Source organism: Tripterygium wilfordii, chromosome 1 (genome assembly GCF_013401445.1).
Source record: "Tripterygium wilfordii isolate XIE 37 chromosome 1, ASM1340144v1, whole genome shotgun sequence".
Lineage (NCBI taxonomy): Eukaryota > Viridiplantae > Streptophyta > Magnoliopsida > Celastrales > Celastraceae > Tripterygium > Tripterygium wilfordii.
This window is the reverse complement of record NC_052232.1, coordinates 3775083-3847171: the sequence shown is the minus strand read 5'-3', so window position 1 is coordinate 3847171 and position 72089 is coordinate 3775083. Positions and strand designations below refer to the sequence as shown.

General features: G+C 38.1%; 3 protein-coding genes, 1 non-coding gene and 1 pseudogene across 4 annotated transcripts; 3 read left to right on the top strand and 2 right to left on the bottom strand.

Moving 5' to 3' along the window:
- The first annotated feature begins 26507 nt into the window (after positions 1 to 26507).
- Positions 26508 to 26614, top strand: LOC120004260. The gene has a single exon (XR_005469476.1). It is a non-coding gene; the product is annotated as a small nucleolar RNA R71 (small nucleolar RNA).
- Positions 26615 to 36973: 10359 nt separating this feature from the next.
- Positions 36974 to 38679, bottom strand: LOC120001138. Its single transcript, XM_038849409.1, has 2 exons — positions 37638 to 38679; positions 36974 to 37374 (listed from the first exon to the last, which is right to left on the bottom strand). Exon 1 carries the CDS (start codon positions 38646 to 38648, stop codon positions 37770 to 37772), a length of 879 nt encoding a protein of 292 aa, XP_038705337.1. The 5' UTR covers positions 38649 to 38679; the 3' UTR covers positions 36974 to 37374; positions 37638 to 37769.
- Position 38680: 1 nt separating this feature from the next.
- Positions 38681 to 48826, top strand: LOC119995673 (annotated as a pseudogene).
- Positions 48827 to 58396: 9570 nt separating this feature from the next.
- LOC119996867 (chloroplast envelope quinone oxidoreductase homolog) lies at positions 58397 to 59833 on the top strand. Its single transcript, XM_038843651.1, has 3 exons — positions 58397 to 58577; positions 58664 to 58755; positions 58976 to 59833. The coding sequence occupies exons 1-3, from the start codon at positions 58418 to 58420 to the stop codon at positions 59672 to 59674; spliced, it is 951 nt and encodes a 316-aa protein (XP_038699579.1). The 5' UTR covers positions 58397 to 58417; the 3' UTR covers positions 59675 to 59833.
- LOC119996857 (ubiquitin carboxyl-terminal hydrolase 2-like) lies at positions 59713 to 67337 on the bottom strand. The gene is made up of 3 exons (XM_038843642.1): positions 67148 to 67337; positions 63964 to 66718; positions 59713 to 60332 (listed from the first exon to the last, which is right to left on the bottom strand). The coding sequence occupies exons 2-3, from the start codon at positions 66663 to 66665 to the stop codon at positions 60092 to 60094; spliced, it is 2943 nt and encodes a 980-aa protein (XP_038699570.1). The 5' UTR covers positions 66666 to 66718; positions 67148 to 67337; the 3' UTR covers positions 59713 to 60091.
- Between the last annotated feature and the right edge of the window lie 4752 nt (positions 67338 to 72089).

Sequence of the window (72089 nt, the reverse complement as noted above, 5' to 3'; positions counted from 1 at the left end):
ATTCTTCTTGAACCATCTTCATTTGATCCCCTACATCATATGCCTTGTCATCCCTGGATGCCATGCTGATATTGGTGAGTGATGTCAATAATACCATTGTCAAACCACAAGCCCGTGCCTATATGTATGAATGATGAAATGAGAAAAAAAATAAAACTGAACACCAAGAAACAAACGTGGTTAGTAACATTCATCATGTATACAGAAGTGAAGGAAATTTGACAGCATAACAATACATATGCAAAAACAGGAATAGTGTGGATAGAATAACTATAAGGTATAAGAAAAAAAAAATTTGACAAAGTACCAGTATATATAAAAAGACAAAGATGGTATGGATAGAGTAATAGTAATGTATAAAAAAAAAAAAATTTTAGCAACATAACAATATAACAGTAAGAAAACAAGAATAGTATAGACAGATTAACAGTAAGATATGAAATAATGACAAAAATTCAGCAGCATAACAGTATAAAAACATAAAAATACAACAATTGTTCGAACAAAGTAACAATAAGGGTAGGAGGCATCCTCTCGGTGTCCTAACTCTAAACTGCAGGGTCATGGTTCTATCTATCGTGCGAGGTTCTGGACAAGGTGCCCTTGTAGTCCCAAAAGGTAACAGGGTTCCTCCCTCAACTCATTGGGGGAGTTCAGTCTAGTAAAGATGTACCTACTACCCATACGGCAATAGGATCCCACGAAGGTAATAGTCCATCCTCTCCTATCAAAGTGAAGCCTGGGTGGGGGGCTATGTGTGTGTAAGTGTGCTAGAAAGGTGCACGGTATGTGCGAGAGGTTTTACCAACCAAACCCTTGTTGTACTCTTGCCCTGATCTGTATACAAACAATTGTCTATGAAATGCTACAAAATGAACAACCCATTAAACTCCAAAATCATGAGAATAGAATATACAAATAAAAGAATGAAACATATATACAAATAAAAATAAAAATAAAAGAAACAAATTAGCCCTTGTCCAAGCAAACTTGGCTTGACCCTCAAATGTTCCGAGTGAAGTCACCAGTTGTCATAATCGGAATCATGATGCGAGCGGACTTACAAAAAACAATGAAGTCACCACTAATTGATTTGGAGGTGCAACTGACCACCTTTTAAAATACTGATCTACGATTAGAAAAGTGAGTTTGGGGGTCCATTGAGTGTGGGGAAGGTATTAGCATCCCACAACACCCGCTCACGCGGTTACCAACACTGGAACAAGGGCTAATATATTTTTATTTTTCTTAAAAATTAATTTTTGAAAAACTCCTCCCGTACGGGTACAGAATACCATGAATAAGGAGCTTACTAAAATTCAACCAAAGATATCTTGGAAGATTTATTTTTGGAAAAATTCCTCCTATACGGGTACAGAATACCACGAAGAAGGAACTTGCAAAGCTTTTGTGAAAAAAGTATTTTTAAAGAAGTGTTGGCTCAAAAAATGACTCATAAATCAAAAGTGGCAATGGAATTCCTCCTATATGGGGATAGAATCCCAGGAAGGAGAGAACCCAAAATATTTCAACCTTTTGGCAAGCCCAACTCCAAAATAGAAGCTTTTCCTATATGGAGACAAAATCCCACAAAAGAAAGAGCTTGCGAATTTGGGACCTTACTACCATTGGTGGGGTTCTCACCTATACGGGGATAAAAATCCCATGAAGAATGAGAACCCAATGGATTTAGACTCTAATGGCAATACAAAGACTACAATAAGAACTCAAGAAACAACAAAAACAAACAGAATGTTCAATAAATAAAGCAAAAGGATCACAAGCTATGCGTACAATCAAAGAAAACACATAAAACAAACAAAACCCCCATTTCTTTCTCCTTTATTTCCTCTCTTCATTAAATGCAACACCACTCCCTTTTCTCTCTTGTTTGACCAAACCCAACACCTTTTTCTCTCCTTCTTCTTTCTCCTTCCCTCCCTTCTTTCACTCTGCCATTTCTTAATCTCTCTAAAACCAGCTCCCCACTTTTAATCTCTCCAACGCACCAAAGTCAAATGAAACATTCAAAGCTCAAAGGATATCCTAAATCTCTACTACTATGTAGTGACCGAAGAAGAGAGATAGAAGAAATTTTGAAACAGCAAATGTAAATCCAAAAGGAGAATATCAATCAAGCTTACCCAAATAATCTAGTGATAGTGAACAAAAGAGAGTCAGAATTCGAGAGGTGGTCCTTTGAGAGAAGGAATGTGTATACGAACCAAATGAAGGGGTTGGTTTTCTGAAAGAATCGGTGTCTCCCGTTTTCCTCTCCTCTTTTCCTTTGTGGCTGTCGACGCCACCTAACCTTCTCTATCGTCCCCTCTTGCTCCCCCCTCAAAATACACCAAAAAATGTAGATGCGTAGACAACAAATACTCGGTAAAAAGTCGACCGGGACAAAATCCGGGTATTATAGATGGCAAGACAATTTATCAACCGCTTCATTGCCAATAGTCAAGAGCCAAAAACCCTTAGTAATTTTCTTTCCATGAAGTCGAACAGCGGAGATGAGGTCTCTCTAATTACTTGTCTAGGTACCTGAAGGTTTGTGTGGAGGTAGAGGGATGTGATGAGTGGATGACCGTCACATCCTTCAAGATTAGGCCGTCGGACGGATGTAAGCTCAAAGAGTCTCTAACTTTGTATGAGCCTAACACCATAGCAATCCTACAATATAGAGTCCGGAGGTACGCCAAGGTGGAAGTAACCAAAGGTGAGAGAACGACATCACTTAGGAAGGAGGAAAAAGAGTCCCAAAATAATCGATCTGGATAAGATGGCAGAAGGGTCTTAGGCTGGGCCAACACGACATGTCAGGGAGGACTTTGGCCAATGCTGTTGAGTTCAACATGTCAATCCATAAGATCTTCTACGAGGTCAAGGATAAACTATTCCTAGTCCGTCCTCCCAAATTACTGGAGATCCAGATTGATGGGATAAAAAGGGATATTACGCCTTCCATAGAGATGTGGGCCACATGACTAGGGAGTGTAATGATCTGTGGGAATACGTAGAAGAGCTAGCAAGATAAGGGAAACAAGCAAAGTATATGAAGAATAAGAGAACTGAGAACAGTAGGGGCAAGACGATGGTGTTCCAAATGGGAAAATCAATGCGATTATGTTAGAAAGGTGGGGGCACGTGGTCTCTGTGAATAGTACGACTACTCCGACAAGAATGGTCGAGGGCCACGAAGCAAAGAAAATGAGAATGACTAGAGTAGACATCACCTTCTCAGACAAGGATCTAGCCGAAGTGGACCCCACACATAATGATGCCCTCAAGATCACCATAAAGGTCTGTGGATATGATGTTAAAAGAGTACTCATTGACCAGGGAAGTGTTGTGAATGTCATATACTACCCATTGTTTGAGAAATTAGGACTGACTTAGACCGATATTGTTCCTGAGACAGGATGCCTATTATCCCATGGGGAGGATCCGAACAAGTGTTCGGGTAGGCCCAAAGGCATTGGACACAGAATTCCTAGTGATGCTAGGGAGAACAACCAATAACTTCATCCTAGGAAGGCTTTGGCTTCATGCCATGGAAATTGTGCCCTCAATGTATCACCAAACTTTTAGGTTCTCACACAATGGGGAGCTACACGAAGTGAAGGGTGATAGGCCAGAATAAAGTAGAGAAGTGACTGATACCGCAAACCTGATGAAATTTTATGCTTAAATGTCTTAATCTTTTCTGTAATAAATGACGAGCCATTTCGGCATACTTATCCTCATATTTTCACTTTGCTACGAATGGAGACAAGCTTGGATTCACAATGATCCAATCAAAAAAAAGGTTTGATTAAAAACCCCAAGGGTTCCTCACTGAGGTTTGGATAGAATGACTAAGGCCAACAGTCCAAAAAAGTCCATTGGACTTCCCAAGTACCTTGGGTTTGATTAAAAACCCAAGGGGTTCCTTATTGAGATTTGGAAAGAATGGCCAAGACCAACAGTCCAAAAAAGTCCATGGGACTTCCCAAGTACCTTGGGTTTGATTAAAAATTCAAGGGGTTCCTCACTGAAGTTTGAATAGAACGGCAAAGGCCAACAGTCCATAAAAGTCCATGGGACTTTCCAAGTACCTTGGGTTTGATTAAAAATCTAAGGGGTTCCTCATTGAGATTTGGACCGAACGGCCAAGGCTAATAGTCCAAAAAAGTCCATGGGTCCTAAATTCAGTTTTCTTAATATCATCCTCAAACATCCTGATTTGATGATATCCAACCCCGAGATCCAACTTAGAAAAATGTTGTGTCCTATACAATTCATCCAGTAAATCATCAATTAAAGAAATTGGTTATTTATCCTTAATAGTAGGCTTATTGAGCTCCCTATAATCCATATACATCCGCCAAGTTCCTACTTTTTTCTTGACAAGTAATACAGGTGAAGAAAATGGACTATGGCTCTGTCTTATAAAACCAACCTGCAAAAGTTCCTACACTGCTTTTTCAATTTTAGTTTTTTGTGCTGGTCCATAATGGTATGGTCTCATGCTTGGGTGTTTAGCATCATGTACCAAATGAAAAGCAGTGGGATTCAAGAAAATAGAGTCATAGGTGTTGGACAGGAATTTTATTCTAGGGTATAGAGAACACTGTCTATTCCATCTGCAATAGATCCAAGTTGTACTGTGATCTCAGTGATTGCTTCGTGCAATTTATCTGGGTCATGAGTACTTGCTTGTCTGCCCCATGACATATATCGAGCACCTTGTATGGCATACTTTGAAACCATAAGTTGCCTTTTGTAGTCTTGAACTTTGTCGGTTGTTTTTTTAAGTCTCCTTTTGGTTTCCATCAAAGCTTCTTGTAGAGATTCGATGGTTTTCTGGGGATCGTCCTCGTATACGTCTTCCCTTATAGGGGAGAGGTTGAATCTGGGATCATCTCCATCTTCTTCTTCTTTAGAAGTAGAACCTTCATCAGTTCTAGACCTTTTTGCAGGTGGAGAGTTAGGAGTATCCATCCTTGAAGATTTCTTGAGGAAGATATTGGTTTATGCTGATTCTTACTTTTGAATATTTATACGAATGGAATATGAAGAGATTGTTGGACCAAGACTTAGTGTCTAGTCAACATTGTGTTTTTGATGATTGTGTATGATTATATACTAAAATGTGTGTGAGCATGCTTGACTTGAACATATCCTAAAATGCTAGAAAACATGCTTAAATGGTTATTTGGTTAATTGTTTAATATCTTAATTGTGCATATACACTTAAATGAAGGCTTATGCATATCTCTATGTGAATTTGATATCTATATATTTTTGAGATAGTGCTGGAAATTTAGTTTTGAAAACAAACATACATGGACTAAGTTAGGGCATTAATCTTCTAATGATCATAATTTATCTTAACCAACTTAGATCAAAATGACTTGAAACTTGAACCACATGCACATAAAAGTCTAATATATGTTCCAGGACTATAATAATGATAAATTAAGTGCATCACATATACATTTGGTTATATGCTTAAATTCCGCCAAAACTAGGTTTTACCTAATTTTGTGCATATGTGTTCTTTGTGAACGTGGTGAACCAAATGAACTCCGATTTAAATGAAATTTCGTGTGCATCTTAGTTTTATCACTATGAACATATTTGACCTAGTAAAGTTCAAGAGAAAAGGTCATTTACACTGAGTTTGCAAAATGACATTGAATTTACACTTAAAATTTATCGGTTTCACTATTAGTGACTTATTTGTTTGGTTGAGTGACCAAACGATTTCTGATTGTTATGAAATTTTATATGGACATTTTAATATATATAAAATGATTTATCATGCAGTAATATGAATTTTCTGGGTTGTTTTTCTAATGTAATTAACCTATGCGCTCTATATGAAGCTCTTTGAGCTTACATGCAATTGGGGAGTTCTACCTCCTATTTCTTTGTAGGTTAATCATCATGAGGATGTTATATCACTCAGAATTCAGTTTGCTCAAGTGAATTGAAGTCCGGTTTTCAAGTATGAGCTTGGATCTCTAGAAAACCAAGAAAAACCTATGTTCATCAACCTTCCACTAAGGCATTTTGATTGATGATTGGAACTAGCCTTAGGGATGTATAATATGGATATATTGGTGCTGCCAAATTCAGAGTTTGAAGTCAAGATTGGAGGGACATGTTTGGTCACTTGAAGGATCTCTTGTCTTCATCAAACAAGATCTTGCACATGCTTCCTTTATTGAGGTCAATGATCATATTTTTGTGAGAAGACAATTGATGAAGTTAAAGGACAAATGCAATGGTTGAAATTTGTAAGAGATGAGAAGGTATATTTTGCAACTAGACAAGACTTAGATTATGAAGATATTCTTGAAGACTACAAGCTCCAACGGTACACTAATCTATGGCTGAGATTGAATTGTTTTGAATTATGAATGGATCAGATTACAACAAGACTTGAAGGGTTAAGATGACCATTTAAAAGGTGAATCCAATGGTTGTGCATAAGACCATATTCTTGCTTGCAATTTTTGACTTAAAAGAAGATCTTACTTGATTTTTGGAGTCAAAGATTGTTGCAAGTTGCAACACATTTTGTACGAAATCATTGGAGATACCAAGGCCAAGATTTGGTGTAAGTTTGATCAAATGGTCAAAGATGACAAAATTGTTGGAGATACCAAGGTCAAGATTTGGTGCAAGTTTGATCAAATTGTCAAAGATGGCTGCAAGTGCACATGACAACTCAAATCTTAGAAAGCTAGACTTGGAAAATGATGCAAGTGCAACGGCTACATATTGCAAGGTTGAGATTTAATGATCTATTCATTCAATGGCCAAGATTTGCACATGTAATTGAAGGTCGAGATTTGAAGATAGAAAAAGATCCAATGGTGGAAATCACAAGAGCTTGGTAAATTATAAAGAGGGGTTCTTCCTCATTCCAACTTGGAGAAGCCAAAATTACATTGAAGAAATTCTTGTTCTCAAAGCTTCCAAGCTAGTTTATGCCATTGAATCCAAGCTTCTACCCAAGCCACTCTAAAGGCTTCCTCACTATTTTGCTTTTGCAAAGAGGGAGTGTTTCTCATTTGGCTTCTTATTTTCAGATTCGAAAATCCTCATTATTCTTCATTTTCTATCCAACCCGTGAGGTGATATTGTGATTCTTGAGTGTTCCTCAACCCCATTTGCTTAGTGCAAACCTTGAGTGAACCATTTATACCGAACACTTGTAAAAGTCCCTTCATTGGGCAAAAACCTTGTTGAGGTTGAGTTTAAGGGAGTGCTTGAAACCCTTGGTTGTAAAGTTTGAAGATTTTCTTGAAATCTTCAGTTTTAAGGGTGACCTAAAAACCCTTGTGAGTTTTGTGGAGCTCTTGAGAAAACCACATTCTTAGTGGAGGTTGGAAAATCCTAGGTTGGTGAACCTAGGTAGTAGATGTAGGAGAAGAGTCTCCGAACTACTATAAATTGCTGTGTGGACTTTCTTGATTGCATTGCTTGCTTGTTGATTGATTAAGTGTTTTGATTGCAGAATTTTCTGAACCACTAGTCTGTCCGTGCACTGTGCACATAGCTAAACTTTGAATTTTAATCTGAATTTTTGATATAGTATTCATTAGGGTGTTGTGATACTGCATACCAAATTTCATTGAATTCTGACTTGATTTGCTAGGTGAAATTTGAGTTGTAAAATCTGTGCGCAGTGTGTTGTTTAAAAAATCTGTTTTTGCAATTCCTTGATTATTTGATAATTGATCATTCACCATATTGTATCACATCTTGCATTGAAATGAATATTGATTAAGATAATCATTAGAGTCCAAATTTGTGTACTAATTGTTAATTGACATTGATTTCTTTTTAAATTGTAAAAAGAGATTACTATCGGTATTTGGGGACACAATTCACCCCCCCTCTTGTGTTAAGTACGATCCATCAATAGGATTTCAACAAGTTATCCAATTCTAAGACATGTGATTCAATTAAATCATTATGAAGAACCTTAGATGCAGTCTCCACAGAATACAACAATATTCCAAAACCATAATCATTTATAACCATATCCATTTGATGGACAAAAACATCTTGAACTAATGGAAAGGTATGACTAGTATCCTCAAGCAAATAGGTCTTAGCATCTTTAGTAAATTGCATAGTAAGCTTTTGGAAATCCCAAAGAACAAGACTCACAGCAGATAGCCAATGCACTCCTAATACCACATCACAACCCGCAAAGGTAGTACCAATAAATCAGATTGACATTTATAATCTGTCAAACAAATGTTAGCCAATTTATAATACCCCATACTCTTGACTTTTCCCCCATCCGCAATGGTTACTTCAAATTTCTTAGTCTTTGTAGGATGCAATCCCAACTGTTTTATCAGTTTAGCACTCACAAAATTATGGGTGCTGCCAGAATCCAGCAGAACAACAACAAGATGATTCTTAAATAATCCTTGAACTTTCATTGTTTTAATATTCTGCACAGAAGCAATTCCAAAATAGGCACATGCACTTAACTATATTTGACAAAAACCAGCTTCTGCCACACCTTGTTCTGCACTTTTGAATCCATCTTCACTCTTTGATAAATCTCCATCAGATTCCATTTCCAACATCAATAATGGTTAACACATTTATGCCCCCTAACATATTTTTCATCACAATATAAGCATAACCCCTTAGCTTTTCTATCTTGAACCTCGTCTGGGGTAATCTTGCTAATAGGCAATCTAGCATAAGTATTAGAAAGAGGAAGTTTAGTAGTAGTCTCATTACCATATAATCTTGAACTAGACTCTCCTATCTTCACATTAGAATTGGTATTCACAGAAAAATTTTCAATTTTTGGAACAATAGATTTCACAGATCCAACACGCAAATGGTTCAATTTAGCATCAATTTGTAAAGCAATAACAAAGGCATCATGTATGGTATCAGGCTTTAACAGCTTAACATCAAATCGCAACTCAGGTTTCAGTCCTCCAAAGAAACAGCTTCTAAGTAATGCAGGGCTTATACCTATTGTGCGATTAGCCAATCTGCATGAATTCCCTGATGAAGGACTTAAGATCATCTGTATGCTTAAGCTTGAATAAGGCTTCTGCAAAAGCATAAAATTCCGTAGGCCCAAACTCGTAAAGCCCTAGTGAATTCTTCCCAAAGCGGAGTAGTCTGTAAACAATTCATCTAGCGAAACCATTGCAACACTTCATTTTCTAGATGGAAAGATACAATCAACACCTTCTGATTGTCTTGTGTTCCATAGAAAGAAAAATATTGGTCTACTCTATAGATCAACATCAGCGGATCATCACCCTTCGAGAATTTTGGGAACTCCACCTTCTGCCAAACAGGACGCTGGATTTGGCTTGTCTGTCCACTGACCGCCATTGCTTTATTTCTTCGAATGGGTCTGTGAAACCCTAGATCAACACTACTCTCATCTTCGAAGGTTTCCACATCTTTCTAGCTGTAATCACGTCACATTTTTTTGAATCCCGCTGTCATTTTTTACTCCATCTTCTCAAATCCTACTATCATCTTGAACACTAGGTGAGCTTCCATGGTGGTTGTGATACTAGCCAACCCACTGTCAACAAAAGTTTGCAATTTCTCCACTGTTGTAGTTAATCGATCGAAATTAGCTTCAAGATTCGTCAATCTAATATCCATGGCGACAGCATGGGTTATAAGGCGAGGCATATGCAGGAAGAGAATAGTTCTTATACCAATTGATATGAATCTTTCGATCTAAGCCTAATGCACAGAGGAAACACAGAGAAGAAAGGAAAGGTAACTGAATTTCATTCCAAAAACTAACTTCCCGCTTCCAACAAAGTTTCTCTCTTAAAGGAGAAGCCAACACATGACCCACACGTGAGAGAAATGCCACATCAGAGTCGATTACAACAGAATATTAACAACTTAATGGTTAAAGACTAATTTGTCCTTAGGATCATATCACAAACCCTTGAAAGAATAACTAGAATAAAATTATAAGACTACAAATTAAAAACAAAAATAGTTCACGTGAGAGACAAACGAACCTGATCTTGAGAGGCGCAACAGAAACGGAAAGGATCAATGATGTCATGGGAGGAAGGAGCAGTTGGCTGCGTCATCATGACGGGATGCGGAGAAGAAAAAAATAAACAGTAGTGTTAGGTAGCCTAAATCTATATAGCATGGCCATGTCAACAATGTAGCTGAAAAAAAATTTAAAATCCAAAAATTTCACTCTCTTATCTAGAAACTCTCTCACACCCCCCACTCTCTCTCCATTTCTCTCTTTTTCTCTCTCCTTTCCTATCCCTTTCTTCCACTCACTTCAAGAAACCCCAAAAGTCGATCGGCTGATTATCGATCATGGCCGTCGACCCACCGAGTTGAAGCGCCAGAATGCCATAACTCATCCCCAACTTTCGTTTGCCGCTAACAGCCACCTATTTAGCCTGAATTTCACCTTAAAGTCACAGCAAAAAGAAACTTTTAGAGCCCGATTCGGCCACAGTAGGCCACCCCTTCATGAACCACTACCATCGTTGGAATTGCCTAGACGAGCTCTATAGGTTCCAGCCCTTGGAACCAGAATAGTCGTCAGAATAGTTATTTGATAGATTTAAACCCTTAGCTCCATATCTATATCTAGGATTAGTTATTTCAATGTTTAAAAATAGTGAATTTAGTTATTTCACTGATTTAAATGAATGGAATACCTAAATCCATTGTTTTAAGTCAACAAAATAAATAAATTCATTGATTTAAAATCAATGAAATTGCTAAATCCATTATCTTAAATTAATGGAATCACTTTTTTTTGGAAGACATAAAGTAACACCAAGTAAGTCCATAATTGTCACCTTAATCTCCTGAAATCCATTCCCATCACTCTCTCTTCCTCACTATCGGCAACGGGTCTCCAACGTCATGCCACCTTTTCGACCACCATCACTCCCAAAAGGAGCGTCCGGTCCCCAAGTGCAAACCCCAACTATTTTCCACCATCAATAGCTATTGGATTTGTCAAGAAATCACCTCAAAGCTGTGGGGTGTCTGCTAGAGAAATTGGCTCGATTCGGCCATTCTTGCCACTATTGGAGGAAACCACCACCACTTTTAGTCTTTATGAGGGAAGGCACATCTGTTCCACCTATTCTCCAACTGAAATGGCCACTAGAGGATAATGACCGAGCAAGAGAGATATTCTAGGTTTCAGAAAGAGAAAAAGAGAGAGGGATGGAAGAAAAAGGAAGAGAGAGAGAGAGAATGTGTGTGTGAAGGTGAGGGGATTGTGGGGTTTACTAAGAGAGGGTGTGAAACTTCTGAATTTTAAAAATTTTATACATTGGCAATGACATGAACATGCCACATAGGCGTCATGTAGATTTGGGTTGTGTTGGATTGCCACATGTGTTGAGCTCTTTATCATTTTCGAAAAATAAAACCCTAATCCATAGAGAGAGTGTGTGATAAATTGGGGCAACTGAATATGAATAAAGAAAGGGCATATGAGTCATAAGAAATAGAGAATTTTTAAAAAAAATTTCATGCCATGTTACCTGCTTAGTCATCAGTGACACATAGACTTGGGAAGCCTTGGGATACTTAGATGTGTGATACTTGTTATTTTCGTAAAAATGCCAATGCACATTGGAGGGATAGTAATCGTAGATTCTCATTTTAAAAATAATAATATTACAGAGGCTATTCAAACAAAAACATGTACATAAAGCCAAACTAGCTATAGTAGAGTGGCAAATTAATTGGCATGTAACAAGATCCCCACCTAAAGAGTGTCGGTTCGATTCCTGACACCTCCCCCGGCCAACTTATCATACAAGACGGAGATGGATGAAACCAACTTATGCATTTTCCAAATTGATGTAAATTCCAAATACTGGATAAAAACGCTAAAGAAAAACGAATTTCAATAGCGTTGATATCCACTTCAAAGCAATTCATGGTTCTACCTAAGGTTGGGTTTCTCATTTACTTTAGAAATTTAAGATTAAAAGCTCATAATTATTTTTTAAAATAGGTGTTTCAGCACAATGTAGTGTTAAGTAATTTAGAGCCTTAGATTTGAGAATAATCAGTTGGGAGAAATAACCCTTTATTACTGAAGGAAAGACCTGGCTTATATAGCCTTTACAACATTGGAATAACAGAAAATAGAACTTGACGATCCCATGACTAACAACTCCTAGTTTCATGGGATTCTTCTAAAGACTAGTTCACACACTAATCAGTTCCCTAAAATAGAGGGTGTTCAGCTATTTTCGAACACCAAAATAGGTGCTGAAAAATAACCAAATTTAATCCTTGCGACTTAAGAAAAACGTTGTTGAGTATAGTGAGAAGCAAGGGTATCTCCCGTAGAGGATTGAAATATAATTGCAAATCAAATCTAATTGTGACTCGAGCTAGACAGTATTGTGATTCGAGCTAAACGACTAACTTAGAATAATCAATAAGAAGTAGGAAACTTTTTGATTCTTATAAGAGAAAGAGTCAAGGGAAAGCTATCCACCACTAACAATCATGTACTGCTGCAATCTTCAACTGTAATTCTTGATTCACGAATGACGATGTTTAAGATAAAACAATGGCATGTTGATTTTATCTTATTCATTGGCTACTTGAGACTTTATGAAGATATGGGCGATCAATCATATTGTCCTAGCAATAGAATTCTAAGACATGCATCTAAGCGTGCACTCAAAGAAACATATCTCAGATTTCATCAACAAGTAATATAGTGAAAAGGTTTTCATTCGATATCAAGAAATAAGATTAAAGATTAACGAAGTATCAATACAATCATGTTCGGGCTTCAACCAGCCCCTTAACTGAAGGAAAACTAGCCACTCATCATCTGTTTTGAACACTAAAACACAAAAGAGAAAGAGACAACCAAGTAGTAGATCTCCGCTTGCTTGCTGCCGATTTCACCTTCTCTTTGCGTCCTCCGTTCGTTCTTTCCTCCGTCCGTCTGTTCTTCGATGACTTTTACATCCCTTTTATAGTTTCACAATAGGGCACGACTGAGACTTTTGAGACAAAATAGGAATTAAGTCCAATTACCATAAGGAAGTGATTCTCCTAATTGATACAGAACTCGACTTTCGATACACTTCTCCTTATGGAAACTGAACTTAATTGATTGAGAGAGTTGTCATTGACTTCTAACACATGATTCGAGTGCCCCGTAATCTCCCAAGATTTGTTCCTTGTCTTGAGTACCAAGAATGGTAACTTGAGGTATCAAATCTTCTAATTTCGTATATAATTTCTGCACTGAACCACTGATGCTAAAACCGATGCAACTTCCTCTAGGGAACTCCAAATCACGAACCGTAAAATTCTATGGAAACTAGACTTCTAGATCTTTCCAACGGTATATCACTTGTTGTCCAATTCCTCCTGAGCACGTCCAGTTTATTCCGTGAAATTGACGAATCTGTTTAGGAACCTGACTTGGCTTCAAAATTGTGAACATATTCATCTTTTCTTATTTCACCATATTTTTGCCTCTTTAGCTCTCAATCACCATTAGGGACGTATTCCTTCAAAACTTACACAAAACACATCAAAACAACCAATTTCACAAAGGAAACTAGTGCAAAGTATAGGAATAAGGGATGTAAAATGTGCATAAATATGTGTTATCAAATACCCCCAAACCTGAACTTTTGCTAGTCCCCGAGCAAAATGGTAAACAAAAGATAAATAATAACCTAGGCCACTTTCGTAGGGAAACACGATGACACTTAACGTGTGTCACAAGCCTTTAAACCTCTAGGTGTCCCTAGTAGGAGGAGTTGTGTCTCTTGAGGGTTTACTAGAACGATATCCACAAACATTTATGAAACCAAAATTGTAAAAGGGCATCCTTTAAACAAAGTAATAGAAACCAATGTGTGTCAATCGTACTCAATGAACTAAGATCATGCCACTATAAGGAAATACATCACAATGTATAGACTAATGCAGATACTCATAAAATCCAAGCTTAAAGAAACACCATACCCGAATGCCATGGAATAAATTCGCCTTGACTCTATACCTCACATGATAACTTTCTCTCCTTTTCTTTTAGTTCACTCAGAACCTAGGGCTTGAAATCTCTCACAAGCATACGTGGCGGAAGTTATGTGAAATAGGTAAGGATATTCCACGTATGAATAGATGACAATGAAGCACATTTATAGAAAGAAGATCTCACGAAAGAAATCAGATACTAAGAGCACAGATAAACCATAACACTTATCTTCACTTCCAAGAGAAATTCACCCAAAAATCAGTTAGGTCTTTTGTTATGGTTGTAACGTAAGGTAAGGCTTATGGGTAGGAAAGAAAGAAATACAAAGGGATCAGAGCTTGAGTTATACTAAAGTCTTGCATTCATGAAGTACAATAGGTTGGCCCGCTTATAAACTTTGTAATTGGTGTCCAGGCCTTCAGTGCTCTCTTTTTCTTTTTCTTCTTTTTCTTTTTTTTTTTTCACTTGGGAGCTCAAATGATTTTTCCTTAATTTGTGAGCTCATATTCTTCTTAACTCCAATTTCGTTTCTTTTTTTTTTTTTTTTTTCATTACAACATATTTCTTTCTTCCAATCAAAGCACAATCTGCCTCGGTACACACCATATTTTTTTTTCTTTTATTTCCAGCTCAACCTCGAATTTCTACAAGATTACCTTAACATAGCTCAAGCTACAGGGTAGGTTCAGAACAGGGCAAGCTGGATAAGTTGAGGGTAATGAAAGAAAAGGCTTAAGTGTTTGGTTTCAACAGGGTAAACGGCGCACACAAAAGGTAATGAATTCAAAAGGTTTAACAAGGGTAAGACACGCATAGCCTAACTTCATCTTTCAGGGTTCATTCAACTCAAAAGCAAAGGCAAGCATCATGATATCTGTATAGAGATTAGTTCTTTAGTATCCAATGCAAGGCCTAGTGAGATCAATCTAAACGATGAAGTTGAGAGTGTTTAAGAATAGAAATAACAATGCATCTCTCAGAAAAAATCAGTATAGGCTCAAAAATCTCACAAGGTAGTCTCCACTATTTTTCCACAGTTCATTCTGCTATGGCATCCTTGTCCACCAAGATATTAAGAGCACAACACAATTAAATGAATCATCTATGATGCAATCCCTACGTGACACTCTCTCAGTCAAAGATTATTGATCAATGCACACCATATACATCTCCATTAGTAAGCAAAAGTAGCACTTCAACTCAAGGTTTCAAAACAGTTTTTTTTATTTTTTTTGTTTTTTTTGACTGACTCTAAACCTTGACTCTAAACATTTCCCGCACCCCCAAACCTAAACTAAACATTGTCCCAATGTTAAGAAATTAAAACACAGAACAAGCTAAGCCAAGCATGGAAAGAGGGAAACACAACTAACTATTAGAAATTAAAACTGAAAAGAAAAGAAAAGTTACGAGAGTGTAGCCTTCTTCTCCCTTGTTGGGTTGCCTCCCAAGTAGCGCTTGAGTTAACGTCTTCAGCCAGACGGCACCACAAATCATGCACTAACATCAGGGTCACGGAGAGGTACATTCTCCACCAACTCAAGGTATGGCTTAAGCCGATGCCCATTCACCTTAAAAGTGCTCCCTGTTTTTGGATTCTGAATTTCAACTGCACCATGAGAGAAAACATTAGTAACAACAAATGGTCCACACCAACGAGAGCGAAGTTTACCCGGAAACAACTTAAGTCGAGAATCAAAGAGAAGGACTTTCTGGCCAACTTCAAAGGTCTTCTTGGCAATTAGCTTATCATGAAACGCCTTCGTCTTCTCCTTGTAAATTCGAGAATTCTCATATGCTTCAGTCCTTAACTCGTCAAGTTCGTTCAACTGAAGACGTCTATGATCACCCGCCAACCTCATATCAAAATTGAACTTCTTGATGGCCCAATAAGCACGGTGTTCAAGCTCCACTGGAAGATGGCATGACTTCCCATATAGTAACCGAAAAGGACTCATGCCAATGGGGGTCTTGTAGGCAGTTCTATATGCCCATAAAGCATCGTCCAACCTATCACTCCAATCTTTTCGGTTTGTATTGACGGTTCTTTCTAGAATGTGTTTAATCTCTCTATTCGAAACTTCTGCTTGACCATTCGTTTGAGGGTGGTATGGTGTAGACACTTTGTGAGTGATATTATACTTCTTCAACAAAGCTTCAAAAGATCTGTTACAAAAATGAGTTCCTCCATCGCTGACAATAGCTCGAGGCGTACCAAACCTTGAAAAGATTTTAGCTCGAAGAAAACTGAGAACAACTTTAGAATCGTTAGTCCGAGTGGCCTGTGCCTCCACCCACTTAGAAACATAATCTACAGCGAGAAGTATATAAAGGAATCCATGAGAAGAAGGAAAGGGACCCATGAAATCAATGCCCCAAACATCAAAGATTTCAACAATATTGAATGGGTTTAGTGGCATTTGATTTCTTGGCCCAATATTACCTGTCCTTTGACAACGATCACAAGTCTTACAAAAATGATATGCATCCTTGAACAATGATGGCCAATAAAAACCACTCTCAAGTACTTTAAGAGCTGTCCTCTTAGCTCCATAGTGGCCTCCACATGCATAAGAGTGACAGAAAGTTAGAATAGAATCAAACTCACTTTCGGGTACACACCTTCTTATCACTTGATCCGGGCATTGCTTCCATAAATATGGATCATCCCACACATAGTACTTTGCCATCGTGACAAGTCTATCCTTTTGTGCTCTAGTGAAGTCCGCCGGAATCTTCTTGGTAACAACATAATTGATGATATCCGCATACCAAGGATCCGCAACCTGCATAGCAAAAATTTGTTCATCAGGAAATTGTTCTTGTAAGGGTAAAACCTCACCTTCCCAAGTTCGAGTATGTGTCATGCGGCTGAGATGATCCGCCACAACATTCTCACACCCCTTCTTGTCTTTGATTTCAATATCAAACTCTTGAAGCAAGAGCATCCATCGAATCAGTCTAGGCTTAGCATCCTTTTTTGTGAGAAGATATTTTAACGCTGCATGGTCAGAAAAAACAATCACTTTAGTGCCTATAAGATATGATCGAAATTTATCTAAAGCGAAAACAACAGCAAGTAGCTCCTTCTCTGTGGTGGTATAATTGACTTGAGCCTCATTGAGAGTCCGAGATGCATAGTAGATAACGTGAGGCAGCTTGTTTACTCGTTGTCCCAAAACAGCGCCCACTGCGTAGTCACTTGCATCGCACATTAATTCAAATGGGAGGCTCCAATCTGGTGGCACAATGATAGGGGCTGTTGTTAACATTCCCTTAAGCTTGTCAAACGCCACTTTGCATTCTTCATTGAACTCAAATTCCACTTCTTTTTGAAGTAGGCGGCAAAGAGGCCTTGTAATCTTTGAGAAATCCTTGATGAAGCGTCGATAGAAACCTGCATGACCAAGAAAAGAACGAACCTCCCTCACACATGTAGGGGGTGGTAAAGAACGAACAAGATCTATCTTTGCTTTATCAACTTCAATACCCTTAAGAGATATAATATGGCCTAAAACTATGCCTTGTGTTACCATGAAGTGACACTTCTCCCAATTAAGTACAAGGTGAGTTTCTTGACAACGTTTTAAAACAAGCGACAAATTATGAAGACAATGGTCAAAAGAATTACCGAAAACTGAAAAATCATCCATGAATACCTCAATAATTTTTTCGACCATGTCAGAAAATATGCTCATCATACAACGTTGAAATGTGGCAGGCGCGTTGCATAAACCGAAAGGCATCCTCCTATACGCAAATGTTCCGAAGGGACAAGTGAATGTCGTCTTCTCTTGATCTTCCGGAGCTATGGCAATTTGGTTGTAGCCCGAGTAGCCATCCAAGAAACAATAATATGCATGACCTGCAAGATGCTCAAGCATCTGATCAATAAAAGGTAAAGGAAAGTGATCCTTACGCGTAGTATTGTTGAGCTTGCGATAGTCGATGCACACTCTCCAGCCCGTTTGCAAACGTTGAGGCACTAGTTCATTGTCCTTGTTCTTGACAACTGTTATTCCAGATCGTTTGGGCACAACTTGTACAGGACTCACCCATTTACTGTCAGAGATAGGGTATATCATACCGGCATCAAGAAGTTTGAGAACTTCTTTCTTTACCACTTCCATCATAGGAGGGTTCAATCGACGTTGGGATTCTCTTGTAGGTTTTGATCCTTCCTCAAGAAGTATTCTATGCATGCATGTGGTTGGGCTTATGCCCTTGATATCTGCTATACTCCAGCCAATTGCTGTTCTATGCTCTCTGAGAACTCGAATCAGCTTATCTTTATCCTCTACCAAAAGGTTAGCTACGATAATAACTGGTAGTGTCTCATTGTCTCCCAAGTATGCATATTGTAGATGGTCTGGTAGCTGTTTAAGCTCCAATTTTGGTGCCTCAATCACAGAAGGTACAAGTTTTTCATTAGAAATTGGAAGAGAAATAAAAGGAGAATAATACTTACCTTGTACCCGTGGCAAAGCTTCAAGGGCAGCCACCGAAGTCTCCAATTCTTCACACCAAATAGCTTCTTGGTTGGTCATTGTGATGGCTGATTGTTGGCATGGTAATAAACCCAATTCCAGCACAGTTTTTAAAGAGTCATCACCCATGCTTGTATTGAATGTATCCTGCACCAAATAATCAAAAGTATCAATGGAAAAACAAGATTGATCATCACAAGGATACCTCATTGCTTCGAAAATTCTAAAGCCAATTTTTTCTCCTTGAATTTCCATGGACAAGGTTCCTTCATAGACATCAATCTTGGTACGCGCAGTTCTCATGAAGGGCCGGCCAAGTATGAGGGGTATGGAGACCGGCATAACAACTTCTTCCATCTCCAACACAAAGAAGTCGGCCGGAAAGATCAATTCATTCACACGTACCAAAACATCTTCCAACAAACCTCTTGGTCGTCTAAGTGATCTATCCGCAAGTTGAATAGCTGACCGGATCTCTATTTTGAGGTCCTAATACTATCTAATTAGGAGGTTCTAGTGCTTATAGTAATTCATTTGTGTTTAAATAAAGTAATTTTACTCTTATACATGTTTCCCGTTGGTTCTGCAGGAAATCGGGCTTAAATGACTGAATTGGGCACTTTTTGCTGTGAGGTGTCGGGACTTAGATTATGAAGATATTCTTGAAGACTACAAGCTCCAACGGTACACTAATCTATGGCCGAGATTGAATTGTTTTATGAATGGATTAGATTACAACAAGACTTGAAGGGTTAAGATGATCATTTAAAGGTGAATCCAATGGTTGTGCATAAGACAACATTCTTGCTTGCAATTTTTGACTTAAAAGAAGATCTTACTTGATTTTTGGAGTCAAAGATGGCTGCAAGTTGCTACACATTTAAAAGGAAATTGTTGGAGATACCAATGCCAAGATTTGGTGCAAGTTGGATCAAATTGTCAAAGATGACAAAATTGTTGGAGATACCAAGGTCAAGATTTGGTGCAAGTTTAATCAAATGGTCAAAGATGGCTGCAAGTGCACATGACAACTCAAATCTTGCAAAGCTAGACTTGGAAAATAATGCAAGTTCAACGGCTACATATTGCAAGGTTGAGATTTAATGAATTATTCATTGACTTCTCCAAGATGAAGCCACCATAGAAGTAGTGTAGATCTAGTTTCTCTCTCTAAGTTTTCTTTGTTGTTTTTGGTGCTTTCTCTTGATTTTGTATAAACTCTGATTTAGATGACAATAGATTGGATGTTTATTGCAACAATCATGAGTGGGTAGTTCTCTTCTCTAGTTTCTAATCCCGAATGGTGGATGCAAGGTTTCAATTACTCAAGGTATGCTTAAAGAATCGTATCTTCGATTTCTCTCTTTTAATTTCGTGATAGTTGTGTGATTGGATCTATGGGAATGACATATTTGATTGTATTCTTGGATTGTCTAGTCTAGGGATTGCATTTAATGTGTTCGATTGAGAATTGTTAAACCCATTGCATGATTTTCTTAATTAATTGAGTTTTTCATTGCATAGCTATTAATTATGTGTATTGATGATGGGGTTTTGGGTTAATTTAGGAATGTGCATGGGAGAGTTATGGTTAATTGATCTTTGAGTGTGAAACTAGGGTGTTAGCCAAGCCGAGCCCCAAGGGGGAACATTAATCCATAATATTAGGTGCTTATCCCTTTGCGTTCATCGTAGATTAAGAGACCCGATGGCCTACATGTATGAATTGAAGTCTTATAACCCAATTCTCTTTGCATATGCATGATTGATAGTATCACACAATGCATTGTGTATGGTTGTGTGTGTTTGCAATGATACCTTGAGTATGAGAACCGAGTAGCCACCGGGACGGATTAGAGACTAGGTTTTTAACTAATTGTTTTAAATCCATTTCGTGCTTACTTTGATTACAAAATCGCTCATGCTACCGAGTCATTCGGCCCATTTCTTTTACTTGCTTTTATTTGATATTCATTGTGTTTATTAGTGTTAGCTAGTCATTTGCATATCATTCACTTCAAATTTGCATTGCTTCCTCGTGGATCGATACCGGACTCACCGGTTTATTACTTGACGATACCCTACACTTGGGGTAAGTACACACACACTTTGGTGTCGGTCAAGTGAGGGGTTGAATGTGCAAGAACAAGAACAACCCATCATTACCTCAAGGAGTGGGATAGTAATTGACAATACCATGACTCCTAAGGTAAGTGAGGATGATAAATTAGTGGAAGAAGTGGGTGGTGAGGTGAAAAATGTTATAGTTGGAGATAGATCATGTCGAGACAAGGACAATGCTCAAGTTGAAAAGGTTGAGGAAAAGAGCGAAGATAAGAGAAATGAAGAGAAAGAGGAAAATAAAGTGAGAAAAAAGGGGAACAAGTTAGACCTTGGGAGGGAAATTGAGTACGTCCCTAAGCTTTATATTCACTCTCATGTTGAGGACAAATTAAAGTTGACACTTGCACATGATTCAATTGAGGTTGTACTAGCATTGGTTGAGAAAGGTAGTAAACTTTTGATTGAGGGAGATGCTATGAAAGGAGTTTTGAAATCCTTAACTATTTACGGTGTGGGATTTTTGTCCTCTCTTTTAGGAGCTTTAGAGCCTTCCCCACTCAAAGTTGAATCATACCAAGTGCATCCTCAAAAACCAAAAAAAATACCTTTGCCAAGTGGATTTAAAAAGTCCTCTAAATGCTACTTTGCACAGAAATTTTTTACAGAAATTAAAAAAGTATGGCGTCCCAAATCCCAATTACAATTTTTTCCATGTGAGTCTTGGAAAAAAGGGACCGAATCATGTGTGGTCCGTCATGTTCCTCAACATGGGAGTAGTGATTATGAGGATGTTCTTGGGATCTCAAGGATCCCAGTTCTCCCATGTGTCATGATTAGATTTCACCCTTGTACCATAGTATGATTGTGATTAGTTTTAATTTGATTTCAATTTTTGTGTGTGTTTTGTATGCTCACAATCCATTTCACAATTTTTGCTCCTTGTGCACTTATTCAAGTTGGGGGGTGAGAATTGTGACATGGTTGTGTGTTATGTTTTGATTTTTGTTTACCCTTTAATTTTGGTGTGTTTTTGTATGTTCACAATGCATTTCACAATTTGTTATTGCCTTGTTTTTTATTCTTGACATTGGGGACAATGTCTCATTTAAGTTGGGGGGTGAGTGAATTGTGAATTCATTGTGAAACTTGCTTTATTTTGGTGTGCTTTTGTGAATATCAAAAACTTGAAAAAAAAAAAAAAAAAAAAATTTCTTGTTGTGTCATGCTTGGATAGTGTGGTTGGTATTAACTTTTTCAGGATATGCTTCGTTTCTCATGATTCCGATCACTTTTGAAGAGTATGGTATGATTTTCTACCCTCTATCCTATTGTGTTGTGCTTTGTTGTTCATACATGCTAGATGGACTTTAGGAAGGGAATGGTAGATGCTTTTGGGATTCACTACCAATTTGATTGTTAATTTCTTATTCTTGTTCACACGTGCAAGTGTAGAGTAAGTTTCTTGATTTCTTTTGTGAAGTCGAAGCATGTGATTGAGTAGGATGACTATGATCAATTTCTCTTGGAATGACTGAGACCTAGTTTGATATCAAAATTGTGTAGTTGAGCAGACATCTTGGCATTAAAACATTTGTATGACTGCGTTTTTGGATCCTTTTGTCTGAAAAATTACCTTTTTACCCTTCTCATTCTTTTGAACCATTCTTCATTAATATACATTGGGTTTTGGGTGATGCTCTTCATTGATATTCATTTGACATCTTAGCGCGTGTTCTTCAATAGCTTTGTAAACATTACATTTGATTACTGAGAAGTGTGATTTTTGTATTTTGCCACTTGCTTGTGAACTTAGGATTGAAGGATTCACTAGGTTGAGAGATTTGAGCTTAGCCTATTCATTTGTGAGTGATTATAAGCCCCAAATTTCTTTAAGCCTCTTGATTTCACTTACAAGCCTTGTGTGAGCTATTTTCCCAAATATTTCCCATCTTTGGTTGCAAGGTTGAGTAGGAGCTTGAAAAATAAATCGGTAGTGATATTACCCCTCCTTATTATGAGAAAAAAAATTATGAGGGTTGTTGTATAAATGATGTTATATTCAAAAAAAAAAAAAAAAAAAAAAAAAGGGTGTATGCAATAAAGTTAATCCTTTGTGTGTAAAGGATGAGAAGTGTTTGAATTTGTGGTACAATGGAAGGGGTGACAAAATGAGAATTTAGCTCACATGTTTGAACTTAACCTTGCAACTTGTTACCTAGATTCAAATTCTTCCTACCTTGTCCCATGACCACATTACAACCCACCTTTTGATGAATTTGATCCAAGGTAAGCAAGTGAGTTGGTGAATGCATTAGTTGCTCTTGTAGGTGATTTCTTTCTCAAAGCTATGCCCATCCAAAATTATCTTTCATAAACACATACATTTAATTCAATTGTGTAAGTCATTCACTTAGCACAATGATTTCATGTTTTTGTGTACATTTGGGATTGGGAATTTATGAACACCAAAAGGGTCCATAACAAGGTTTTGCTTGTGTGAATATGTTGAGTTGTCTAGTTTGATTGCTAGTTTGATTGCACATATATTTTTCATAGTATAAAATGTTCTTGGTCATTTTTAAGGGGATTGAGATTGATTTTCCAAAGAGTTTGCATGTTTTCGACTAGCGGGGGAATTGGGGGATTAGCTCTATTTCTTGCATGTGAGAACTTAAGAATAATTTATGGTGCTTTCAAAGTAATAGTGGATCCCTTGGTAAGTGTTTGTGGGTATCGCTCTGATAAGCCCTCACGAGACTACAACTCGTCCACTAGGGTGACCTAGGGGTTTAAAGGCTTGTTGCATGCGCTAAATGCAACCGTGATGCCTACGTCAGTGAGTTAGGATTTTATTTTTAGAAGTGTTTGCATTGCTAGGGACTAGCAACGTCTAAGTTGGGGGGTGTGACCGGATCTCTATTTTGAGGTCCTAATACTATCTAATTAGGAGGTTCTAGTGCTTATAGTAATTCATTTGTGTTTAAATAAAGTAATTTTACTCTTATACATGTTTCCCGTTGGTTCTGCAGGAAATCGGGCTTAAATGACTGAATTGGGCACTTTTTGCTGTGAGGTGTCGGGACTTAGATTATGAAGATATTCTTGAAGACTACAAGCTCCAACGGTACACTAATCTATGGCCGAGATTGAATTGTTTTATGAATGGATTAGATTACAACAAGACTTGAAGGGTTAAGATGATCATTTAAAGGTGAATCCAATGGTTGTGCATAAGACAACATTCTTGCTTGCAATTTTTGACTTAAAAGAAGATCTTACTTGATTTTTGGAGTCAAAGATGGCTGCAAGTTGCTACACATTTAAAAGGAAATTGTTGGAGATACCAATGCCAAGATTTGGTGCAAGTTTGATCAAATGGTCAAAGATGACAAAATTGTTGGAGATACCAAGGTCAAGATTTGGTGCAAGTTTAATCAAATGGTCAAAGATGGCTGCAAGTGCACATGACAACTCAAATCTTGCAAAGCTAGACTTGGAAAATAATGTAAGTGCAACGGCTACATATTGCAAGGTTGAGATTTAATGAATTATTCATTGACTTCTCCAAGATGAAGCCACCATAGAAGTAGTGTAGATCTAGTTTCTCTCTCTAAGTTTTCTTTGTTGTTTTTGGTGCTTTCTCTTGATTTTGTATAAACTCTGATTTAGATGACAATAGATTGGATGTTTATTGCAACAATCATGAGTGGGTAGTTCTCTTCTCTAGTTTCTAATCCCGAATGGTGGATGCAAGGTTTCAATTACTCAAGGTATGCTCAAAGAATCGTATCTTCGATTTCTCTCTTTTAATTTCGTGATAGTTGTGTGATTGGATCTATGGGAATGACATATTTGATTGTATTCTTGGATTGTCTAGTCTAGGGATTGCATTTAATGTGTTCGATTGAGAATTGTTAAACCCATTGCATGATTTTCTTAATTAATTGAGTTTTTCATTGCATAGCTATTAATTATGTGTATTGATGATGGGGTTTTGGGTTAATTTAGGAATGTGCATGGGAGAGTTATGGTTAATTGATCTTTGAGTGTGAAACTAGGGTGTTAGCCAAGCCGAGCCCCAAGGGGGAACATTAATCCATAATATTAGGTGCTTATCCCTTTGCGTTCATCGTAGATTAAGAGACCCGATGGCCTACATGTATGAATTGAAGTCTTATAACCCAATTCTCTTTGCATATGCATGATTGATAGTATCACACAATGCATTGTGTATGGTTGTGTGTGTTTGCAATGATACCTTGAGTATGAGAACCGAGTAGCCACCGGGACGGATTAGAGACTAGGTTTTTAACTAATTGTTTTAAATCCATTTCGTGCTTACTTTGATTACAAAATCGCTCATGCTACCGAGTCATTCGGCCCATTTCTTTTACTTGCTTTTATTTGATATTCATTGTGTTTATTAGTGTTAGCTAGTCATTTGCATATCATTCACTTCAAATTTGCATTGCTTCCTTGTGGATCGATACCGGACTCACCGGTTTATTACTTGACGATACCCTACACTTGGGGTAAGTACACACACACTTTGGTGTCGGTCAATAGCCACACTAGTCTCTTGGAGCTCACCTAGATCAAGTGCTTCATAAACAGAAAAAGGCATTAAATTTATAGAAGCACCTAAATCAAGTAAGGCTTTTTCAAACCTTTTTTCACCGATGGTACACGGTATGGTAAAGCTTCCATGGTCTTTCAATTTGGGAGGTAGTTTACGTTGGAGCACAGCTGACACCTCCTCACTCAGAGCTATTGTTTCATGTTCTTCAAATCTCCTCTTGTTAGTGCAAAGCTCCTTAAGAAATTTCGCATACTTGGGAATCTGTTTTATAGCATCCAAGAGAGGGATGTTTACTTGGACCTTACGAAAGGTATCCAAGATATCTTTATCGTGTTGCTCCTTCTTGGTTTTCATGAACCTGCGAGGGAAAGGAATGGGCACAGTATACGAATTTGAAGCATTGGTTACCTGATGGTCGGTTATTTGCTTCTCCTCAATATTTTTTTCCATCTCCTTTTGCCCAAGAATTGTGTCCCTTTTGTCCTCCTCCTCTACCACATCATTCTTTCCTTTGTTATTCAACATTGGCTTGTCCAGAACGTGCTTTCCACTCCTCAAAGTCACAGCTGCTGCTTGTTCAGGGTTTACTCCTTTAGGATTAATTTCGGTTTGGCTAGGGAGTTTACCCGGTTCCCTTTGAGAAAGAACAGTCACAACTTGACTCATTTGTCTCTCAAGGTTCTCTATAGCCTTATCTTGCTTTTGAAAACGACTATCTGCTTTCTGTATAAAGGAATTAGTGCTATCAACCATAGTCATAACCAAATCTTCAAGTGACTTACCAGGTGCACGTTGCAAAAGTGTTGGAGGATTCATAGCTCGAGCTATCTGTCCTTGGCACGAGCCTTGAGGTGCAGTAATTGCTTGTTGGACATTGTCATTGTTACTCCATCTTAAGTTTGGATGGTCATGCCAACCCGGATTATAAGTATTGGAGTAAGGGTTATACCTTGACCTTTGTGCCGCATAGTTAGCTTGCTCCAGCTCTGTAGAATACATGTGACAAGTTTCAGTTGTATGATCAATATTGAAACATTTAGCACATACCTCACTTTGAGTAGCTTGTCTTATTGGGAGTATGGTCTTCATTAGCATGTCTAATTTATTTTCAATAGCTGTTATTTGTGAGGAAGATCCATCTCGAACATTTACTTCATAAACACTCCTACTCCTTGATCCTTGCCTTCCTCCAGTAGAGAATTGCTGAGAATTTTCACTTAAAGTCTCGAATATTTGAAAAGCCTCATTACTTGTTTTATTCATGAAAGCTCCCCCACATGCTGAGTCCACTAAGACTTTGTTGGCATCGTTCAAGCCTTCATAAAAGGATTGAGCTTGGTCATCTTTGGAAAAACCATGATGAGGACACTTGCGAAGCAACTCATTGAAATGCACCCATGCTTCATGAAAAGAATCTCTATCTTTCTGCTGGAAGGCATTTATCTCCTTTCTCAATTGCCTTGTTTTCTGAGCAGGGAAATACTTTGTGATGAACTTGGTAGCCAGCTGATCCCATGTGGTAATAGATCCTGCTGGCAAGGAATTTAACCACCACTTAGCATCATCCTTTAGAGAAAAGGGAAAAAGAATTAACCTGAGTCCCTCGGCATTTAGGTGTTGGATGTTCTATGTCCTACACAGATCATAGAATTCCCGAAGGTGCATGTTCGGATCCTCCATCGACTTTCCATAAAAGTGTGGTACAGAATTGATCAATTGAGGAGATATGCTATATGTAGATGCCGCAGTGGGAGTAAAGGCAATGCAAGACGGCTGAGCTAGATTTGTAGGGACAAAAGAAGCCTTGAGTGGTTTCTCCTCTTCAGCCATTGCGTTATCCTCAAAAATATGCTGCTCTTCCTCTTCGTCCAAACTAGATCGTGGCGATGGTGGTAGTGACTGAGAGGATGTGGATTCCGTAATTCGGCGTTGGGCTGCTTCTTTACGGTGTAGACGAGCAGTGCGTTCAATCTCTGGATTGTAAACAAGGTCCTTTCCTTGAGAACTTCGAGTGTGCATACACTGAAAAGAGAAACAAAAAGAAAATTAATTTGCAATTAAATAAAACAATCCCCGGCAACGGCGCCAAAAATTGTTCAGCTATTTTCGAACACCAAAATAGGTGCTGAAAAATAACCCAATTTAATCCTTGCGACTTAAGAAAAACGTTGTTGAGTATAGTGAGAAGCAAGGGTATCTCCCGCAGAGGATTGAAATATAATTGCAAATCAAATCTAATTGTGACTCGAGCTAGACAGTATTGTGATTCGAGCTAAACGACTAACTTAGAATAATCAATAAGAAGTAGGAAACGTTTTTGATTCTTATAAGAGAAAGAGTCAAGGGAAAGCTATCCACCACTAACAATCATGTACTGCTGCAATCTTCAACTGTAATTCTTGATTCACGAATGACGATGTTTAAGATAAAACAATGGCATGTTGATTTTATCTTATTGCTTTCTCTTAATTAGTATGTCAAGTGCATGGCATGTACTCCTTAACTTAGTTCTTAAGATGCAATCTAGAATGGCATGTTCATAGATTCAACACTCAAGAATCATTAAGCACAAAGAAAGCAAACATCACTAAATTCACAAGATGTGGCATGCATCTTACATAACCTAGAAATCGATTCACATGAATATGAGCTATCTTATTCATTGGCTACTTGAGACTTTATGAAGATATGGGCGATCAATCATATTGTCCTAGCAATAGAATTCTAAGACATGCATCTAAGCGTGCACTCAAAGAAACATCTCAGATTTCATCAACAAGTAATATAGTGAAAAGATTTTCATTCGATATCAAGAAATAAGATTAAAGATTAACGAAGCATCAATACAATCATGTTCGGGCTTCAACCAGCCCCTTAACTGAAGGAAAACTAGCCACTCATCATCTGTTTTGAACACTAAAACACAAAAGAGAAAGAGACAACCAAGTAGTAGATCTCCGCTTGCTTGCTGCCGATTTCACCTTCTCTTTGCGTCCTCCGTTCGTTCTTTCCTCCGTCCGTCTGTTCTTTGATGACTTTTACATCCCTTTTATAGTTTCACAATAGGGCACGACTGAGACTTTTGAGACAAAATAGGAATTAAGTCCAATTACCATAAGGAAGTGATTCTCCTAATTGATACAGAACTCGACTTTCGATACACTTCTCCTTATGGAAACTGAACTTAATTGATTGAGAGAGTTGTCATTGACTTCTAACACATGATTCGAGTGCCCCGTAATCTCCCAAGATTTGTTCCTTGTCTTGAGTACCAAGAATGGTAACTTGAGGTATCAAATCTTCTAATTTCGTATATAATTTCTGCACTGAACCACTGATGCTAAAACTGATGCAACTTCCTCTAGATCTTTCCAACGGTATATCACTTGTTGTCCAATTCCTCCTGAGCACGTCCAGTTTATTCCGTGAAATTGACGAATCTGTTTAGGAACCTGACTTGGCTTCAAAATTGTGAACATATTCATCTTTTCTTATTTCACCATATTTTTGCCTCTTTAGCTCTCAATCACCATTAGGGACGTATTCCTTCAAAACTTACACAAAACACATCAAAACAATCAATTTCACAAAGGAAACTAGTGCAAAGTATAGGAATAAGGGATGTAAAATGTGCATAAATATGTGTTATCAGAGGGATTATTCAACTGAAACAAATAAGCAAATTACTAATCAATATCTTCACATCCTCCCTTAAACTGAATACTGTTAAGTATCAGTTTACACATGAACTTGAACAAACTCCAAGCAGATTGCGCATCTTCAAGAAGACTTCTAGCTTTAATGGTTTTGTAAGAATATCAGCTATCTGTTCTTGACTTTGGCAATGAATCAACTTCACCACTCCCTCCTTAGTAAGGTCACGAAGAAAATGAAATCGGATATCTATATGCTTGCTCCTCCCATGCATCACAGGATTCTTGGACAACTTAATAGCTGAACTATTGTCACAAAAGATTTGAGTAGCCTCAGGTTATGAGCAACATAATTCTTCAAGTAACCTTCTCATCCATACAGCATGGCATGCACATGAAGCTGCAGCTATAAACTCAGCTTCAGTTGTTGATAGAGTAACCACAGGTTGCTTTCGTGATGACCAAGCCACAGCTGCTGAACTGAGCATGAATGCATATCCTGAAGTACTCCTTCGATCCTCCAAGTCACCACCATAGTCACTGTCACTAAATCCCACCAAGTTTGCGTCTGATTCTCAAAGTTGGAAGAGTGGAATAATCTTATTATCTTTTCAATATGTCGTGATAGACTAATTATATACAGAGAATAATGAAATATTTTACAGAGTGATTTTAGGAACTAATCATTGACTTCTTTCTACAATTAGACTCCTATAATCTTGCTGAATCTTTGAATTGACTTCTTGCTTGATATTATACAGCTGTGATCTTCTTGCTTGATATTATTGACTTCTTGCTTGATATTATACAGCTGTGATTTGACACTGATTTTCTCTTATAGAACAATCCAAAATCCACAGTCCCCTTTAGATAACGCAGAACTCTTTTTGCTGCTTGCAAATGTAACTTTGTGGGTGACTCCATAAATCTACTAATGAGGCTGACTACAAACATCATATCAGGCCGTGTGGCTGTTAAGTACATCAAGCTTCCCACAATCTGTTTGAAGTGTGTGCTATCACCTTTTATCCCATCAACATCTTTAGTAAGCTTAGTTCCCGGCACAATCGGATTTTGAACAGAATTGCAGTTGCTCATTTGAAATCTTTCAAGCACTTCCTGAGCATATTTCTTCTGTCCAATAAAAATCCCACTGTCTGTTTGCTTAACTTCAATACCGAGGAAATAATGCATCTTCCCTAGATCTGTCATCTCAAACTCAATCATCATAGACTTCTTAAATTCATCAAACAATGCCTCATCATTTCCAGTATATATAAGATCATCCACATAAAGACATACTATCAAGAATTTACCTCCTTCTCCATGCTTGATGAACAGAGTGTGTTCATATGGACACTTTTTAAAACCTTCCTTTGAGAAGAAAGATTCGATGCGACTATACCAAGCTCTAGGAGCTTGTTTCAGTCCATATAAAGCCTTTTTTAGTCTATAAACCTTCTGCTCTTCTCCCTTTTGTACATAGCCTGGAGGTTGATCTACAAAAACCTGCTCATTCAGTTCTCCATGCAAGAATGCCGATTTCACATCAAGTTGGTAGATGGACCAGTTGTTCTGAGCAGCCAAGGATATCACCAATCGAATTGTGTCATGCCTTGCTACAGGTGCAAACACTTCTGCGTAGTCTACTCCATACTCTTGTGTATATCCCTTAGCCACTAATCGTGCTTTGTATTTGCCTATCTCTCCATTTTCTTTGAGCTTTGTCTTATATATATCCACTTAACTCCAATGGTCTTCTCTCCTGCTGGTAATTCAGTAAGTTCCCAAGTATTGTTTTTCTCAATTGCGTCAATCTCTGAGTCCAGGGCATTTCTCCATTTTAAGCTTCTCACAGCATCATTAAAGGTGATTGGATCACTTTCAGCAAACAAGGCTAGTTGAGTAGTGTCTTCATCATCAGATAACCCATCCCCACTCACAAAATCTGTTAACCAAGCAGGAGTTCTCCTTGATCTTGGCTCTCTGGTTCCATGCTCAATTAAGTTGTCTTCAGCAGCCTCATTTTCTGATGCTCCAGCAATAGAGTCTACAACTGATTCTTCATTAGTAGCTTCAAGATCCACAGCAATTATCTCCTTTTTTCCTTCATCTGTCCAATCCCAACATTTTTCTTCATCAAAGACCACATCTCGACTGATTATGATCTTTTTTGTAACTGGATTATACAACCTGTAAGCCTTGGACTCATCACTGATTCCAAACATGACACATTGTATGCTCTTGTCATCAAGTTTGCTCCGTAGGTTATCATTTACATGAGCATATGCTAAACAACCAAAAACTCTGAAATGTGCAACTCCTGGTTTGTGCCCACTCCAAGCCTCTTCTGGAGTAACATCCTTCACAGCAAATGTTGGACACCTGTTGAGAATGCGAACACTCCAATTCACAGCTTCAGGCCAAAATGTCTTTGGCACATTTGTTCTTGCAAGCATGCAACGTACCATACTCATAATCGTGCGATTTTTCCTTTCTAAAACACCATTTTGCTGAGGTGTATAAGCTGCAGTTAACTGTCTTTGTATGCCATTTGCTTCACAAAAATTGTTGAATTCATGTGACATAAACTCTCCTCCACGATCAGTGCGGAATGCTTTGATAAACACCCCAGTTTCTTTCTCAACAGCAACTTTAAACTTCTTAAAAATAATTATTGGTTCAGACTTATCAGATAAGAAATGCACCCAAGTATTTCTACTAAAATTATCAGTAAAAGTTATGAAATACCTCTTGCCGCTAGTGGAGATGGGTTTAATAGGTCCACAAATGTCTGAGTGAACCAGCTGAAGTATGTGTGAGGCCCTCCAAGTGCTCTTCTGAGGAAATATTTCACGATGTTGCTTCCCAATCATACATTCTTCACAGACCTTTGAGTGAGCTTGCAGCTGAGGTAGTCCAGTCACCATGTGCTTCTGTTGTAAGGTTTTCAAGCCAATGAAATTCAGATGTCCATACCTGTAGTGCCACAGCCAGCTATCATCTCGAATGGTTGATTTGAGGCATTTTTTATCGTCAGATGAGTGCTTTGCTTGCAGTGGAAACATACGATTCGATGTCATCTCAACTTGTATGATTAGACCCTTCACAGGATGATAAACCTGACACATATTCTTCTGGATAAGAATAGCAAATCCTTTTTCTTGCAGTTGGCCAAGGCTAAAGAGATTGCTCTTTAACTCTGGTACATAGAACACTCCAGAGACACATTGCACAGCTCCGTTCACTTCAATATTGATGTCACCTTTCCCTTCGACGCATAAACTAGAATCATTCCCCAGTTTTACTGTTTCCCTGAATGTTTCATCAAGATTTGAAAATAATTCCTTGTTTCCACTCATGTGGTTACTACAACCAGAATCAAGATACCATAAGTTGTTGGAGTGATCTTCTTTTACATCCATATATGCCATCAGCAACATCTCCTCTTCGGCCTCAATGAAATTTGCCTTGGTCTCTTTCTTCTTTTGAGGGCATTCATATTGAAAATGTCCAAGCTCGTGACAATTATAACATTCAACCGTGGACTTGTCAAATGATCCTTGTCTCCCTCTTCCTCTTCCACGTCCTCTATATCCTCCTTGGCCGCTTCCTCTCCCAGGTGAATGATTCTCTTGACTTACTTTCAGAGCTTGTTCCTCCGTTACATGACCAATAATTCTTTGCTCATGCACAAGCAGGCTGCTTTGCAATTCATCGATTGAAAGATCATCTATCTCATTTGATTCCTCAATGTAGCAAACCACATAATCGTACTTAGGTGTCATCGATCTCAGAATCTTCTCAATGACCATCACGTCTCCCATCTTTTCTCCATGGATTCACATCTTATTGACTATTGTCAGTGTTCTTCCAAAGTAGTCATTGACAGATTCTCCCACCTTCATCTGAAGCATCTCGAACTCTTTACGAAAAGCCTGCAACTGTGCACGTTTGACCCTAGCTGTGCCTTGATACTTCTTCTTCAACGAATCCCAAATGTCTTTTGCTGTGTCCTTCTTCAAGATAGTCTCAAGTATGGCTCGATCTATGGCTTGAAATAGGTAATTCTTAGCCTTCATGTCTTTTAGTGTCTGTTCTTCTTGTGATTTGAGTTGTGCCTCGGTTAGAACAACACCTTCAAGATATTTTGTGATTCCATTCTCCACGATACTCCAATACTCCTTGGACCTCAAGAGATTCTCCATCAGCATGCTCCAGTGATCATAATGACCATCAAATCGTGGAATTGCAGGTTGCATGAAGTTACCCCCCTCTGCTGCCATTGGTACTGGCTCGATACCAGATGTTACGTAATTTAGAGCCTTAGATTTGAGAATGATCAGTTGGGAGAAATAACCCTTTATTACTGAAAGAAAGACCTGGCTTATATAGCCTTTACAACATTGGAATAACAGAAAATAGAACTTGACGATCCCATGACTAACAACTCCTAGTTTCATGGGATTCTTCTAAAGACTAGTTCACACACTAATCAGTTCCCTAAAATAGAGGGATTATTCAACTGAAACAAATAAGCAAATTACTAATCAATATCTTCACATGTAGTTCGGCTTGTATAAGAAATTCTACAAGACAATAAAACAAAAGTGTGGTATAAGGTCCGAAAGCCTTCTGCTATAGGGTTTCGGAGAATCTTATGCTGTCCTAGAGCATGGCTTCGCTAGTGTACGTGTCAGAACACATGGATTTGCTGTTTGGACACACAAGACTTTATCAATAAAAACTAAAATGTAAATTTTTAATTTATCTATTTTAGAAATACTGCTTGGAACTTGGTGTATAGTGAGTAATTATTCTTTCAAAAATGTGTTCGTGTTTATATTATAACCAATTACATCGCCCTCTCTTTTCTTTTCATTTTTTTACCGTACTCAATAATAAAATTACCAGCAAAAGCAATCGTTTCTCAAGGTATTTCAAGAGAATCAAGCGATTCAAGAACTTGGACAACTAATAACAGGAACAAATAATCATATGTTGAAGATGTAATCTACTCTAACTCACGAGTAGAAAATCGAATTAGAATTCTCATAAATGTATCAAAAAATTTCCACCTTCAGTGAAAGGTGAAACGGACAGTGCAACATATCAAAACTCCAGACATAAATTCATTTATATATATATATATGCCCTTTTATGAAAATGTGTAGGTCGGTCAGCGAGAACCTATAAATACCCCAAATTAGATATTCCATATGGACAGACAAACAATAATGGCTTCAATTAATTAATTAATATATATATATGCCCTTTTATGAAAATGAGTAGGTCGGCATGCGTTAGCGAGAACCTATAAATACCCCAAATTAGATATTCCATATAGACTGACAAACAATAATGGCTTCAATTATTGTTTTCATTTTTCTTTTTGAATTCATTATCATATCATCACTTGGGTATGCCAGATATATCAAGCACTCGATTCCTTTATTAAAGTAAACAATGAAGATTATTAAAGTAAAGAATGTTTGGAGAAAATGATATCTGTTGTATATATTATTTTACACTGAGGCCTTGGACCCAATATATATACATATAGTGCTAGCGTGATTCTAGGATGTCTTAGACAATTACAGCTAATTGATAAGCCAATAGTATGACTATTATTCAGATAATTGATATCAATCAGTGTTGGCTGTATATCAATAAGTCAACTGATTGATATACAGCTAACAGTGATTGATATACAGCTGACAGCAATTGATATACAGCTAACAGCCCTCCTCAAACTCAAGATGGTAAGAAAGAGACCAACTTGAGTTTGGAAACTAACAGCTGAACTCGTCCTGGAGGATGTGCTTTGGTGAAGACGTCGGCAATTTGATCAATGGAGGAAATAGGGTCAAGACGTATAGTGCCACAAGTGAGATGATGCCGGACAAAATGATAGTCAATTTCAATATGCTTTGTACGTTCATGAAAGACATCATTATGCGCAATCTGAATAGCACTCCGATTGTCACAATTGATGATAGTGGCAGAAGTATGAGTGACTCCCATGTCCTCAAGTAACCAACGAAGCCAGAGAAGTTCTTGAGTGGTATCTACTAAAGCACGGTACTCAGCCTCTGTACTAGAACGAGCAACTACAGTTTGTTTCTTGCTTCGCCATGAAATAAGGGAATCACCGAGAAAGAAACAATAGCCAGTTGTAGAATGACGATCCGTTAGGTCACCTGCCCAGTCCGCATCGCAATAACCACGAAGTTCTAGAGATGATTCAGCAGAAAAATGAAGCCCATGAAATAAAGTTCCTTTGATATATCGCAATATGTGAAGAACTGCAGCATAGTGAGTGGAACGTGGTGCAGAGAGAAACTGACTGACAATGTGTACAGCATGAGAGATATCTGGTCGAGTGACTGTAAGATAAACATGACTCCCTACTAACTGTCGATATAAGGTGGGATCATCTAGAAGTGTACAATCCAAAGGAGTGAGTCTCGAATTGGGCTCAAGAGGAGTAGTACAAGTCTTACTATCTGTGATGGCAGCTCGGGCAAGGAGCTCTGAAGCATATTTAGCTTGTGAGAGAGAGTGTCCCTCGGAATTGGAAGTAATCTCAAGTCCCAGAAAGTAGCTGAGTTTACCCAAATCTTTCATCTCAACATGCTGGGAAAGATAAGTCTTGAGTTCCAAGATTCCAGAAGTATCATCACCAGTGAGTATCATATCATCAACATAGAGGAGTAGAAGGATAATGCCTTGATCAGATTTGCGGATAAAGAGAGCAGAATCATATGGGCTAGAAGAAAATCCAAAATTCTCAACAATGGAACTGAACTTAGCAAACCATGCTCGGGGAGCTTGCTTGAGCCCATACAAAGCTCGACGGAGCTTACAAACTTGATGAGGTGAGTGTGGATAGCCAGGAGGAGGGCGCATATAGACTTCTTCAGTGAGATCACCATGAAGGAACGCATTTTTAACGTCCATTTGAAATAAATCCCAACGACGAACAGCAGCAACATCAATTAGACTACGAACGGACGTTAGACGAGCAACGGGAGCAAAAGTTTCCTCATAGTCGATGCCATACTCTTGTGTGAAGCCCTTTGCTACGAGTGGAGCCTTATAGCGATCAATAGTTCCATCAGAGAGGGTTTTTACTTTATAGACCCACTTACAGCCCATAGCATTCTTTCCATCGGGTAACTCCACCAAGTCCCATGTGTGATTTTGGACAAGTGCTTGCAATTCATCATCCATGGCTTTCTGCCAAAGAGGGTCAGAGCTGGCCTCACGGTAAGAGTGAGGCTCATGATGTGAAAGAATAGTAGAAAACACAACATAGTCACGGAGATTAATAGAGGTAGTTTTTACCCGATTACTACGACGAGCTGGTGGAACTGTGGAATCAGAAGTTGTTGGAGCAGATCCTTCGGACGAAACAAACAGCTCGGGAGAGGGCACGGTGGACACTGCAGTGGAGTCAGTTACAGAAATAGGTGGTAAAGGTGTAGTGTCAGTAGGAAAAAGGTCAATGGAAGGATCGGTAAAGAGCGGAGAAGTGGAGACCGATGATAGATGGAATTGTGACATGGAGGAGAACATCTTGTGTTCCTAAAAAACAACATGACGTGAAACACGCAAACGATTTGAATGAGGATCCCAACATCGGTAACCTTTGTGTTCCACACCATACCCCAGAAAACAACATAAACGTGACCGAGAGTCCAATTTGGTACGCTCATGGGGCTGCAGTAACACGAAACAAGCACACCCAAAAACCTTAAGCAAAGAGTAGTTTGGAGGTGTATTATAGAGACGCTCATAGGGTGACTGATTGTTGATAGTGGGAGAGGGAACACGGTTAATGGTATAGATGGCAGTCAGGGCAGCTTCTCCCCAAAAAATTTCAGGACAAGAGGCAGATGTAAGAAGAGTACGAACAAGGTTGAGAATATGCCTGTGTTTACGCTCGGCACGCCCATTTTGTTGAGAAGTGCCAGGACATGAGCGATGAGGAAGTGTGCCTTGTTGGCGAAGGAAGTTGAGCATTTTAGAGTCTGTATATTCAGCAGCATTATTTGCACGTAATACTTTGATATTGCAAGAAAATTGAGTTTTGATCATATTGGCAAAATCAAAGTATATTTGTGGAAGTTCAGAGCGATTTTTCATAAAATATAACCATGTATAACGAGAAAAATCATCAATAAAAATAACATAGTAACGTGATCCTCCCATGGTAATTGTTGGGGAAGGCCACCAAACATCAGAGTGAATTAAATCAAATGGTGTAGAGGAAATAGAATTACTATTAGAGAAAGGTAATGCTGATTGCTTGGATAATTGGCATGCAAGACAGTCAAATTCATCAGTTGGAGTATATTGTATTTGACCGTGAGAGACCAAAGTTTTGAGACGATCAATGGATGGATGACCGAGGCGATTGTGCCATAGGTGAAGAGACGTTGTGGGAGAGGCAGATGTAGTGAACTCTGATGAGATAAATGATGAGGGAATATGGAGATTGCTGACTTCAAAGAGGCGTCCAACCTTACGGCCTATCCCAAGAGTCTGTCCCGTCTTTGGATCCTGCACACAACAACCAGAGGGTGAGAAATGGACATGAAGACCATAGTCACAGAGTTGTCCAACAGAGACAAGATTAAGAGTTAATTGTGGGATGCAGTAGGTATTTGGGAGAGTAGTGCCGGACATGAAGACCATAGTCATAGGAGATCCATCGGCTGTTTGGATAGTGGGGGTGGAACCAACAGATTGTTTGGTGGAAAAGATTGTGGAATCAGGGGTCATGTGATTGCAGCATGCTGAATCAAAAAACCAAGAATTGTTACCTGATGTGACAGACATGGCAGTAGAATATGAGTTACCCGAATGAGTAAGAACTTGTTTGACAATGTCCTCAATATGAGAGACAGACAATTCTCCTGTGGAAAGTGTTGGCGTGGAGGTATCAAGCACAGTAGCTACTGATTTAGATATGGATCCTCGATATGTATTGGGCTGAGATGAAGAGGATCGATTAGGATTATGAGAGCAGTCTCGTTGAAGATGACCAGGTCCCCTTTTTTGCAGAACTGGCAGATGCGGACTGGGCAATCTAGGAGAATGTGGCCGGTAGTTTTGCAGTAGTTACACCAATTTTTGAAGGAACCAAAGGAAGATCCCCTAGTATTTGGTGTAGCAAAGACAACATCTGTAGGAATTTTTTGTCGAGGTTGAAGTCTTGTTTCTTCTGAAAGAAGTTCAGTGACCGCCTGATCTAATGTAGGCAGAGGATTGCGATGAATAAGTGAAGCACGAACATGTTCAAACTCATCGAGGAGAGCCATGAGAAAGAGAACCAAATGCTGTTGATCTCGATATGCAGTGAATTTGGTAGCACTTTCGAGATCGGTAAACATAGGTTCAGACGAGGCAAGTTGATCCCAGATGAAATACAACTCAGAGAGGAAGTTATTGATGGATTGACTTGGTTTTTGCTTGATTTGGTGAAGAGTGGTTAGGAGCTGGTATTGGTGAGCCAAATCAGAGGTGGTATAGCGTTGTTCCAGAAAAGCCCAAAGAGATTGGGCAGTTGAGAAACGACCAAACTGGAGACTGATGGAGTGAGTGCAAGTGTTGCGAATCCATGTGATGATTTGGTGATTCTTGCTATCCCATTCTTCAAGCTTTTCTGGGTCTGCGGGTTCTTTGTCTTTTGGTTTTGGTTTGGTGATGTCAACGGTTATATAGCGCCATAATCGTCGGCCTTTGAGAAAACTGGTCATGGCTTGGGCCCAAGGGATGTAGTTTGAGCCGTTCATGATAATGACAATGGGTTGAGATGCATCAGGACGATCCATGGTAGGGAAAAAAATGAGAATGTAAAGATAATATGAACAGTGATATTGAGAGTAAGAACAAGATGAAGAGGCAGCGGGTATGATCAATCGGAACAAAGCTCCGATACCATATTAAAGTAAAGAATGAAGATTATTAAAGTAAAGAATGTTTGGAGAAAATGATATGTGTTGTATATATTATTTTACACTGAGGCCTTGGACCCAATATATATACATATAGTGCTAGCGTGATTCTAGGATGTCTTAGACAATTACAGCTAATTGATAAGCCAATAGTATGACTATTATTCAGATAATTGATATCAATCAGTGTTGGCTGTATATCAATAAGTCAACTGATTGATATACAGCTAACAGTGATTGATATACAGCTGACAGCAATTGATATACAGCTAACATCCTTCAACAACAACGGCCATTTCATCCGAAAAACAAGAAGAAAAGCTAACAAGATCAACTAACTTGTTTCGTGAAGACGATGTTGGTACCTTCAAGGATAACTCTTCAGTTGATATTCCAACCCTTTTAGAGAAGGAATTTAAGTTTCTTTTTCTTCCTGCTTCAGACCCTTTAATTGAAAAGCTTGCTCGTCATGTCGGTTACATAGGGCTTCCGCATACTATAGATGCAAGGTAATCTCCTCTGGCATGATCCCAGATATGGGAACTTATTATTTCAAAATATAATTTTCAAATTTCTTAGCAACAACCGATTTTCCTAGGCACAAACTAGTATAGGTTTGTGCTGAGCCCAGGAGGACAAAGTCTTTTGGGATTCGGCCCAAAGCAGGCCAATTGTTGCTCGTGTGGAGGGACGGACTTTTTCAGTCTTTCTATTGTTGTTTCCCAAATAAGTGCGAGATGTTGTACAATTTGACATATACTATGAATCTAATGGTTTTGTTATTTGTTTTGCATGTTTTTAGGATGTTCTACTACTTCTTTCAACCACGAAATAGTAAAGATGATCCTGTTGTGATTTGGTTGACCGGAGGACCAAGAGGCAATAGTGCTATTTCAATATTCAACGGAAATGATCCTTTTCGCATCGAAAAAGATGACTCAGATAACCTCTACTTAAAATGAAATGATTATGGTTGGGATATGGTACTTATCATTCGTGCTATCTAAAAGGCTAAATTAAGTAGACCTTACATAACTTGTTATTAGCTAGCCAAAATAGACTCTGATTGTTAATTTATATTTGATTAAACCAATATTTTTTAGTGGAGCGCAATTTATTACAGTTTAATGGTCAAATTTAAAACAGAATATATGCGGTATATAAATTGTTATATTTATTGATATGTCATTTAATAAGCATGCCTTGCGCTTGTTTATTTCTTTTTAGTGTGTTCTTTTTAAAAAAATCGATAAATAATGTGATGTTCATAATTAGTTATTTAAGCGTGAGAGACATTGAACCTTATTTCTATTGCAAATCCTAAGAGTTTCTATCACTATATCATGACCTCTTTATTATTTTTAATAAGTATATTATAAGTTATTATTTTTTTGATATAGGTATCAAACATTATATATGTTGACCAACCAATCGGAACGGGTTTGAGTTATACTTCTAACAATGAGGATATAAGACATGATCAAACAGATATCAGCAATGATTTGTATGATTTTTTGCAGGTTTAATTCTTCTCTCATCTTATTATTCGTAATTCAATTAATAAAATTGGTAATTGACATTGCCTTATATATTATCCTACAATGATAGGAATTCTTTAAACTATATCCTGATTTTGTTAATAAGGATTTTTTCATAACTGGACAATCTTATGCCGGCCACTATGCTCCTGCTTTGGCTTCTCGAATACAGAAAGGAAATAGAGAAGAAGAGGGAATTCATATAAATCTTAAGGTATTTCTTTGACTTAATAAAAAAAAATTTTATGTTGTTATTTTTTAGATTTGCTTAACGCGATACTTTTGCAGGGATTCGCCGTTGGTAATGGACTCATAGATTTAAAAATTCAATACCCATCAATACCAACTTATGTTTGGCATGAGGGACTAATGACAAACGATCAATACAACCGAATAACGCAATTGTTCAATCCACGATGTGAATCTTTCATAGAAACTGGTCGTGCGTATTATTTTTGACATGCAATAACTTTTTTATTATATATTGTTTGCACATGTTGTATTGCATTTGTTTGGACATTTTGTCTCTGGAGGAGAGAATAGCTTCAAGGATCGATATATTCTTAGCATTTGTTGAAGTAATTAAGAGTAGCTTTATAATAAATGTACTTGATTGATAATTTGTGAATGTTGCTCTGTTGTTAGGAACTGGTAATGACATGGCTTGTTTGAATGCGTATACATTTTGTGAGTTAATATTAGAAGAAACTCTTAAAACCGGAAATTTTGATGTAAGAAATCATAAAACAACCATGTCTTCATGAGTGTGTGTATATATATGTGTGTGTGTGTGTTGTTATAAACATAATTATGAAACTTGAACTTACATGTATTTGTGACATATAGTCCAAAGACATTACAAAGACTCGTGGAGCAAGTAGTGACTACTCAATGCTGACATCGTTTATGAAGAAGCAATCAGTATATGATGCTCTGGGTGTGTCGGATGGATTATTTGTCACGTTGAGTATGCGTGTATATAATGCATTAAAGAGGGATAGGGCAAAAAATCTTGAAGTGGGCATTCCAGCTCTTCTTAAGGACGATATTAAAGTCCTTATTTATGCGGGAGATAAGGATCTTGTTTGTAACTGGCTTGGTAAACTTCACAGCACAACACAAGTATCGAATTCATAATTTATTTTGTGTTTGCAATGTATATTGGTGTTTTTGTTTGATCAAGGAATTTTCGATGGGTCTTGAATATGGAATGGTATGGCAAACAAAAATTTATAACTTCTAAAGTTGTTACATTTAAAGTTGATGGAAATAATTCAGGATTGATGACTAGCCATGGACCTCTCACTTTCATCAAGGTTTGTGAATGTGTATGTGCATGTGCATCAATGTTAATGGTATCTAATGTAGTCTAATTTTGGCGTTTTGATTCTACATTAGATTTATGAAGCTGGACATAATGTTCCCTGGGATCAACCAAAAATTGCTCTGCACATGATAAAAAGTTGGATGCAGGGAGAATTTTAAGTGATTGTGTCATATTTGGAATTGTAATAGAAATGACCCTCGATTTTACATATTTGGTATTTTTCTAGCTTATGTCATCCAAACACCTAAAATTGAGTTTGTGAATTCCATGTATAATTCGTCTATACCATTAGTTATAAAACCCTAGAGATGCCAAATTGGGTATCCAGACTTGGGGTTCGGACAAACAAAAATTTATCAGAAAATGAGGGAGGTGCCAACTTGGATATCCAGATTTGGGGTTCGGACAAACAAAAATTTATCAAACAATGAAGCAGGTGCCAACTGGGGGTATTTAGACTTGGGGTTTGAATAAACAAAAATTTATCAAAAAATGAAGGCGGTGCCAATTTGGGTATCCAGATTTGGGGTTTGGACAAACAAAAATTTATCAAAAAATGAAGGAGTCATCAGGTGGAAGGACATTAACAATTGAGACTAGCATTAAGGAAGAGAATATGATAATTGAGGGTAAAATTCATACATCACTGTTTTACCCAAAACAAAATCTAAGGTTAGGGTTACAAACATAGAGCTAATCGCCTGTAGTAGCTCTCACCCATCCGTATTTAATTAGGATGAATCTTCTTTTAATTTTTATAATATTTCAAATATATCATTTTTAATTTGAACTCCTAGAAGTCTTTTAACTCATGTAAATTGTAAACATAATGTTTTTTCTATTGGGCTATATTTGAGTTTAGTAATGGGGAAATTCCAAACCGGTATCCCTAAGAGGATTTTTGAACATCTAGGTCCACTCCTAAAATACATGGACACATAAGTACCCCTGGGAATGCCAATTACATCACTACCCGCTATATATCAATTCATGTTACTGTTTGAAATTGTAATATGAAAGAAAAAATCTCAAATTGATACGATCTTAGCGACGGTTCACTACACCACCACCACCGTTAGACTCCCCACACTGAAATGCACAATGCCCAACTAGATTCCGTTCCAAATGACCACCGGAAAGGAAGACCAGAAGTTGGGCCCGTTTTGTTCGCGCAATTAATGTTACTATTTCAAACTATAACATAGACGTATGTTACTGTTTCAAATTGTAACATAGACATATGTTACAGTTTTAGATCTCTACAATTTCAGATCCGAACTCTGTACATCTCAGATTACGATCTCATATCTCATATTATATAGTAGATCTAAAAAGATGAAAAAGAAAAATAATTAAATAAGAAGATGATGGAGAATAAGAAAACGAAGAAGATGATGGTGGAGAAGCGACGGTGGTGGAGGTGTGACGGTGGTGGAGGAGCGACGGTGGAGATAGACGATGGTGGTGGTGGAGGCGGAGGTGGCAGTGGTGAAAATGGAGGGGAGATAGATTTCTTAGATCTAAGTATTCTTACATTTATGACTATTGAAGAAGAAGGGTAAATATGATAATATGAAATTATTAATTTTTTAAAAAAGGCGCCTGTGTGGAAAAGAAATACTCATGTGCAAAAGAGATTTTTCTAGTTTACCTATGTGTCCATAAGTTCTCGCATTTGCTATTTAGTAATCAGTCTGTATCATTGGGCTGATGGACTGAGTGATTTTGTTAGACCTAACATTTGATGGACTAATTAAGTTGTAAAACTGACCCATGCATTATGCTCATTGAGCCCATGAGTCCATGACGTGACTTATTGGGCGTAAAGCAGTTCATGGACGAATTGAGTCGTACAAAGCTCAACGCCGTGGAAGCTTCTCGGTTCTCAGTCTTGAAGTACGTAGTCTGATGTTCAAATTCAGTTTGTTTGTGTTCAATTGCAATCAGCCGCTCTCCCCAGGGCATAATCTGTTTGATATCCATCCTAAAACGCCCATTCACCTAGAATTCCGAAAGAAGATCTGGTCATCTATGCTGGCAAAAGGGTTTTCATTGAATCAGACTTTCTCGATACTGCGCCTCTCCGATCCCCTCGCTGTGTTTGAGTGGCATGAAGCTATCGATTTGGGGATTTTTTTTTTTGCATAAATAGGAAATCGCTGCTAGTCTAACCCGATTGGAAGTGGAAATCGTGGAGAGGAAGCCTCACTGAACCTAAGCGGAGAGGAAGATTCTCAAGGTAATTACTGTATGCTTTACATCATGACCAAGCACTCACAACCTCTTCGATTGATGATTTGATTCAATCTGATTTCATTCGTGTAGAACACAAAAAAGATTGGTTGATTTGTGTACATCATGACCATGGATTGGTTGCTATGCTTTACATTTATGGCTTGGGGTGCATTTGTAAAATGCATTGGGGTACATCATGACCATGGATTTTATGTACTTGTCGTATATTTATAAAAATTTAGAATTTTCAGGGGTTACTCTTAATAAGGGGTGTGCTTCGTTAAAATTGACGTGTGACTAAAACTCCCTGACTATGTATTATATGTTCATTGGGCCCATGGTGTAACTGGTTTAGGTATTAAAGTGTTATGTTCATTGGGCCCATGGCATTACTTATTTTTATTGGGCTTTACCATTCAATGTACTCGAATAGCCGATAATTTATTCTTTGGGCCTTTAAAATTTAGGAGCGCGTAGTCATGCTGATGAGAACCAAGAAAAAACAAAACTATTATTAGTATTTATTTCCAATTAGTATTTGTTTAATATTTATATTCTTGTTGGTATTTGCTTTTAATTAGACTAGCTTAGGAGTTGGGTTTCCGTTAAGGTATAAAGTAGTTTCCTATATAGTTTTGGTCTTCTAGTTTGAGTAGGTTTTGGGTTGTTTTCTTTAGCTATATAAGCCAATAGAGTTGTATTTAATTATTTGAAAAAAAATCAAAGAAATTAAAGAAAATTGAGACTTGTTCTTAAAACTAAAAGTTTACTCTCAACCCAACCTTATTCTTAATTCTATTAAGATAAAGGTTTTCATCATTGATGCTTTCATTGAGAGACTCCTTTGAATGGCAACCGACGAGGAACGAATCGATTTATTGGAGATCTAACCTACAGGCTTTATTCCTGACGATTCAAACCAATATTTCAGACAGTCTTCGAGACATTAAACAATGGTTGGCTCACTTGGAAGAGGTGATCATTGCAAACTTGAAGGGACGACATCGACGTAGGAATGCCCATAGTAAAATCCCTCATCACTTCCATGCTAGTGATTCCCGATCATCATATGATTTCCAAGATGACTCTTCATTGAGAAAAGATGAGATAAGCATTGACGCTACAATTGTCGATATACCCATCAAAAAAGAGGAAGACTAGAACGTAAATTCTATTGATGTGGGAATAGATGAATTATCGATCCCAATATTCAATGACTATCCGGACGAAGGAGATTTGTTGCTGCAAGAAGAGATCAAGGAAGAAATATTGGTGGAAAATCAAACATTATTCAACTAGCAAATCCCAACAATATTATGTTGCTTGCTGAATATGTTGATTTTGTCATTCCCAACTGGTTTAGCAAGGTCAAGAATCTTTCGATCTCTTTGATAATTGAAGTTGAGGGTTCAAAGAAGTATTGGTCGGATACATGTTTCTTCGTATCAATGATGTTATTCTTGACAAAGTTTTTACTATTACTACTCCTCTTTAAAATTTGAGGTCGAGTTTTCTCCAACAAGGGGAGGCTGATGCAGTGGTTAGAAAGCTATTCAAGATGCAGTTTCCTTGTGGACAAGGATAGTCTTGAAGAGGGAGGGAATGATGAGAACCAAGAAAAGATAAAACTATTATTAGTATTTATTTCCAATTAGTATTTGTTTAATATTTATATTCTTATTGGTATTTGTTTTTTTTTTTTTGTTGATAGAAGCTCTTATTTTATTAAGAATGAACTTAAAAGGAGTGCAAACAACACCCAAAGCAAAAAAAGGACAGCTAATAACTGTCACTCAATCGTGCAACAAGAAGACCTTGTCTAGCTGTACCCTGTTTAGCTAGAGCATCAATTACAGAGTTGCACTCTCACCAGACTTGTTTAAAAGTAATTGGAGGTAGATGGCTGGAGAGGTTTACGATGGCATTGAAGTCATAAGCCATCAACCATGGAGTGGAGGAGCCTTTTAAGAGCCAGTTTACTGCATTTGAAGAATCTGATTCTACAATAATACCTTCAATATCATCTATCCCATGATCCACAGAAATTTGAAGAGCAAGACGTATTACTTTTAGCTCTGCAGTGTTGATATCCAAACTATCTGAAGGGCCGGAGAAGATGCACACAAAATTCCCCATATGGTCTCTTAGCACGCCACCTACCCTAGAAAAAGAAACCTGGACAGAAGCATCTCTATTCACTTCCTTGGGTGGAGCAGACCAACCTACAAACAGCCTAGAAGGCTTCTGAATCATAGTTTTGAATTTAAGACCATCAGAGGAGTTCATGATTTCAGGACCACTATATGGTATGTGAATGTTCAAAGCTTTCAACCATTATCCATATCTAATGAAGATCAAATATAACACATTCTCCTATTCTACTTGCTTGTTCTCAAAGATTAGGTTATTCCTTTCTGTCCAAAATGTCCACACAGCAACATAGAACATCAAAAACCAAACTTTTTGTTGTATCTTACCTATATCAAAGTTAGGCCATTGTTCAAACAAATTGCATAAAGTGTTACCCATGCACCACTCTAGCCCCCACCAATTCATGATTCTGTACCATATGTCTCTTGGGCTTTCACAAAGAAGAAAGAGGTGGTCAACAATTTCCTCTTCTTGCTGGCAAAAAGGACAACTAGAGTTAGTTGGAGGGAAGATACCTAGTCTTCATAGTCTCCGTCTTGTGTTGATTCTACCTTGGAGGGCAAGCCATAGAAAAAATTAAACTTTAGGGGGGGACAAACCTTTCCATACCCTAGTAGAAGACAGCTCTAGTAATGGTATGTCCTGGGACTCAGAAGTCGAAGTCAGAGATTTGCTTGAATAATCCCCTTCCACTGTATGCCTCCAAACAATTCTATCCCTCTGTTTTAAGCAAATAACAGCACCTCCAATGAGATTTAGCAACTCATTTTCAAGATCCTCCTCCCATTGAAAAAGGTTCCTTCTCCATGGAATTAACCAAATCCATTTCAACCCATCCCAAAAACCAAAGCTCTCAATAGGGTGATTGTGTAGACATGAGAAACTATAGAGCCTGGGAAAACTTTCTTTCAGAGTAGAGCAACCGACCCAAAGATCCTCCCAAAAATTAACCCTCTTGCTATCACCAACACTAAAAGCCAAACCCTCTTTGACAGCTCTTTCAACATTGCCTCTATTGGGATCCAACAGGTTTTGAATATTTTTTCACAGACAAGATATTTTGATTGAGTTACTAGGACTCTGGATGAGGTCAGGCAGATTGTATTTCTCCTGTATCAAAGATTTCCACATGACTTTAGTGCCTTCTTAACATTTGTTAAATCTCCAAATCCACTTGAACAATAGTGCCTTGTTTTTGTCCAAAATAGAACCAATACCAGTACCACCACTTTGCTTCTACTTTATAGTTTGACTCCAGTTTATGCAATGCAACCTTCGATTATTTTATGAACTCCCCCATAAAAAATCTCTTTGAAGCTTTTCTATTTTTCTAGCCACACCTATGGGAATTCTAAAGAGGGACATAAAATAGACCGAGAGGCTTGACAAAATAGTTTTGATTAATGACAACCTAACCCCAATTGACAACTGCTTTGCTTTCCATTGAGATAATCTGGACTGCACTTTTGTGACCATTGGATCCCATAAACCAGCCTTCTTCATATTCCACCCAAGAGGCATCCCTGGATAATTAAAGGGCAAGGAATCAACCTTATATTTCAAGAGACCAGTCATCTCCTTAACTTCCTCCATTGCAATGCCAATGCCCATCATAGAAGATTTGTGAATGTTCACCCTTAAGCCTGAAATGAGCTCAAAGCATCTACGGATTCTCTTCACGTTCATGAGACTAGAAGAGCTTGCTTTACTGAAAAGTAACGTGTCATCTGCATATTGCAAGTGGGTGATCGAAGTTCCATTCGATTTAACATCTAAACCTTCTATCAGACCCAATTGGCTTGCCTTACTAATTAATTGGTGGAGCCCCTTAGCCGCCATAATGAATAAGAAAGGTGAAAGAGGGTCTCCCTGCCTATTACCCCTTTGCAAAGCTATCTCCTCAGTAGGGGAACCAATGAGTAGAACAGAAACCTTGGCAGATTGGATACATTCTTTCATCCAATTTCCCCACTTGTTACCGAAAGCCATAGTATCAATAATTCTCTCCCAACAACTCCATTGAATAGAGTCAAAAGCTTTTTCAAAGTCAATCTTCAGAACATAACCCTTCTGACCCCTCTTCTTTGTGGAGTCAACCACTTCATTAGCTATCAAAACAGAATCCATTATCTGTCTATCTTTCACAAAACTAGATATCTGATCATTAATCAACGAGCTCAACACACCTCTCAATCTAGTGGACAAAGTCTTAGCAATAATCTTGTAGAGACTACTGATGAGACTTATGGGTCGGTAATCAGAGAGTCTATCTGAGCCCGTCACCTTTGGCACCAAGGTAATAAAAGATGAACTGATCCCCTTAGGAAGAATTTCAGTCTTGTGAAACCTGTCCATCATTTTTATCACATCTCTAGAGACTGTTTCCCAAGCATTCTTGTAGAAACCAAAGTTGAAACTTGTTTTTAATTAGACTAGCTTAGGAGTTGGGTTTCCGTTACGGTATAAAGTACTTTCTATAGAGTTTTGGTCTTCTACTTTGAGTAGGTTTTGGATTGTTTGCTTTGGCTATATAAGCTGGTAGAGTTGTACTTATTTGAAAAAAGATCAAAGAAATTAAACAAAAATCGAGATTTGTTCTCAAAATTGAAAGTTTACTCTCAACTCAACCTTGTTCTTAATTCTATTAAGATGAAGGTTTTCATCACATGCATTCAACATTCAACTACAGCCACCTTCTAGTTAAGATCATCATCGACATTGGCCACCATGCAAGTAGTAACCTTGGATTCTGTTTATCGTCTTCTGTGCTGGACAAGAGACGTCATAATACTGGTTGCTTCTGATACTCACGTTCCATCAAGCGCGCCAAAAATATGTTGGTTATCTTCTACGCTGGACAAGAGATCTCACAATACTGTCTGTTGGGAACAGGAGTTTTGTTGGATTTGTAGGTGTGCCAAGGCTTGTTGTCAGCCCAAAGGATTTGATTGGATGATTTGTAGGATTCTGCACCAAATCTGACCTCTGTACCAAATGGACTATGTGCGCTGATAGTAATTTTCGATCACTCAAAATAACAAAACAAAAATCCCAAATTAAAATACTTGCAATCGCACAAGACCATAGTAGAATAGGTTATGCAAGAAGGAGGTCAAACCACAAGGATTGGACAAACAATACGATTAACTAACGTACCATACTTAGCAAAAATAATAATTATTGAGAGATGGTTGATTGTAGATAGCAAGCAATGAAATTAATGCAACAAAGAAAAGAAAACACAAACTTGTTGATTTTGGTTGAGAAAGTAAATTTATGAAAACACCTAGGACAATGAATCCATCTTAATAATCCTATCTAGTTGTTGATTACCTCACCTTTCCACTAAGACATGAATTACCTATGGTATCTAGGCTAATTCGTTTATCTTAACATGCAATTTGGTTATGGTATCCAACTCAAATATGATCATGCAAGATGTCCTTAAGTTCAAGAATTCATTAACATGCCATGTAAACCCTTGGAGTATGGTATCTGCCCTAGGTGTTCCCAATTCCTAATCACAAGAAACTGGTCGCAAACCCCGTATGGCATCTAAGTGAGCTTGCATCAAATTATTTAATTGAGAACTTAGTTGGTGGCCAATCATCCAAGCAATCAAACAAGTATATAGCACGGTGATTAAAAATTCAACATCAAAAGAGCAATTAAAGATAAGAGCAACAAACAAACTAGAGAATCATATTAAGATTTCATCACACCCTATCAAAAGTGTTTAGTTACACATAGTCATGAATGAAAACCACAAGAAATATTGGAGAACACCCTAGAAAATTCGGCTGAGTGTCCGAGTGTCTGAATGTGTGTGAGAATTTCTGAAGTCCTCCTTAAAATAGCCTCTTTTAAAATCCTAAACTTCCTCTAAAACAAATACTATGCCCTCAAAGAAACCCACGGCTACAAAGGTTTCCTAAACAATAAAGACAATAGAAGGAAACTTTGACTCCTAAGTTAACTTGAAAGCTGGGCTGCTGTATCTTTTATGGATTCTGATCACATTCCAATCTTAAGAAAAATCCTGAAAAATATGTAAATTAAAACTTAATGTCCTAGCTTTCCTAGACTATCTCGTACGTCTCTCATAAAATTTTGTGGAATCTTCTAAACTCACTTCTTCACAGGTAGCGCAGTTCTACCAAAATCACATTTCAGGTCAAATTTTCTTCAAATTTGGGTTAATTGGCTTCACCTAAAATTCTCAAAATATTCTCCAATATTTTTCAAGGTCTCAGCTTTATTTGTCAACTGACGGTTCTTCAAAATACTCAAAATCGACCATTTCCCATCAAAAACCATCCAAGTGCTCGATAAAACTGATAATGAGGAAAACAAAGTAATAAGTCCTTTTTAAAGCCAATCCTCCACCAAAAACCAAGTTTAGAGAGTACTAAAATGAGAGAATATATGGACTTATCAAATACCCCCGAACCTAGTTTTTGCTAGTCCTTGAGCAAAGAAAGAAATCAAACAAAATAAAACAAATTAAAATACCTAACTCACTTTCGTAGGAATCACGATTGCGTTCAGTGTATGCTACAAGCCTTTAAACCCCTTGGTGTCCCTAGTGAATAGTCTCGTGAGGGTTAATCAAAACGATACCCACAAACATTTATTTACACAAATCATTATAAAGTCATCATCCAAAAGCAGCAACAAAAGAGAATTTAGAGATGTATTCACACAAATTAGTTCAAGCATTTGATATCCGCAATTCACATCTTCAGCCACTTCAACCAAGTTCTCACACTATCTACTCCATTAGTATTGTATTTTGTCCATGAATCCCACATGAATGTTTGACTTTCAATTGATCATGACACATGTATTGCAGTATCACAAGAATCATTGGAACCATTAAATGAAATACCAAGGCATATTTGTTTTTTGTTTTTCACTTTCTTTTTCAGATTCTTTTCTTTTTTTCGCTTGACTTGTGCAATGCTAAGCCTCCAAGCCTCATTAAGCTTTCTGATTGACCTATTTAATGAGCTTTCAACCAATAACTCCCAACCAGTTGGGCTAGGGCATTAGGTGTAGAGACACCCCTATGAGTTTAATGACTCGAGTCAAAACGGCTACGAGGCTTTGCTAGTCATGCAAGTATTCATCTTGATCTCTCTATCTTGTTACGCGAAACTCACTGCTTGCTAAGCAAGAGGCCCAATTACTCAGGAGAGAAAACCAAAGACAAACACACCATTATTTTGCATATGCTTATTGATTTTTTTTTCCTTTCTTTCTTTCTCCTTTTTTTTATTTCATGCCATAGTATCTAACTCAACAAATTCCAATTCTTCTTAAAACACCAACAACATTCATGATTAATCTCAAATGGCATACCCCACAAACATGTGTAATGTGTAAGTGTAATTATTTTTAACTAAAAAGAGTAGATGAAACAAGACTTTAGTTTAAAGAAACCTACACGAGAATGCGTATTCTTAAGTCAAATTCAACTGTGTGATAACAAAACTAAATTACTTCATATGTACTTGCAAAAAAGATGACACATGACAATAAACTTTTTTTTTGAAAATTTTCGTCATGCATGATGTATCCTACTTAAATTGTGCATTGTCCTCAATGCAATTGATCACAACAAAATCACAATAACAAGGGAAGGAAAAGATACAACCTGATATTGAGGGTCTTTGGACAAGTTTCCCGTTCAAGTCATCCCAGTCGAAAATGTTTAGCTCGAGCTAAATCTGCAGCCGTCTTAACGAACCATCAAGTGGAAATTTTGTAGCTCGAGCTAATTTTAGCCCTCTCCAATAGACCTTATAGGAAACAAAAATCAAAATATCAGGATTTATATTAGGCACCAAGAAAAATAATTAAAATAAGAAAATTTAAAATGAAATGGAGCTTGGGTTGCCTCCCAAGAAGCGCTTTATTTAACGTCTAAGCAAGACGTAGAGCAATGCATTCATTCAAGTGATGGACTTGGTAGCATCATAGCCAACTTCAAGATATGGTTTAAGGCGGTGTTCGTCAACCGTAAACTCTTTGTACCTTTCCAAGGTTTGACTATCAACAGCTCCATGGGGTAGACTTGAGCAACTCGAAAAGTAGCATGCCTTCTTGAGATGAGAGAGTTTAAGATACACCAGTTGTGCCTCCATCGTCACAAGAGGAAAGTGACCAATTAATTCCTCCTAGTGCACCTCCTTTACCCTTTCCACAAGTGTTCCATAAACAAAAGAAAGAGAGATACATGCTGGGCATTATGGAATTGTTCAAGAAAGTTCACATAAACATTGCGCTATTGGATGCAATTAAACAAGTTCCTCAAGGATATTTGCACTAATAAAAGGAAGTTTGAGGAGCATGAGAGGGTGATGCTAAACGAAGAGTATAGTGCTATTCTACTTAATAAATTGCCACCAAAATTGAAAGATCCAGGGAGTTTTATAATCCCTTATGTTATTGGCAATTTACAATTTGAAAATGCTTTGATTGATTTGGGTGCTAGTGTTAACTTAATGCCTTTATTTGTTTTTCAACAACTAGGTGTTGGAGAGATGCAACCGACATCAATAAGCTTACAGGTTGCGGATCGGTTAGTCAAATTTCCATTTGGAATTATTGAAGACATCTTAGTGAAAGTGGATCGTTTCGTACTTCTGGTTGATTTTATTATACTTGATATGGAAGAATGTCGAGACGTTTCCATCATTATGAGTCGTCCATTCTTGGCAACCGTTGGCGGATATGAAGGAGTGTAATCGGCTGGACATTATTTAGTAGCATGTACACACCAATTTTGATTCCCAAGTAGGGGGTCATCATTTGGCCCACGAGCTTAGGCCTAGACCGAAATTAGATTAGGCCTGGGCAGCCTGGCCCAATGCCTCGGACCGGCCTGGGCTTTATTTCTAGGGTCGGGCCCAGCCCAAAGCCCGACACCTCTGGCCAATTTTGTCCCTGCCTGAGCCCTAAACATAAGGGTCTAATGTAAGGGTGTAAAATAAGGATTACATTTTAATGGTGTGGATGAATGAGATGAAAACAGTGGTCCACTACTTTGGGTCCCACATGTTTCAAATCAATGGTGTAAACATAGACTCTTATTTTACACCCTTACATTAGACCCTTATGTGATAATTCCTCTATATATATGTGTGTAGACAGTGTATATGCACACAGATATATATATATATATATATATATGTATCTGTGTGCATATATATGTATATATATTTGTGGATATATATATAGATCTATCTATGTGGTGTGTCTACTGCATGTGTATATATATATAAAAAAAATAAAAAAACTCAAATAGTCAAAAAAATATTAAATAATCAAAGTCGGTCCGGACCCGGTCCAAAGGCCCGAAGCCCTAGGCCCGAACCTTAGGGCTCGGGCCGGGCCGGGCCGGGCCTCATTTTGAAGGCTTGGCCCAGCCCAAAGCTTGATTCTCAAAATCGGGGTCGGGCTTGGGCCGGGCCGTGCCGGCCCGATGTCGACCCCTATTCCCAAGTCAATAATGATGAGATAAAAACCAGCCTAGAGCATTCAGAATTAATACAAGCTATTAGTGATGATGTTTTAGACAACGTAGCTATGTTGAATTCTACCCCAACTCAACCACTAAGATGGCGACAAGCTACTAAACTTTTGGGGCCACCCAATCGACGAGTTTTGCCCTCCGTACAGCAAGCTCCTAAACTAAAACTTAAATCGCTTCCCACTCATGATATCCAATTCGATGAGCGGAATGGCGCCTTTGACTATATTGGCTTTTGTCAACCCCATGGCTTGGAGGGTCAACATGAATAAGAAATTCGCCGAATAAGAAATTCGCCGAACTACCATCGTCGACCATGAGTAGCCTGGTCATCTCATCGTCTGTAAAGCTGTTGACCTGCCTTGTGAATTGAACCATCGACTTTTCTGACCAAACTCTAGAATTAACAGTCTATTTTGCATTCTTCTTTGAGGATGAATGTGTGATGCCACTGATTTCAGATCCCCCAATTATTACATGGATTGTCTTCTGTAGAGGGGGCGGTCCACGCTCCTCTTCTCGCTTTTCTACTTGAGCCATCGTCGCTTTTCCCTTTTTGGACAATAAATCCCGGAGATAACCCTTCTTCAGTAATTGATTCATCTCTTTCTTGAGTGTAAAACAATCTTCAGTGGTATGCCCATTATCATTATGAAATTCACACCATTTGGTAGTGTCCCTTTGATCGATCGATTTGCAAATTTTATTAGGCCATCGGACAGCATCCCCGATTTTCTTTAACACGGATAAGACTTCGCCTGGAGGTATCACCAAATTATATTCAGGTGATCGAGGCTTCTTTTTCAGATCCATTGGTTTAGGATCTTTGTGATTATAACGAGAAACATTTGAACTTGACTGCTTTTATTTGGTTTTCTTTGGTTGTTTTGAGGACTGATCTGGGAGTCTTCCTTCATCTTCTTCCCATTTGATTTGAACACTTGCTCTTGCTCGAACTTCCTGAAAGGTCTTACATGGATATCGAGTGAGTTTTCCATATAATTTACTTCAAGGAAGAAGTGCCATGCGAAAAGCATTAATAGCAATCTCATCTAGACAGCATGGAATTTTGAGCTTTTCTTTGTTGAACCTGGCTAAGAATGCTCGTAAGGATTCTCTTGGCTTTTGTCGTAGTCGATATAAATCATCTGAAGTTGGGATTATTTTTCTACTTCTTGTAAATTGCTCTACAAAGGCATCGGCTAACTGCGTGAATGAAGCAATTTGTCCTTCGGGAAGCCCAAGGTACCACTTAAATGGTGGCTCAACCAATGTTGAACTAAATCCACGGCACAGGCATGCTTCATGTTTACTGACAGGGTATGACACCAGAGTTACCCGCTGACTATATTGATCCACGTGGTCTTCTGGATCAGTGGTCCCATCATAAGGTTTGAGGTGTGGGATGATGAACTTCTTTGGCAGTTCTTCCATAGCAATAGCATGAACGAATGGAGACTTGAGGAAAGTGTGATTTTTCTTCAAGGGTGGTGGCATGCCTGGGATTCAGAAAAATACAAATTCCATCTCCTCTAATTTTTTTTATCCACGCTTTGTTGAGTTGCTATTCCTGTTAATGTGATGGCTACATTTCACTATGCATTAACCACTGGGATAGTGACGAAGTTGGCACAAGGAACAAAGGTGCCATGGATTGTGTCGTTTGCCTTAAGAACTGGGTTGAGGTTTATGCTAATGAAGACCCAGTCTGAGGTACAAATCCTAGCAAAGGAGAACTGACACCAGGATCTTCGGTTGGACAGATGTACTTGGTATGGTACTGGTAACATGAGAATTCGACAATTGGTCCACACGTTCGAGCAGCAAGTGGTTCTTTGCACGAACATTTGAATTCTCTTGTTCAAGTTGTTGGATTTTTATGGCTTGAGCATCTTTGAAAGCGTTGAATTCCCTCTTGTTCTCTTCGAGGCGTTGGATCAAAGCTCTCATCTTTTCATTCATAACATCATTCTATGAATTTTCTGGACTTGCCATTTCAATTTGATTATCTCTCCCCTATCTGGTGCGCCAAATTATTGATGTAATAATTCAACAACCGAATTGTTTGTGGGTAATTTGGAGAAAGTAAAATAAGACAAAAAGGTTTACGTGGTTCGGCGTTGAGCTTAGGTCCACAATCCAGAACTATAGGATGTTCTTATTATTTTGTCGTGGTTACAAAGTGTACATGTGACATGAAGTTTGATGTATTCACCACATTATCAGTATATAATATTTTGATTTTAGCTTCAAACTGTCGTTCAGCAATCCTTTGAAACTGCAGAAAGACAGAATGTACATCATATTTGTAGAAAAGCTGAAAGATCCATGTGTATCTTGTGTGGTGATCAACAAATAGAACATAGTATTTATGACCATAGATAGAAGCAATGGGTGCTGGTCCCCATACATCCAAATAAATAACATCCAGTGGTCCTTTACTAATAACAATTGAGGTTTGAAAAGAAATCCTATGACTTTTATTGATGTCACAAAAGTTACATGTAGATTGTGGAGATGAGCAAATAGAAGGTAAATTCACAGAATGCAATAAGTGAGACAAAAGAATAGAATGGGGATGTCCCAATCTTTGATGCCAGATATTGACACTAAGCTTTTAAGCGACAAAGACAGTCTTGGCATGTCCTAGGTTGAATTGGTATACTCCATCAACGCATTGTCCTTGAGCTAGCAAAACTCCTGACTTCAAATCCTTGACCACAAAATATTCAGGGTGAAACTCAATAAAACATTGTTAGACTTAGTAAATTGATGCACAGATAAAAGATTTCTTTTCATATGTGGAACACAAAGTGTTTGTGCAAGTGTAAATGTAGTAGTAGGTGTGTGTAGGTGACATGTCCCTTTGTGAGTAACTTCAGAAGTCATGTGATGGCTGGCTCCAAAGTCTACCAACCAAGGCTGCATATGTGGTGATTGAGAGTTGGTGTAGCTTGAGGCATAGTTGGCAGTGGGCATGTGTTTAGACACAAAGCCTTTGAGTTTTCTACAAGTACGGGCTGTGTGTCCAGGCTTCTCGCAAATCTGGCAAAAGACCCTTGGTCGTTGCCTATTTCCACTATTTTCATTGTTGTATGATTGATATCCTTGAGGCCGAAAGCCTGAACTTTGAGATTGTGGAGAGAAGTTGGACTAATTGTGACTTCCATTTGAGCTGTTTGTCCATTTCCAGGATGCCTCCATTGGTTGTTCCTTGGCTTTTGTGCATAGTTGGTAGTTGCCAACAACTGGGACTGAGACTGGTCTAGTTTCTTTTGATATACTTCTTGAGCAAGAAGCAAAGTTCGAAGAGCTTCATAAGGGATGGGGTTCTCTCTTCCATTGACAGATTCTACAGTTCTCTTGTAGTCAGCTCCTAGACCATTCAAGATGAAGATGACAATATCTTCTTCATCTACTGGATGACCAGCGAGAGCAAGTTCATCAGAGACTTGCTTAACCCCATTAAGATATTCTTCTATTGACTTGTCTCCTCTTTGCACATTGACAAGTTGTTGTTTTAATTGGACAACTCTGGACCGTGATTTGTTAGCATAAAGACTATGAAATTTGTCCCATACCTCCTTGCTGGAAGTTACATCACCAAGGAGAGGAGCAACTGATTCATGAAGTGAAGCCACCATGGCATTAAGAAGCTGACTATCTTGACACATCCAGTGATTTTTGTTGGCAGAGTCAGATTCATGTGGACAGGGTAAGCTTCCATCCACGTAACCCAGTAGTTTATATCCTCTGAATACTGAGACTAGTTGCAAATGCCACACTGTAAAATTTGTGGTTTTGAGTTTGATAACCAGCTGAGATTGTGCATTGATAGCTATGGGTTGTTTGTTGTTCATGGTGGTCACAATAGTGAGGTCATCTCCTTGGTTTCCAGTGGAACCAAAAGTCATGGAGGAAAGTGATGTAATTTTTGAAAAAGAAGGATTGGAAGATAGTTTCTACTATGATACCATAAAGGAATTGGTATTTCCTATTTTCATTCAATTGAGCAACTTGACTTACAACCTAAGCTAAGAGGAATTATATACACTAAAGTAATATAGTCGTTGAGTAACGGGAGCCTACTAGTACAATAAAGTTGTGCTAGAGATAAAGACTGATTTACAATAAAGCTAAACTATACAGGTGTAGCTGTACTATACAGTGTGGCAGTATACACAAATGTAGCTTATGAGTCTACAACAAGATAAGGTGCTCACATGACTGAAAATGTAGTTGTGTTATCTCTTTTACCCATGCCGAGATGCAATCAAAATAATAATAATAAAATTATTAGAAAATGTGAGAGTCCACCCGAAGAAAGTAACTAAAATGTGGTGTCAATGGGGGCACGGTTAAATAGCATGGGTGCTCCCGAAAAATTTTTTTGGGTTATTTATTTATATAACATTAAGATAATCATTAGTAATAATATCAAATAATAAATTACATATTTATTTATCACAATTGTAAAATAGGATTCTTGAGAATAATTGAAAACTCTCTTTTATAATGTTGTAATTGTGAGTTGGGCTGCCAGGTTGGACTATAAATTAATAACAAGTCAATGATAAATTAAAGTCTTGAAGAGGGGATTTTGTATGTAAGATTGGCCGAGCCACTCGGCATTTGTCGAGGACAACGGGGGCTTAAAATAAAACATAGGGGGCCTAATACATTTTTCCTTAACTAGCTACCAATGCCACTACATGTTCTATACAATTTCACTGGGGGCCCATGCCCCGAGTGCCAACATACTGCAGCCGCTTCTGTATATATATATAACCCACATACAGCTATTGGAGGTTGAATTCTTAGTTTATCGAATTGGTGTAATTGATATGGTAATTTTGGGTGCATGCTTAATTTGGTTCAGCATGTTGAGGTTCCAATTCCCACACCCAAGAATGATGAGGTTCTGATTAAGCTGGAAGCGACTTCTTTGAATCCATTTGATTTGAATATCCAGAAGGGCAAGCCAAGGCCTTTTTTGCCTAAGAAATTCCCTTTTATACCAGGTATTTAATTATAATTTAATTTGTTTTTCTTTTAGTTAAATATTTTCCACTAAATAAGACTTGACATATATATTTTACTGAAACAGCTTCCGATGTAGCTGGAGAAGTTGTTGATTTAGGACCAGGAGTCAAAAATTTCAAAGCCGGTGACAAAGTGGTTGCTCTTCTAAGCGTCGCTGTAAGTGTTTTTCTACTTTTGTTCCTTTCCTTTTTTTTAGTTGTGTTACATGCAGCCTTTCTAAGACTCCGTACAACGTTTGGTACTTAAAATGATTCCAAAAGACAATTTTTATTCGAAACTGGACAAAAACATGAAAAGATCCGTCCTGTTAAAACTGTTACTGTTTTGTAGTTCAATCTCTCTTGTGCATCCTATCCTATATATGTTATGATGACAGAATGGAGGTGGGCTAGCAGAGTATGCTGTAGCCAAGGAAAGCATGACAGTTGCAAGGCCGCCGGAAGTTTCAGCAGCTGAGGGTGCTGGATTACCCATTGCAGGTCTCACAGCTCACATGGCTCTTACACAGTCTGCGGGTATCAAGCTCGATCGAAGTGGGGAGCGGGCGAACATTCTTGTTACTGCCGCCTCAGGCGGTGTGGGTCAGTACGCTGTGCAACTGGCGAAGCTTGCAAACGCAAACATAACAGCCACTTGTGGAGCCCGTAACATTGAGCTGGTGAAGAGGTTAGGGGCCGATGAGGTTCTCGATTACAAAACCCCAGACGGGGCTGCCCTCAAGAGCCCGTCTGGTAAGAAATATGATGCAGTTATTCACTGCGCAACAGGCATTCCTTGGTCCACTTTTGAGCCTAATTTGAGCGCAAATGGAAAAGTAGTGGACCTTACTCCTGGCCCTAGGGCCATGTTGACTTGTGCCATCAAGAAACTTACACTCTCTAAGAAGCAGCTGCTGCCGCTGCTTCTAGTTCCTAACAGTGAGAGCAAGAGTATTCTAAGTTACCTTGTTAATTTGGTCAAGGAAGGAAAGTTGACGACGGTGATCGACTCAAAACATCCTCTGAGCAAGGCTGAAGATGCTTGGGCAAAGAGTATCAGTGGACATGCCACTGGAAAGATTATTGTCGAGCCATAGTTAACCAACGGCAAAAGAGAGAATGAATGGAACTGAACTTAACATACTCAAAGCCAACAAGGCTGAAGATTCATCATGTATTTAATTTTACAATGTGCACCTTTGAGCTCCTTACATGTCAAAAAAATTTGGGATCTATATCATGCTAATTAGTTTTTACACTCAACTATTTTCAGATGTCCTCTCTCTTTCTCTCTCTCTCTCTCTTCCCCCCATAAGGGGATGCTCAGTTTTACTCAATCCCTGAGAAATGTATACGAAATGGAAAAAAATTCAAAGCTTTCACATGATGAAATTTATGACTCACAGTGAAGAGCTGCTTCGAGCGCAAAGAAATCAATCTTGGAACCTCTTTCACTGTAAAATACACGTCTCGTAATTGTTACATAGAAGTAACCTTCACACATGTAGTAGCAATCAGTCTCGGATTTCTTCATAAAATAAGATATAAGCCTCACAGCGAAGAACTTGTTCCAGGGAAACCTCTCGCACATGGGCATCATTCGCATGGTACCATACATAACCTCCATTACTCTCTTTCTCCTTTCCTCTGCTCCTATCTCCTCGGACATATGCGACATAATGACCACCTCTCATAGTTCCCTGATGCTCCACTACACCAACTAAACTGTACACATGCTTCTCTTTGCATCCACTCCTGCCATGAGTCGAAATTCCAAAAGAAAAAAAAATGAAGTCATGCAAAAAACACCGGAGGTAGTAAAGTTTTACAGTTTTGACATATAGTCCATCGCTAAAACGGTTAAAAGTGTAGCAAACGTTTATTTAAGTAGTCAAAGCAACCTGCTTATGTAACATCAAGATCCAAGCCATAAATTTCACAGAGCACAACTTGACAGTTGACATTCATTATTGAAAGATCTCGTAACATGTGAAGGCCCTTTGATAAAATTTTGGTAAATAATTTGCTTGCCACCTAACGTGTATGGTTACAATATGAACCTAGCAATGTCATCAATCCCCCATATTCAGCTTGTGAACAGTGTCCCTAGGCTTTTCCCAAAACAAAATAATCGTAAAGAGTCAGACCTACAAAAACAGCTACTATGTTTGATACGTCTAATGGGATGCAGACTACGAAATAAATAATCAACAAGGAAAGGTTTAAAAAGAAAAGAGTGCTCAATATAAATTAGATTACACTATGTAAGAGTAGGAGTCAAATCATTTAAGCCACAAGCTCAAGGGTAAACAACTAATCTATGTATTTTCACAGCTGATCAAATATTAAGAAAACTAAACAAACATGAAGAGGCAACATGATGCTTCAGCTGTTCAGCATTCTCAGGAATACAGAATAATTTTTTTTTTTTGAGCCTTCAGCATCAGATATGGATTGAATAACTGTGTCAATTCTTTAAAAAATGGCACTTGTGTCAGCTATTCATAAGAGCATACCATACAGTAATATGGAAAAAATCGACCCATAACAATAGTTAATTATATACAGGTTCCATCATTAGAATAGATGGTAGTTAGGGTTTTTGAGAAATTCATGATAAAAAAGAATCAGATCCTGATGGATGTTTGCTAGCTGTTAAGATGCTGCAAACAGTAAATTGAGGACACTATTATCTCTCTCTCTACTAAGTAAGCTTTTACAATGGAGAGGAAGTATTTGAACCCCTAACCTCAAAGACGGGGGGGATGGGGTTCACCAGCTTGGCTGGGGCAGCACCCCTAAAAATAAAATAACCAAAAACCAGTAAGCGCTGTCTCTCTCTCTCTCTCTCTCTCTCTCTCTCTATATATATATATATATATATATATATATGCTAATTAAATAAGGGGCAAGCGTTTTGAAGATTTAATTCTTTTATTCTTTTGGGGTTGATAATATTGGTTTCCACTTTCCAGTTGAAAACAAATTGATGCAGTTAAGGTCCAAGACGCACACACAGGTGTCCCATGACATCATACCAGTGACTCTGTAATTTGACGCCAATGATTAAGATGCAATAAACAATCCTAAAAGAGGGCACTGCAGCTTCCAGATTTCTCAAAAACCGCTTCCCGTTTTAATAACTATTAAAGAACACTTCTAACTGCACATTTGGACACTTAAGTAGGGAATTGATAGATTAAAAGTTACAGCTCTTATAAGACAAAAGACTTGGCAATACAGAGAGGGAGGAGGGGGGAGAGAGAGAGAGAGAGAGAGAGAAAGAGAGAGAGATGCAACAACTATATCACAAAATATCACTAATGTAATGCCTAACACCCAACAACTATAAATTCCAAAATACTCATGCTTCTTTGTATTGCGCTAACAAACAAGGTCAACATTTTAATTATTCGAATTCGAAGAAACAGAAAAGTGCAACCATACAAAGAATGAGATTCTATTGGCTTCCAAAAAGACCCACATGAGAATTAGCCCTCAGTTTTAAGTAATTTGGTGTTAAGCATTGAACTTATGTTAGACAATAGCATAAGTTTACTGGTGCCATATTCTACCAAGCTCATTGAAAAACTTATTTTGAGATCAACGCTTGCTAGGTGCAACTAAACATTCGAAAATGTAGTCAGGGGATTGATCTAAGGTTTTAGGCTAGACATAATTAACAGAATAATAATCCAGCACACAGATAAAAAAGAATCTTGAAGTTTCTTGCAAAGAGGAGTAGATTTGCACTAAAAGCAAGAGTACATCCAATGTTCTAAGAGAATCGTCAAAATCCCAGATCCAAAAGTTCATTTTATCGTATTGGTAAGGAGCAGATCCATTACTGGTATTATCATAAAGATCATTAAAAACTCAGCAAAAGAAGTGTTAAAACAGGCCAAGACAACAAAAAGCTCCATATTTTCTCAAGATCATTAATCCCACACCATCCCCAATATTCATTACGACTATTTAATGCTGCTATCAGCCAATAACAGAAACAAGCGCGCGCGCGCACACAGAGGGGAGGAAGGGAACGAGCGAGGGAGAGGGGGGAGTGGGCGAGGGAGTGAGTCGCGCTTGAGAATGGGAGGGAGTCGCGCTCGCGAGCGGGAGCAGGAGCGGGAGCGGAGCGGAGCGGAGGGGGAGGGGGAGGGGGAGGTAGGGAGAGAGAGAGTCCTATACATTTGACATTCCATATCAAGAAATGAGCAATTTTGAAGTTATGACCAAAGCTCCCCAAATTTTACATTCCGCTACAGGAAGTACAATGAGTAAGGATAAGAACACTGATGTGGGCACAGTAATATAACTTATTTGTAATTTGTAATAAAAATACATTTTGAATGTCAAGATGTAGATTATTTTGGTCCATATTAAATTGGAAATTTACACATGAGAGAACTCTAGGCTTGTTCGATTCAAAATGTTCCATAACTATTTTTTGTGTTTTCTTTCTGTAGGAGGACTGTAAACACTCACTGGCCCCTATTCCCTTTGTCATTTCTTATATACTTTGGCAATGTTTAGAAGACTGCAGGGGGTTGAACAGGGTAAGCTACAGTAAAACTTAGATATCATCATTGATGTGCTTAAGCCGTGTTAGTTGAGGTGTAGTGCTTTGGTATATTTAAGTTGTCTCAAAAGTAGTGTATTTTGCTCCTTCAATGCAGTAGAATGAAGATTAAGATTAATCTGAGTACTAAACAGAATAGGTATTAGTTTGGTAATGGTTGGAGCAGCAAACTCGGATTCGGCAAGAATCTCATTTTTTGGTAGTACGAAGGGGGAATTGGCCCAAAAATTGGGTTTAGACAGTCAGGCACCAGCCTATTCTCTGTCCTGTGCTATGAAGCATTATACATCATCACTCGAGCGCATGATGTAACTAGAAAATAGCACGAAAAGAGGGATAAGTATAGAGACCAGATTGGATGGATCACTGCACAATGTACACCTCACTCTTTCATTTTCTCATTCATTAACTATGTCCTGTAACTTTTGGGCATTAACTAAGTCCTAGGACTCAAACACTGAAATTAAGATAATTGATGTTGTTAGTAAAGCATTCGCCACTACTTTTGGTACTAGAAAGCAATTATACTATATGTCTAAAGCATCTAAATGTTAAACATGTGGTCCAACAAAAGTCAACACCACGAAATAGAATATGATGCAAACAAAGAGTAAATAATAAAGAAAAATCACTTTTAACTAATTTAAAATGCTTAAATTGATTCAAGAAAATTTAAGATAAAAAAGAAAAAAAATGTTGACTTAAGAGAAAAAATGTTTAAATAGAACGAAACAAAGTCAAAATACGCAATCTGACAATAAATTTTAATAATTCATGGATAGCTCCAAAAGAAGGTTGAAAAGGTACCTGGAATCCATATATGCTCCTAAATCAATGGTTTCTCTAAAGCTTACATGGCCATTCAGTTTACTCAAACGACCACGAGCATCCTGGCTGAACCTCTTCAGATGAACAGTCAGAACATGAGGAGCCTTATTGATGAGGACCCTCTTAGTTGCATCCCTCTTCACCTTCACACTTTTGGAGTTAATATCCTTGTTTTCACTTCCATTTGTTTGACGGTGTTCAACCAACAATTGAGCACCAGTCTGCCGAGTTTTTGAATATCCAGTATTATTGAGTCCATCACAAGAAGTAATTGGTGGAGAACTAGAACTTTCCTGATTGAAGGACTTACAGGAACCTAAAGTATGCGACTGTTCCTGTTGTGGTTCTTTCATCTTATCTCTCCCTTCTACACATTGAGAAACCACCAGATTCAACTCTCCATTATTTCCATTTTCAATACTTATGAAATTCTGGTTCCAACAATCAACTTCCCCATTCTGTGATGCAAAGCTTTCACTACAAATGTCGACAGCGATATGGGTATTTCCATCCCCACCACTAGGGCTTTTAATTTCCATGGGACAAGAATTGTACTTATCCAATTGTAACAAATCAGTTTGGCTTCTCGTCTCACCTCCATTCGTCATGGTTTTTGATGCAGTTTTCGGCTGCTTCCTCTTTGCTTCCAAACTCTGATGTTGCAGTTCTTTCGCGCAGTTCTCACAATCCCAAGCATTATCATCAGAGAGAAGCTCTGGCTCTATGAAGTGCGCCAAACAACTTTCAACAGACACTGCAGCATCGGTATCATCAACTTCATCAAGATCAGATTCACTACTGTTCCCTACTGCAAAGCTAGTTTCTGAAACCTCATTGCCCGGAAAATGCTTTGTCGTGGACACTGTTGAAATCTCAGGCTCATCAAATAAGTCCCCAATGCCCTCAAAGTCAACTTCTTCTTGCCCACGGCCCATAACAGATGAAGAGGCATCAGCTTCTCCTCCCAAATTTTCTCCAACAGTGGAAGCTTCTTCCTTGTACGGAAGCAATAGAACTTCAGAATCTTGAACCTGCATTGGTATCTCATCTTCCCAAGGGTTTCGAGAAGAACCTGGTTGTATGTTCAGCTCACCAGCAAGAGAAGATTCCTCATTGTTCTGTGTCATGACATCATTGCGAACCCCATCATTCTCTTTGGAATCTTGAACAATTGCAATATCATTGTTCTGTAGAGTTGGTTCAAGCTCATCTGATACAGTTTCTGGCTCAAGGTAATCCAACCATGCAAAATCATCTGCCAAAGCCACTTCCTCAGATGCAATCTCCAAAGATTTCTGATTCCCAGAATCCAGAACAGCAGAAGAAACTTGTGGAACTGAACCACTCTCATCAGCAATTGGAGCTGGACCACTAGAACATCCTAATGTATGATCAGCTGAAGAAGTCAACATCTCTTCTGTATCTCTGTTAGGTTTTTGTCGGATCTTTCCACCCCTCTTTGGTGGCCGCTTTGTCTTCTTTGCTCGAGATGCCAGTTGGACCTTCTTAGCTGTAGGTCTCTTGGTTGGAACTGGAAGTGAAAGATCTAAAAATGGCTCATACACTGTTGACGAGTGCCCACATTTGATGCAGCAAACAGTACTAGAAATTTGGCCACCAAATACAGTATCAACAAAAGTAGGACCTAGTTTTGATGAATATCCTTCTTCTTGTGACAAATCGATACGCTTTCTTGCACCCACCTCTTCATTATACAACCCATCAAGTAAGCAACGGAGCAATTCGTGACTGTCATGCTGCTGATACCCCCTGAATTGTGGAGCATTGGAGCAGACACACCCAAAAAAGGATTTTGGGTTTATCAAATTTTTCACTCCGGCATCCTTAGTTTCAGCGAAGAGCTTCTTCAGAGCAATGGTAAGAGGTCCAAGAGAAGCATCAACATTCAAAAAGTGCTCCCGCAACTTATTCATAGCTAGAAGGCTCTGCATAACAGAATTAAAGAAGCAAGTGTTACCCAAATTAACCAAACCCCTAACCACATAGCCACCACTTCCATCTATGATATTTGACACGGTGCCTTCAGATTTTATTCCACTATTAACACTACCAGCCCCAAACCAAACATCTTGAACGTCTACTGGTGACCGTTCCAAAGATTGCCCCTTAATCAATTTTAGAACATCTGACAGTATATCTTTATTTTCACTATCTCCTTCAGTTTTCTCAACTGGAATAAGCGTCGTGCATGGGAAACACCAGCAAAGAAGAGGGTTATCCCATTGGATTACCAATGTGTGTCGGGTTTGTCTAGCATGTCTAACAGCATGACTTTGAGTGATTGTTGGCAAGCCAACCCCTCCACAGGCATAGTGCCCACATTCCAAACACACCCAAATTGCCTTTGACTCAGATTTTGAATCCACTGAAGCACTTCCTTTCTTCTTCCCATGTTTAACTTTACCAGTTCTCCTATCAGCCACATCCTCTCTGCAGTCTTCGCACCTAACTGGATCTGAAGAACCAATTTTGTCAGCCAACTTATTTATGTCGAGACCCTTGGAAAGATGGGTACATGCTTTCCTATTCTTCACTACTGAATCTCCATTGTCAACACTATGGACACTGGGATTGATTTGTTGGGAAACAACATTTGAAGGGGTCACAACCCGCTTCTCCTTAGCTGGCGTCCGAGCTTTCCTCTTAACCCTTTTCCCCATTATTAGCTCTTAAAACCAATCCAAAAGAACCCACATAAAAACATGCCAAAAACCTACAATAAAAGAAAAAGAATCAGCACAAGCATTACATAGAAATCAATAGCAGAACCTATCAACAGGAGCACCAATCCAGACGCACTAATTAATCCACACAAGCATAATTTCAACATCAAGTCGATTAACTTAGTAAAAGATCGGGAAATATAACAAATAAAAAACGACACCAGGACATTTAGAGCCAACAATAGGTTCCAAACAAGAAAGCAACAGAAGTAAACTATCCAAGCCCAGTTCAATAAAGCATAGAGAATTTGTCGAAGAACAATAAGCCATCAAAGATTCAAGATTATGAAGCGGCGTGGAATCTTATTTGATTCCAGAAATAGCACAAAGAATTTCTTAGCAATCATGGAAGTGAACCCAAAAGGAATGTCATGGTGCAAACTAGGGATTAAAAAAAAAACTAGAAACAAGAGATTCACCTGAAAGTTGTAGAGAAGGGACCGAGATTGCTTGTAGAACCAGGAAAGGATTTTCTTACATGAGGAGGTGAGGGAAGATTGAGCCTTCCGATTCAAGGGAGACAAGACAGAGAGTGGCGTGCGCGCATTTTTAGGGGTTTAGCGCACCCACCATTTGGGGTTCTGCTACTGCTTTGCGAGAAATGATAATGATTAATGATTAGTGAAGTTTAATAACAGCGGTTACTGGGAGTCACTTCAAATGGTAAGTTGGTAACTCTCTGGTTTTTTTATGAACATATATTCATTATAATTTTTGTTAACTTTAGTGTATGATTTGAATTTTTGTTATTTCTTTTTTCATTTTAACAAATTAATGGCTCCTTTATTAATTACTATTTTTTAAAGTAATTTGAGGAAGATTAAAATATATTAAGCTGTAGTACCCGATTTTCGTCCGGCTAAAATACAAAAAATACAAAAATGAGAAAAAACACAAAAATGCAAAAAAACACATTTGTTGTACCTATAAGCCCATAAATATTCTCTTTTTTGGATTCTTAAGCCCACAAATACTCATATCTTAGCCCAATTCATACCAACCTATGTTCAACATTTGTTGGCCCATTTCATTAAGAGCTAATTTGCTTGTGTCCACTACCATCTTGACCAATGTCTTGATTATCATTTGAAAGCCCACCACATGATTTGTCAAACCCATTACTATTTCCACCTATACATAAATACACATATATGTATATCTCTCTTGACATCATTCCATGCATCACCATCATTTTAGTGCAAATTGATGTGCAACTCCACTTAAATTCAATGGTGGTGACTCCATTTACATTCAATGGTGGTGAATCCATCATTTTAGTGCAAATTCAATGGTGGTGACTCCATTTACATTCAATGGTGGTGAATCCACTTACTTAGTGCAAATTGGTTATTCAATGGTGGTGACTCCACTTAGGTTGCCATGGTTGGTCATTCAATGGATGGGTAGCTCCTAATTTCCTATAAATAGAGAGCTAAGGGAGAGAGCTAAAGGAGGAGAGCAAAATAGAGAGCTAGGGGAGAGAGCTAAGGGAGAGAGCTAAGGGAGGAGAGCAAGATAGAGAGCTAGGGGAGAGAGCTAAGGGAAGAGAGCAAAAATAGAGAGCTAGGGGGGGAGAAAAAGAAAAAGAGAGTAAGAAAAGGGGAGAAACTTCTTGCTATCAAGTTCATCAATCATCAAGCTTTCCTGTTATTTTTTTTGCTACAACAATCTTCTCCAATGCGAGCCTCTACAATCAAGGACTTCAAACTGCAGGATTTTCAAGACCCTAATCTGTCCGAGATTAGCAGACTGCTTTAAACTTTGAATTTTGCTCAGAAATTTTGATATAGTGTTTATTGAGGTGTTGTGACATTGTATATAAAATTTCGTTGCATTTCGACCTCATTTGATAGGTGAAATCAGAGTTGAAAAATCTGTGCGCAGTGTGTGGTTTGAAAATCTGTTTTGTGCAAATCTTGATTCTTTGATATGTTGTCATTTCAATTAAGGAAATCATAAGTTGATTTCATTTATCTGGATTATGGACCATATTTGATTTCATTTATGAATTTGCCATAAGTTGGCAATAATGGATTAAATTGGCAAATGACATTTTTTCCAAATAATCATTTACATCATAAGTTGGTATTTAAAATTAAACCTATCAAAAGTTGGTAGGGCATTTTATCATTTACACCATAAGTTGGTGTTCAAAATTAAACCTACCAAAAGTTGGTAGGACGTTTTATCATTTACATCATAAGTTGGTGTTCAAAATTAAACCTACCAAAAGTTGGTAGGGTATTTTATCATTAACACCATAAGTTGGTGTTTAAAACTAAATCTATCAAAAGTTGGTAGTGTGTCTCCAAATAAAAACTATCATAAGTTTTTAGTAAAATTACAATTTTTTTTAATGCTATCATAAGTTGATAGTATTCTTACAAATCTTTTCCCAAAACTATCAGAAGTTGATAGTGTTATTTCAAACCTATTTCCAAATAAAAACCATCATAAATTGATAGTAATATTCCAAGCTTTTTTTCAAACACTATCATAAGTTGATAAGTGTGTTGAAAGTAATAATTCAAACTTTAACAATTACACCTTGTAAAGAGCAAGTTTCCATAAGATCATTTATACCATAAGTTGGTATTGAAAATTAAACCTACCAAAAGTTGGTAGTACATATAATCATTTATACCATAAGTTGGTATTTAAAATCAAACTTACCAAAAGTTGGTAGGGCATTTTATCATTTATACCATAAATTGATGTTTAAAATTAAATCTACCAAAAGTTGGCAGTGTATTCCCAAATAAAAACTATCATAAGTTGATAGTAATATTCCAAACCTTTTTTCAAACACTATCATAAGTTGATAAGTGTTATTTCAAACCCTTTTTCCAAAGCTATCATGAGTTGATAGTATTTTTCATACCAACCTTTTTCTCAAAATAATTATATCTTGCAAAGAGCAAGTTTCCATAAGATAGCCATTAGATTAATCCGGGTAACCGTTTTCAAACGGGAGTTGTGGGGTGCCTAACACCTTCCCCACACTCAATCGATCCTTGTACCATTTTCTCTGGTTCGCAGGTTTTTTACGGTGTCCAATTGCACCTTAAATCAATTGGTGGCGACTCTAAACATTTTTCATCCTTTCAAACGTCGGACTGCGTCGTGACCCCGGTTGCGACAACTGGCGACTCTGCTGGGGACACCAGGTTTTTAAACCTAAGAGGGTCAAGCCCATATGATTAAACTGATTGGCTACGGTTACTTCTTTTTGTATGATTAATTGTTTGTTTCCTTTATATGGCAGATATGTTGATTTATTTTGTTGTGGTAAAGTATTTGTCATCTCATACATTTACACTCACTGTAGCCTACCAGCTGGGCTCTACCTTTAGTATTAGAGAGGGTTGACCACTATTCTCGTGAGATTCCGTCTCCGCATGGGTAGTGGAAGATATCCTCACCGGATCGACTTCCCTTAAAAGTTAAGGGAGGAGCTTTTGTCCCAATAGTTGGGATTTTAAAAGCAACATGATCTGGGACCTCGCGGAATAGTTAGAAAAACTTACCCAAGCACTTTATAAAGCCCTAGATCCATGTCCGAAACCTCCAGAAATTTAGGTTACCCCGTGTAATGGCATATTCTATTTTTGTGTGATTTATTCATTTGTCGTTGATGTTTTGTTTTACACATTTTTAATTGTAATTTCCATTATTGGTTTCTTCTCTCATGCATTCACGTAGGCACAGTCATTGTCAAACTAAATAAGTTCATAGTCATGCATGAGAAACAAAAAAGAAAGAAAAAAGAAAAATACCAATTCACTCATGTCATTGCCATCCTTATAGTACAAGATTACAGTTGTGAATTGATAAAACAATGAAAAATGAACAGCAAAAAATACTGGGGCAGTTTTGAGAAAATTGACTCTTAATTTTCTTGTTGATCGAGTTGGAATGGATCATTCTTTGTCTGATTCTGAGGAGGTTCATGTTTTGGCTATCGATGACAACCTTGTTGATAGAACGGTCATTGAAAGGTTGCTCAAGATTACTTCCTGTAAAGTGACTGCGGTGGATAGTGGAATAAATAGTACTTCAGTTTCTGGGATTACACGAGGAGAATAATTGTTCTGTTGGGTTTGATAGTTTGAAGATGGATTTGATTATCACCGACTACTGTATTCCTGGAATGACAAGATACAAGTTGTTGAAGAAAATCAAGAGATCGTCTGCCTTGAGAGAGATTCCAGTGGTAATCATGTCATCTGAGAACGTAGTGACTCGATCAACCGATGCTTGAGAGAAGGAGCAAAGGATTTTATTGTAAAGCCAGTGAAGTTGTCAGATGTGAAGCGCTTGAAAGGTTACATGACCAGAGATGGAAACCAAGAGAGATGCATCAACAACTAAAGAAAGCTTCCGGAGACTTGTGATCTATGGTCATTACCACCATCACCATCAGAGCCATGTTCTCCACCATCGCTGGAATCTCTTACCAGACGGTTTAAAAGATCCTGTTTGGATTAGATCCTGACCGTCCGTTATGTACCCTGGCTCACCGTGCAGATATTCGTAATTTCCCGGGGAGTGTGACAGTTTTTTTTTTTTTATTCTTTTATTATTCTTTTCTTATTTTTATTTTATCTAGTTGAAAAAAAGGAAAGAAAAAAAAAAGAAAAAAAGAGAAAAGAGTCGTCCTCAAGCGGGGAAATGAACAGTTGAGTGTGACAGTTTTGTTTTTTTGATTATTATCTAGTTGAAAAGAGAAGTAGGAAGAAAAAAATTCGTCCTCAAGCGGGAAAATAACAGTGGAAGGTGACAGTAAAGTGAGTACTGATGTGACAGGCACCGCGAATGTCTTCGCATATGCAGAGCCATCTTCGTCTTCATCTCAATCTCAATCATTTCTGGCAAAAGCGTGTTTTCTCTCTGAGCCATCTTCATCTCCGTCTCCATCTTCACAATCATCAAAAACACAATGTTGACCTAGACGCTAAGTCTTGGTCCAACACTTCCTTCATATTCCATTTGTATAAATATTCAAAAGTAAGAATCAGCAGAAACCAATTTCTTCCTCAAGAAATCTTCAAGGATGGATACTCCTAACTCTCCACCTGCAAAAAGGTCTAGAACTGATGAAGGTTCTACTTCTAAGGAAGATGAAGGTGGAAATGATCTCAGATTCAACCTCTCCCCTATAAGGGAAGACGAATACGAAGACGATCCCCAGGAAACTATCGAATCTCTACAAGAAGCTTTGAGGGAAATCAAAAGGAGACTTAAAAAAGCAACCGACAAAGTTCAAGACTACAAAAGGCAACTTATGGTTTCAAAGCATGCCATACAAGGTGTTCGATATATGTCATGGGGCAGACAAGCAAGTACTCATGACCCAGATAA

Coding starts and splice junctions, on each gene's coding strand:
- LOC120001138 (XM_038849409.1), bottom strand. CDS start 38,648: ATGGATCGTCCTGATGCATCTCAACCCATTGTCATTATCATGAACGGC.
- LOC119996857 (XM_038843642.1), bottom strand. CDS start 66,665: ATGGGGAAAAGGGTTAAGAGGAAAGCTCGGACGCCAGCTAAGGAGAAG. Junction 60,333..63,963: donor GGAGCATATATGGATTCCAG/GTACCTTTTCAA, acceptor GACTCATGGCAG/GAGTGGATGCAAAGAGAAGC.
- LOC119996867 (XM_038843651.1), top strand. CDS start 58,418: ATGCTTAATTTGGTTCAGCATGTTGAGGTTCCAATTCCCACACCCAAG. Junction 58,578..58,663: donor GAAATTCCCTTTTATACCAG/GTATTTAATTAT, acceptor TTACTGAAACAG/CTTCCGATGTAGCTGGAGAA. Junction 58,756..58,975: donor TTGCTCTTCTAAGCGTCGCT/GTAAGTGTTTTT, acceptor TTATGATGACAG/AATGGAGGTGGGCTAGCAGA.